General features: G+C 41.2%; 3 protein-coding genes across 4 annotated transcripts in view; 2 read left to right on the top strand and 1 right to left on the bottom strand.

The window, feature by feature from the left end:
- Positions 1-431, top strand: part of FGA (fibrinogen alpha chain) — a 9,360-nt gene extending 8,929 nt beyond the window's left edge. The window contains exon 6 of the mRNA XM_084856309.1: positions 1-431. This exon is cut by the window's left edge and continues 509 nt beyond it. Coding sequence (XP_084712435.1) covers positions 1-201 — 201 coding nt within the window. The 3' untranslated portion in view covers positions 202-431.
- An 11,232-nt stretch (positions 432-11,663) lies between these two features.
- FGB (fibrinogen beta chain) lies at positions 11,664-28,348 on the bottom strand. Of its 2 annotated transcripts, none has more exons than XM_084856308.1 (10): positions 28,229-28,348; positions 28,004-28,024; positions 25,363-25,472; positions 22,103-22,338; positions 20,395-20,578; positions 19,101-19,328; positions 17,854-17,967; positions 16,775-16,897; positions 12,684-12,969; positions 11,664-12,079 (listed from the first exon to the last, which is right to left on the bottom strand). In XM_084856308.1, the coding sequence occupies exons 4-10, from the start codon at positions 22,256-22,258 to the stop codon at positions 11,851-11,853; spliced, it is 1,320 nt and encodes a 439-aa protein (XP_084712434.1). In that variant the 5' UTR covers positions 22,259-22,338; positions 25,363-25,472; positions 28,004-28,024; positions 28,229-28,348; the 3' UTR covers positions 11,664-11,850. The 2 variants fall into 2 exon arrangements, with proteins under 2 accessions (XP_084712434.1, XP_084712433.1); XM_084856307.1 differs by having other exon boundaries at positions 22,103-22,309; positions 25,452-25,472.
- Positions 28,349-36,117: 7,769 nt separating this feature from the next.
- On the top strand, positions 36,118-63,265 carry PLRG1 (pleiotropic regulator 1). Its single transcript, XM_084856306.1, has 15 exons — positions 36,118-36,255; positions 42,351-42,457; positions 42,999-43,141; positions 44,881-44,934; positions 45,637-45,730; positions 47,057-47,147; positions 47,351-47,452; positions 48,995-49,087; positions 49,393-49,542; positions 49,634-49,735; positions 50,741-50,843; positions 51,196-51,304; positions 55,184-55,323; positions 57,383-57,576; positions 58,925-63,265. The coding sequence occupies exons 1-15, from the start codon at positions 36,247-36,249 to the stop codon at positions 58,982-58,984; spliced, it is 1,551 nt and encodes a 516-aa protein (XP_084712432.1). The 5' UTR covers positions 36,118-36,246; the 3' UTR covers positions 58,985-63,265.
- Positions 63,266-71,855: the final 8,590 nt, after the last annotated feature.

The raw sequence follows: 71,855 nt of genomic DNA, 5'->3' as shown, positions 1-71,855 counted from the left end.
GAGATGTATGGAGGTGGATGGTGGTACAACAATTGCCAAGCCGCTAATCTCAATGGGATTTATTACTCAGGAGGCCAGTATGACCCAAGGAACAATGTTCCATATGAGATTGAAAATGGGGTGGTTTGGGTACCCTTCAAGCCTTCAGATTATTCTCTCAAAGCCGTTCGAATGAAAATTCGGCCTGTGGAGACAGAGTAGATCCCAAAGGAAACAAACAAACAAACAAACAAAAACAAAAAACCAACTTCCAAAATTATATATACCTCAAAATGATACTCTGTGTGTGTGTGTGTGTGTGTGTGTGTTTTATTTTTGCCCAAAGCAACTGAAAGACATCTGCCTATTAAACAAAATAAACAAAAAATATGTTTCTGGTGTGTTTAGCTTATTTACAAAAAGTGTTAATAAATATTTCAAAATGTCTGATGGGAGTGTTTCTCACACTCAAAATATCTGTGTCTTTAAATCCTATTAACAGTCACATTAAGGAATACACTGAGACCAAATTAAAAAATCATTCCTATGGGGAAAAGGGTTTGCTGAGCAAAGAAATTTTAAATCCATCCCATCGCCTCTCTGGTTAGTTTACTAATAATGGAATTCCTTTTCAAAGGTATAATGTTTTTTGGAGAACAGTTCTAATTAGTTGGAAGAAAATGGTGGGGGAGGGGCAGGGGAGAGATCAGAACAGAACTTTTATTGTATAATAAGTGGGATTGAAGCCTGGCTTCTAAAATGGGGACTAGAAAACCTTTAAGCAAGGAATAATCAAAGGACAAAACATTTAAAAATGTGGATGCCGTGAGGGACAGAAAACCTTCTTATAAACAACAAAATGAAGCAATATTATGGGGAGAGCTAAAAGTCCAACAATTTGCAGGAAACACACGAAAAAAGCCCTTCATGAGATGGTATCAGTTAAAAATGCAGTGGAGGAATTGTACAATGTAATATTCCCCAGGACTGAAAACTTCTTGCACATAGAAAAGTAGCATCTCTGGGAGAATATTGTTTGTATGTCACTGCCAGCTTCAAGTTTTTAAGAACCCTTGGGCAAGACAGCCTCAATGGGCCCCCTCCCTCAGTGAGTCTACCTTCTCACTGCCATTGTCACCAGCTGCTATTGCAACTCATCCACTTTCTTATTATTGTTGCCACTTGCTTGGCTGACACGCAGAGAGCCGGTGGAAAAACAGGCGGTGGCACCGTTGCTCCTCTTCAGCACCACCACTGCCTGGGCCAGAGCCAGAGCAAGGTGAGCATTACAAGCAGGTTACAGCGATGAAGAGGAGGAGCAAATCCAGGGATCTCTTGTCAGTGGGCTCTGTTGGGCTTTGAGCCTTTAGCAGGTGCCCAACCAGGTCTACCCTTGACACCAGCCTGGTGTATGTGGTCAAACTGGTAAGGGCATTGTGGGAAGCAAAGTCCTGGCAGCGTATTTCAGGGTGTCTGGCTCAGAAGAAGGAGGCCATGGAAAGAGCTTTGACGAAAAGCTTTTAGGTGAGATTATCCAACTAGAAGTCTTGGCTAGTGCAGTAATTTCATTGGTCTGCCAATTCTGAGGCCACTGTAGGTTGTCTTCTTGTTTATTTTGCACACTATGTAAGGGCTAGGCAGAACCTGAGCAGGGGGTTAGTCCTGGAGGACAAACAAGAGCACAATGACTTTGCTTGGGGATATTCATCAATCTCGGAAGACTTAAAACTCACTCTTCATTCTTCTCTAGCCTTCCAAGTCCACATTCTTGGGGCCTGTTTGTACCCATCAGGCCCATTGTATGAAGCAGACTGAGGGCACACCTGTCCTGCCTGCCCTCATAATCCATGTGGGGATGGCACATCTGAAGCCACATCCAATCGAGGCACATAGGCCTCGATTGCACAGTCAATGCCCTAGAAAATACCTGGCATGCCAGACAGGTGTGAGACCCAGTATCACCCTCACTCTGAGGGAGTAGTGCTGCTGCTGCTACTGTCCTCCAAGCTATGCAGCCTTCGTTTCTCCAAGCTAAGCAACCTTCAGGAAACGTGGACTAGAACAGGGAAGGATAAGAATGTGTCCAGAGCAAGGGACACCGGGGAGAAGTAGCAGGAAAGGTCACGGGGATGGTAAAGAGACAGCAGCAAGGGCTATTATGGAAATGCTGGGAACGGAGGCTTTCTGGCAGGAATAATCATTGCTATTTATTTAGAAATATTTTTATCCATCTCGCTTTTCAAGGTGGCTCATGGGAAATCACTAAAACATAGTCAATAAAATCAACGAGATATTAAAACACAAAGAACAGCAGTGACATGAAGAACTGCAATGTCAGTAGTATCAACAGACCACATTCGATTCAGCAGCAAAATGCCTGTTGAAATAAATGGGTTCTCGATGTCCTGCAGAAAGCTCGTGCTGATGGAGCGAGGCAGATGATTGCAGGGGTGGGGTGTGTTCCAGAGTCTAGGTGCCACTGCAGGAAAGACCTTGTCTCTTTTGCCCGCCCACTTCTAACAGAGATGGGACACCGAGTGTGACCTCAGATACTGATGTTAATACTCTGACAGGTTTAAATGGGAGGAGCGGTTGTTAAGCCAGGGCTGAAATCAGGAGTTTGTCTTGTTGGGCATCTGTTAAGGCCCACAAGCGAGTGGGGGGCAGGGAGGGCCTCTGTCAACTCCTGGAGCCTCTTGGCCCTACTCCTCCTTCCTTGCTATCACTGCCTTTTCTTAAGGTATAAGCAATGACAGAGACTGCACAGAATTTTCCACTCCCCTTGCACTTTTCCCCTGGGCAGCAGTGCAGCTTGAGCCTACAGGGAGAAGGACAACAAATAGGCTGCATTGACAGTGGCACAGAGGAGGTGAGCCCACTCAGGGCATCTTCCCCAATGGCTGTCTAGCTAGCCCTGTATCCTGGTCCCAGGTGGGATTTAATGCTTTGTGGCTCTAGGACATTTGAACGTTTGGCCTATGGCTCTCAGGTTTAAGGGCTCACATCTTTGGGAATCATTTCATCCAGCCTGGGAATCATAGAAACCAACCAAGTGGCTAATGCTAAGGGTAGCTTTCCACATTAAAGCAGCCATGTTAGAGTCTAATGTAATGGAAGGAGACAGGCCAGAAACTGAGGAAGGGCTGTAAGAGCCTGTAGTTAAAAATCAAACTTAAAAGTTGGTTGATAGAATGCTGAAGCTTGTTTGATATGTTGGGAATATCAAACTCCCAACACTCTCTGATCAATTCAGTTAGTTCAAGCATGGGTGATCCCATGAAATGACAGCAACTGCTGGCAAGTACTATAACATGATTCTCCTTGTGAGAAGACCAGTCCACACATAGCACTCTGCTTTCAATTGTGGCAGCCTCGATGCAGAAGCATTATTTTTGGCCTCCACATTGAAGCTGCACCTGTAGACTTGCTGCCCCAAGGAAAAGGAGTTTAGGATGGGACACACTGACAGTCAAACCATCATAATATCACAAACATGGCATTAAAACTAGTGCTGTGCCAAAAAATTCTCCCACATTTTTTCAACCATGTTCATTCAATTTGATAGACAAGAAATTGCTTTTGAAAAGAAATTCAGAGGAGGAAAAAAGTCAGAGAAATTCTCATGGATTTGGTTTGGGGTGCTTGTGCTTACTTTACTTATGAGGTGGCTGAGGAGTGTGCATGAGCGCCCTGTTGTACAGTAATCTCTGTGGCAGCCTGTAGCCTCCTCGGATTCCTGCATTTCAGTTAAAGCCATCATGAGGAAGACATCATGAGGCAATTTCTCCCATGGGGTTTTTTCAGTTCAGGAAATGCAGGTGGCCTGGGAGGCTACAGAGCAACGGAAAGATGTGTAATAGAGAGAGAAAACACACACAGCACCCTCGGCTACCTCACAGCGATTAGGTAAGCTCAAAAATACCACAAAAAGAAATTCAAATTCTGCCCCCCAAAAGTGGAAGCTCCAACACAGTTGATGCTGTTGCCACCTACAGAAGCAGTGCAATAAACCAAAAACCCTTAGAGAAAAAGGAAGAACCTGTGCGACAACACCTGCCAATAGTGAACCCTGTCTGTGAGAAACCGTGGGAGAATTTCTTCTCCTCTAAGAGAAATTCAGTAAAATTGTCCCCCCAATTTCTCTGCCCACAAATAGGCTGGAGAATTTTGAGAGGCCATTTGCATACAGCTCTAATTAAAACTGCAGTCCTAAGTCATGGCCAGCTCCAGGTTGGAGGGGGCACTTGCCCATGCCAGAAGGCCTTACACACTTGCTCCCCCAGCTTTAGTGGCTGGTTCTGAGAAGCTGCCCACTCCCTAAACTTGCCTTCTATTCTCCGAGGTGATACTACAATGGGCTGTTCAGGGCATTGTGGAAAAATCAAAATGGTGGGCAGCTTCCCAGCTGCTGTCACTGTAAGTCTGTAGCCAAGGAACCAGGGAACTGGGGAGGGGGCGCAGGGTGGGACAAATGGCAGACCAAGGCTGGCAGGTGCTACCATGGCCCTGTCCTAAAGATATTTACTAGACAATAGGTCTCATAAATTCAGATGGACTATCATCTGAGTAAACATGCTTAAGTCTGCACTGTAAGGCTATAATCCTTACAGTAGGACTTACTTCAAGGCAAGTGTGCACAGCTTTGTGTTATAAGCCAGAATTGCTAAGCCACTGTGCACTAATATTCTCACAAATCTGTGAAACTGTCTTATACTGAATCAGACCATCTAGCCTCATACTGCTGACTCTTACGGGTATCAACTTTCCAAGGTCTCAGGCCAGAGCTCTGTTCCAATCCTGCTTCCTGAGATCTTCCAGCCGGGGATCCCAGGAACCAAACCTGGGGTCCTCTGCATAAAAAGCATGTGCCCCACCCTTCTCCTGGCTTAACAGTCTGTATCTTTAAGGAGTAAACAAACTTCTTTTTCCAGAGAGAGTTCTTGCAGAGTGGGAACGTGTGCAACCACACTATGATTTAGGGTAAAATGTATTGTTGTTGTTCAGTTGTTAAGTTGTGTCCGACTCTTCTTGACCCCATGGACCATAGCACGCCAGGCCTTCCTGTCCTCCACTCTCTCAAGGAGTGTGCTCAAGTTCATATTTATTGCATCGGTGATGCTATCTAGCCATCTCATCCTCTGCTGTCCCCTTCTCCTTTTGCCTTCAATCTTTCCCAGCATCAGGGTCTTTTCCAGAGAGTTTTCTCTTCGCATTAGGTGGCCAAAATATTTGAGCTTCAGCTTCAGTATCTGTCCTTCCAAATAGCAGTCAGGGTTGATTTCCTTTAGGATTGACTGATTTGACCTCCTTGCAGTCCAGGGGACTCGTAAGAGTCTTCTCCAGCATCACAGTTCGAAAACATCAATTCTTCGGCGCTCAGCCTTCCTTATAGTCCAGCTCTCACAGCCACACATTACTACTGGGAAAACCATAGCTTTGATTAGACGGACCTTTGTCGGCAAGGTGATGTCTCTGCTTCTTACTTTGCTGTCTAGGTGTGCCATAGCTTTCTTCCCAAGGAGCAAGCCTCTTTTAATTTCATGGCTACAGTCACCGTCTGCGGTGATCTTGGAGCCCAAGAAAATAAAATGTGTCACTGCTTCCATTTCTTCCCCTTCTATATGCCAGGAAGTGATGGGGCCAGATGCCATGATCTTAGTTTTTTTAATGTTGAGTTTCAAACCAGCTTTTGCACTCTCCACTTTCACAAGAGGCTCTTTAGATCCTCTTCGCTTTCTGCCATTAGGGTGGTATCGTCTGCATATCTCAGGTTGTTGATAATTCTCCCGGCAATCTTAATTCCGAGTTGTGATTCATCCAACCCGGCGTTTCTCATGATGTACTCTGCATATAAATTAAATAAGCAGGGTGACAATATACAACCTTGTCGTACTCCTTTCCCAATTTTGAACCAATCGGTTGTTCCATGTCCGGTTCTTACTGTTGCTTCTTGACCCTCATACAGGTTTCTCAGGAGACAGGTAAGGTGGTCTGGTACTCCCATCTCTTTAAGAATTTGCCAGAGTTTGTTGTGGTCCACACAATCAAAGGTTTTAGCGTAGTCAATGAAGCAGAAATAGACATTTTTCTGGAATTCTCTTGCTTCCTCCATGATCCAACGAATGTTGGCGATTTGATCTCTAGTTCCTCTGCCTCTTCGAAACCCACCTTGTACTTCCGGTAGTTCTCGGTTCACATGCTGCTGAAGCCTAGCTTGTAGGATTTTGAGCATAACCTTGCTGGCATGTGAAATGAGCACAATTGTGCAGTAGTTTGAACACTCTTTGGCATTGCTCTTCTTTGGAATTGGAATGTAAACTGACCTTTTCCAGTCTTGTGGCCACTGTTGAGTGTTCCAAATTTGTTGGCATATTGAATGCAGCACTTTAACAGCATAATCTTTTAGGATTTTAAACAGCTCGGCTGGAAGACTGTCATCTCCTCTAGCTTTGTTGTTAGTAATGCTTCCTAAGGCCCACTTGACTTCACTCTCGAGGATGTCCGGCTCAAGTTCAGTGACCACACTAACATGTTCCCTTGATATCTCCGATTTTCTTGAAGAGATCTCTAGTCTTTCCCATTCTGTTGTTTTCCTCGATTTCTTTGCATTATTCATTTAAGAAGGCCTTCTTTTCTCTCCTTGGTATTCTCTGGAACTCTGCATTCAGTTGGATATATCTTCCCCTTTCTCCCTTGCTTTTTGCTTCTCTTCTTTCGTCAGCTACTTGTAAAGCCTCATCAGAAAGCCACTTTGCTTTCTTGCATTTCTTTTTCTTTGGGATGGATTGAGTTGCTGCCTCCTGATCAATGTTACGGACCTCCGTCCATAATTCCTCAGGCACTCTGTCTATCAGGTCTAATCCCTTAAATCTATTCCTCACCTCCACTGTATATTCATAAGGGATATGATTTAGGTCATACCTGAATGGTTTAGTGGTTTTCCCTACCTTCTTCAATTTAAGCCAAAATGTTGCATTAAGAAGCTCAAGATCTGAGCCACAGTCAGCTCCAGGTCTTGCTTTTACTGACTGTATAGAGCTTCTCCATCTTTGGCTGCAAAGGACATAATCAATCTGATTTCGATATTGATCATCTGGTGATGTCCATGTGTAGAGTTGTCTCTTGTGCTGTTGGAAAAGAGTGTTTGCTATGATTAGTGTGTTCTCTTGGCAAAACTCTATTAGCCTTTGTCCTGCTTCATTTTGTACACCAAGGCCATGCCTGCCTGTTATCCCGGTGATTTCTTGACTTCCTACTTTAGAATTCCAATCCCCTATGATGAAGAGGACATCTTTTTGTGGTGTTAGTTCTAGAAGGTGTTGTAGGTCTTCACAGAACCGATCAACCTCAGCTTCTTCGGCATCAGTGGTTGGGGCATAGACTTGAATTACTGTGATGTTCAATGGTTTGCCTTGAGATCATTCTATCATTTTTGAGATTGTACTCCAGTACTGCTTTTCCCACCCTTTTGTTGACTATGAGTGCTACTGCATTTCTTCTAAGGGATTCTTGCCCACAGTAGTAGATATAATGGTCACCTGAATTAAATTCGCCCATGCCTGTCCATTTTAGTTCGCTAATTCCCAAGATGTCGATGTTCAATCTTGCCATCTCATGTATGACCACCTCCAGCTTACCTTGATTCATTGATCTGACATTCCAGGTTCCTAAACAATATTGTTCTTTACAGTATCGGACTTTCTTTTCACCACCAGACACATCCACAGTTGAGTGTCCTTTTGGCTTTGGCCCAGCCGCTTCACTCTTTCTGGCGCTACTTGGAAATACCCTCAGCTCTTCCCCAGTAGTATATTGGACACCTTCCGACCTGAGGGGCTCATCTTCCAGCGTCATATCTTTTAGCCTTGTGATACGTTCCATGGGGTTTTCTTGGCAAGAATACTAGAGTGGGTTGCCATTTCCTTCTCCAGTGGACCACATTTTGTCAGAACTCTCCACCATGACCTTCCCGTCTTGGGTGGCCCTGCACGGCATAGCTTATGGCTTCACTGAGTTATGCAAGCCCCTTCACCACAACAAGGCAGTGATCCATGAAGGGGAAAATGTGTAGTTTGCCCTTAAGAGTCTCACATCTTTTCATGTTCATACACACCCCAAGAACTGAAGGAATTGCATTAGGTATTTGGAATAAAGGGTATACTGCAGAAGAAGCAGGCTGCAGTTACTCCAATTCCAACAGCTTAGAGGTAGACCTGCAAGTACTTAGAGGTAAATGCAACAATAACACCTCTATACAATAGGGGCGCAGAACCACTTTCAGCCTGAGGGCTGAATTCCATGCAGGAGGAAATCTCAGGGGTCACATACTGGTGGTGGGTGGGGCTGAGAGCAAAAGGGACAAGGCCAAAAATATATTTAAAATACCACCATATTTTAGCTTGGAGCTCTTACTTTTAGTAACTAAGCCTTCGGAGAGGCATTTCAACCTTTTAGAATAGGAAAAAACTGCACAAAGGCCCTGGAGGGCTGGATTTGGCCTCCAGTTCTGCATCCCTGCAATACAACCATCAAAGACAGGGAGCAATTTGTCCACAAGGCCTTAGCCAGAGGACAAGGCTGGAAAGAGTAGTCTGTGAGCTAAGAGGACTCATCTCTGCAGCTATTTAGGGGAAGCATTGATGTTGCAATAGAAATAAATAGTATCGTGTTAGTCCCAGTGCATTTCCCACTCTGGGACCTAGTACAGGATCTTTACAACCACAGACTTCTTTTGTCAGGAATGACAAACCTTTGCGGTGCAATGTATAATCAGATAAATGTAACTTTTTGGGTACTGACACCTGACATTCTCATACAAAATGTCCAGACATACATTAGAAATTATTTAGTGTGAAGTGTGCAAGGGTGGCTCTGGTCTCAGAATCTGTGGTCATTTGAATTTAAAATATATCATCAAAGACATGTCACCTGCATGTTCAGAGGTCTCTGTGGACAAACAATAGGGAAGAACTGCTGCCTTCCTGCTCTTCTAGTAAATTTCTCAGAGGCATCTAGCTGGCCAACTCTTGAAACAGGAGGCTGGAGTAGAACCATTGATCCAATCCAGCAGGGCTCATCTTATACTGTTAAGCGTTTTCAGCAGAATTTGAGTTGAAAATTCAGTTCCTTGCTTTGAATCTAGTTTTCAATGGGTAAGTCAGGCTTCTCCAGTCTGAAGCCTTCTAGACGTGTTGGACTACAACTCCCAGCACCTCTCAGTGAGTTGTAGTCCAACATATCTGTAGGGCACCAGGTTGAGGAAGGCCGGAGGAAGCTAATGGAGCAGAAAGTATGAGCTAAGCAAAAGCATTCTGTGTCTGTTTTGGTGTCTTTCTATGGAACACAAATGACATTTGCAAGCCATTTTAATGAGATTGGTAGAATCATATCCAGCATAGCATTTCTGCTTACAGTCACAATGCATTTAACCAAACAAACATAAATTGTTGAGAATAATATTTGGCATCTCCAGAGGTACCCCTATATAAGAACATAAGACTACCCATGCTGGATCAGACCAAGGATCCATCTAGTCCAGCACACAGTGGCCAACCAGCTGTTGACCAGGAACTCACAAGCAGGACACAAGTGCAACAGCATCCTCCCACTCATGTTCCACAGCAACTGGTGCACATAGGCTCACTGCCTCTGGTATTGGAAGTAGCACATAGCCATCAAGACTAGTAGCCATTGATAGCCTTTTCCTCTAGGAATTTGTCTAACCCCCGTTTAAAGCCATCCAAATTGGTAGCCATCGCTATATTCTGTGGTAGTGAATTCCATAGTTTAACTATGTGCTGTGTAAAGTAATACTTCCTTTATCTCTCCCGAATTTCCCACCTTTATGGGATGACCCCGGTTTCTAGTATTTTCAGGGAGGGAGAAAAATGTCTCCATATTCACATTCTCCACACCATGCATAATTTTGTACACCTCTATCATGTAGCCTTGTACCTTCCTTTTTTCCAAGCTAAACAATCCCAGCTGTTGTAACCTTCTCTCATAAGACAGATACTCCAGCCCCTTGCAAATTTTAGTTGCCCTTTTTCCAGCTCTACAATGTCTTTTTTTAGGTGTGGTGACCAGAACTGTACACAGTATTCCAAGTGTGGTCGCACCATAGAATTGTATATGGGCAGTATGATATTGGCAGTTTTATTCTGGTTATATTGTTATACTGTGGTTTTAATGTTCTATATGTTTTATATTGTTTTATTGTGTGCTGTTTGATTTTAATTTTTGTGAACCACTCAGAGAGCTTCAGGGATTGGGCAATATAGAAATTAATTAAATAAATAAATAAATAAATGCATTCTCAATTCCTTTTCTAATTATGCCTAGCATGGAGTTTACCTTTTTAACAGTGGGTTGACGTTTTCATCGAGCTGTCCACCACAACCCCAAGATCTCTCTCTTGGTCAGTCACCACTAGTTCAGGTCTCATCAGGTTATACTTGAAGTTCGGAATTTTTGCCCCAACATGCATCACTTTACTCTTGCTTACATTGAACTGCATTTGCCATTTAGATGCACAGAGAAAGAAGATATAATTCCCTCTGAGCAGAAACTGGTGTAATGGCAGTAAAATCTATTATTGTTATTATTAGGACTTTTAATTATTGGCTTAGGGCACAATCCTATGGGGATAGGCGGCCGCCTCCAAACTCAGAGGCGACTGCCTATCTAATGCAGGGCAGGAGAAGCATGGAGGGGATCATTCCCTGCATTTGCAGCTAGACAGCCGATTTTGGGAAGGCGCAGCAGGGGAGGAGGCTGCTGGACAACACATAGGATGTGTCGTACCAGCATTTCCACCTTCCTTGCCCCAGAACACCCCTGGAACACCCCGCTTTGGCTGCTCTGTGCTCCTCTTCCAAGCACAGAGTGTGAGGCTGTTCCACACGCTGTCTATGAGTGCGGGCTCCGAGGTCAGTTCCCAGAAACCCATGTATCCTATGGCTGTCTAGCCGCTGACTAGCGGCCATAGGATTGGTCCATTAAAGTATGTTCTTTTTAAGTTCCCATTTACCCAAGCTGTGTCTGGCAGAGCAAATGGGAGCTAAGCCAGTTAACTGTGCAACCGGGCTCCAAAGACTAGTCCACCAAATCTTCATTACAGCTTTTCAGGGGGAGTATTTTTCCCCTTTGAACTTTACTCATTGTGAATGGGATTTTTGAGAACAAGTCCGCAGTGGTTCCATTCAATCCGACCTCTGTGTTATCATCACACATAACAAGATAGCTCCCTGATATGTAAGATGTATATCCAGATTTGAATGTGAGAGCTATCTGAAGGTATCTACAATCCTACCCTCAGAAACACCCTAAACAGACTCAGGATGCAACAGATGTTAACTGCTGTTTTAGAAGGGTATTTTAACAAAATACCATATGATTCCAGATTTCACCCATGTGTCAGTGGGTTGGTGGAGGATTTCCTTCATTTTTTTTTTTAACTGTCCTATTTTTTCTACAGCTTGAACAAAGTTTTTAAATCCTATCCTCATGGGGAAAAATGATTGCTCTGATTTGGAGAAAATTATGTTTTTGTTTACATCTCATAAGAAGGCGATTTTATTGGCAGCAGTAGACTTTGCTCTTATAGCAACTTAACTTTGAGCCAAACTTTTTACTCTGAAGGAGGAGTGATAAGTAGGTTTTATTGAATATGAACTGCTGTTCAATGTGTTTTAACATTTTATTGTATTATACTTTTATTGTATTCCTTGTTTATTTTTCTCTCTGTGGTTGTTGTAACCAATAGTTCTAACAATACTTTTTTTTTTTTTTTACTGTTTTAGTGTAAAGTTTATGTATCGTGAAACAGATGTGAGCACAAAAACTTGCCACTGTTTATTTATATAACAATCACTATTGTTGGGAGACTGGCCTAATCTTCATGCTCACTTTCTTCAGTGAACGCCAGGACCCTTTCCAATTCATCCATACAATTCCATCATCTGTTCCATGCTTTGCCATCTCTGGGGTATAATCTCCATCCCAGTAGTATCTGCCATTTAGATTGGCTGAATGACAGCGATTGTACCACCAGCCACCACCATCTTCCTTAGAACACTGTTTTTTTGGATCAGGGTTTATCCTGTGAGTAAAAAACATACAAAGCCTGTGATACTGGTCAATACATATAAATATAGATAGATGCACACTAATAAAAAAGTAAATACATAATCTGTGATTATCCTCTTATCTTCCAAAATATATGTAATTATGCATCCAGAAACAGCTATATCTTTCTTGAGCAAAGCCTCCCTTATCAATCAACTAGTCTGTTCCAGGAGATCATCTTACAGTTCTCCAAACAAAGAATATGTCTTATAATTATAACTCTGGGATACTCTTCATAACCTGTTCCAAACTGACAGCGCAATCCTGTATATGTTTACTCAGAAGTAGATTCCACTGAGTTCAATGGGACTTACTCTCAGGTAAGTGTGGGCAGGAATAAAATGCCTAAAATGCTCTACAGGGATAGTCCTGAACTCATTAGTCATCAGTATTCATTTATTTCAATATCACTTATGCATGATTGCTGTAGTTCAGTATTAAGACTGTGACCCCAGTAGATTCTGTAAGAGTTGTAAAGCAGGCAGGCAATCCATCTCTATTTATACATAAAGAACCAGATGTCTCAAATGTCTGAGGCAGAGTGCAGTAGCAAACCGAGTGCAAATGCACACACATACCATCCATCATTGTCTCTGTCAAAGGTGCTGAAGAACATGCCGTTATGGATTGTCATAGTTCTGTTCTCGCCAAGCAGCTGTGGTGCTCCTTCTAGGAAGGCATTTCCAGCTGTGCCCCTATAGTTACTAACTGAGAGCTGGTACTTGTTTACTTCGCTCTGCATGCTGAATCCTCCATAATGTGCTTTAGCCATGGCACCATCCCAATCCTCCATTTCGATTAACATTTCTGTGGGTCCCAGTTTGGCAAGTTGGCTGATTTTGTTGTTTCCAAGCCAATATTCACCTGTGACACAATGAAAATAAATTGCCTGAAACTATTTTCAGAAGACATTTTATGAAAATGTTGCAGACTTGTCCTAAATCTCTACTAATTGAGCCAAACAGCTTAATTCGAAGATTTGTGAGAAGCAGATTTCTTTATGTGTATTGATTTCAATGTCCAGCCCTCTGAAACCACTCAAGACCTAAATGAGAGTGGTACGGCAGCCTGATGTGGAATGGTGGAGATAAAGTGATTGAACTTCTTGGCACTGAGGCCCAAGCGACCGGGCTTCCCCCACCTGAAGTGATCCTGACAACACCCCTTCCTCACCAATGGCCAGTGGGGAGGGATTTTTGTCCAGACTGCAGGGAGGAAGGAAAGGGTTAAGTCTCTCCTCTCCATGCGCTGTGGTCCTGATTCAAAACACACCCACCTTGTGCTTACTATTAAATATTTGTGAGGCTGATGACATATTTAACATCACCAGGCCCCCAGTCTGCAGTGCAGCCTTCCCCAATCTGGTGCTCTCCAGATATTTTAACTCCATCAGCCCCAGCCAGCATGGGCAATGGTCAGAAATGCTGGGATTTGTGGTCGAAAAGAATTGGAGGGCACCAGTTGGGGAAGGCTGCTTCAGTGAGTCTCTATGGGAAGAAAGTTCCACAATGGTTAGGCAGCTCAGAAACAGGCCTCTTGACAGTTCTTTGCTATACAAGTTTTATGCATTGGTAGAAAACTCAAGAGAGAAACATCAGATAAAAGACGAAGGCATAAAGGCCAAACCAGATATGCTGATTTGTATTCCCACAAGAAAGAAGTGCACAAGTGTAGTCAATGGATCAGAGACAGGGGCGTCGTTATTAATAAGCCCACCTGGGCACGGGCTCTGGATCTTTTTTGAACTGTGCCCCGGATCTTTTGAGCTGTCCTAATTGTTTTTTTTTTTTACATTTTCCCATTGACTTGCACTGGAAAACAAAAATGGCCATAACGTTTTTAGTTTGTACGATAGATTCATGAAATTTGGAGGCGTCATAGCCCCCATGGAGTTGACTGAATATGTCAAATTTCAGGCAGTTAGGTTTAGTGGCTTTTGTGTGAGTCACAGGTAGAATTTGCTATTTTCAAGAAACTCTGTCAAAGCAAACAGCTATAATTTTTTTGTGCTTCCACATACGTGCATAGAATTTGTGGACCTGGCAGCCCCCATAGAGCTGACTGAGCCTGTCAAATTTCAGACAGTTAGGCCTAGTGGCTTTTGTGCTAACCACAGGTAAAATTTGCTTTTTCCAAGAAAATCTGTCAACATAAAGAGCTATAATTTATTTGTGCTGCCACATAAATTCATGGAATTTGGGGACCTAGCAGGCCCTATGGAGCTGACTGAACCTACCAAATTTTAGACAGTTAGGTCCAGTGGCTTTTGCGCTAGCCATGCGTAAAGTTTCCTTTTCTCAAAGTCTAAAACAAAAAGTAAAAACTGTCAAGTCACCCAGGGAATTAGAGATCCTAATCAGAAGGTGTTTAAGGTGACCATTAGGAGGTCACTATCCCTAATCTCTGGTGTAGGGTTTTGTTTTGTTTTTTTGAGGTGCAAAAGACCTCTCCCCCACTACTTTTCTTTTCTGCTCTTACATACCCACTGTTGGGAGCTTGCCTGCAATGAAACTTTGAAGAGTGAGAAGGAAGGGAAGAAAGAGCTTCATGTGAAATACTGGTATTTCACACAGCACTTGATTTTACTGCCCCAAAGTGGAACCTTTGACTTCTGCAGAAGTTTAGTAGCTTCAGTACAGCAAATGATCCAATCAGCCTCCACAGACTTCTTTTTCCTCTTCCACTTTAATTTCTCCTAAATAGCTGTAGAACTCAAATTATTCCAAAGGGAGGGTTAGGACTATGTGGCATCATGATCAAGGAACTGCTAAGGCTTTTAAACAGGTTATACAGGTTTTAAAAAGCTAGAGAAAGCCCTCAGCCACCTCCTCATAGAGTTAATTTAAGTACGTGCAATCCTTGCAAACCCTGCAGAGCCTCCTAAATTCCTCTGAAGTACTCTCTCTCTCTCTCTCTCTCTCTCCCCCCCCCGCCTTTATTCCACCCAGAGCATATCTTGGGGAATTCTTAAAGAGAATTCCCTTCAGCGGGCAAGAGAAGTTCTGAACGGTATTTGACTTTATACAAACAGACAAGAGGGCTGGTTTTTCTCCTTCTCCCTACCCAAGTCTTTGAGAAGAGTGGGTTCACATGGTTGCAGACCAACAAATCTGGGGCTGTTTTGTTTGTCAGTTGCCGTTATTCAGCAATAGCAAGGGCTGTAGCTTAGTGGTAGAGCGCCTGCTTGGCATGCAGAAGGTCCCAGGTTCGATCCCCGGCATCTTCTGATAGGGCTACGAAAGAATCCTGCCTGAAACCCTGGAGAGCCGCTGCTGCCAGTCAGTGTCAACAATTCTAGATAGACTAGGGTCTGACTCAATATAAGGCAGCTTCCTATGTTCCTATGAACAGAAAGCTTTAATTTTAAAAAAAGGAGTCTTTGGTTTGTTTTTAAGTGGAGGGGAGATAAATATTGCTAATTTATGCAATCCTATGTATGCCTACTGAGAAGTCCCATTATGTTTAATGAGGGTTATCCTCAGGAAAGTGTGCATAGGATTCCAGCACAAGTTACTTTTGCAGGGAGGTTTGCACGTTGATGTCCTACATGTTTACTCAAAAAGTCCTGAGTTGTGAGCATGGTACCGCAAGCTTAAATCAGTGCTTACCCAATTCCGTCTAATGAACTGACTACCCTTTCAGCTCAGTCCTATGCATTTTTGTCATTTGTGGGTTTGGGTTTTTTTTGCATGAACTCTAGCTTCAGTGGTGAGTGAAAGGCACTTAGTACATGCTCAGACTTTCTCCATAACTTAATCCTAGTTTTGAAAACAGACTCATTTGCTGAATCTTGGTGAAGTCTTGGCACAAATGAAGTTATGGGGAGGAAGATATGATGAGAGCTTGTGCATAGAGAGGAGTTGCACAAAACAAGACATCTGTTTTTATGAAGAGTTGCTGGAGGATGGTAGGATGAGGAGGGATGGTTGCATGGAGGGGAACAGAATTGGTAGGGGGAGAATGTAAGTGCTCAGTGGTGAAAGAAAACATTCTGCACATGCTCAGAGGCACTCTCTATTTAAGAACATAAGAAGAGCCATGCTGCATCAGACCAAGGTCCATCTAGTCCAGCATTCTGTTCATTATGTGGCCAACCAGATGCCTGACATTGGGCAGGTGTAATCCCCTTCTAGGGGCTACTATTCCTGAAATTATCATGCAGTTCTGACTAAAGGAAAAAAGTTACAGTTTTTTTCTAATTTCCCATGGTAGTCAACAGGAAGCATAAAGACTAATTTTTCCAAACCTTGACTCAGGTTTGGTGCTGAGCTGAAGTGGTCCAACTATAAATTGGCCAGAGCAGAAGCAGGATGTTTTCCAAAATGCTGAATCAGGGTCTGAGTTGAAGTGGGGTGGGGGGTCAGTGCACACTTCTTATGTCTGTATGTAAGCTATACACACATGCAAGCACCTGCATGCACACACCGCACACACACACACACACACATATTAGACATGCACTTAGACACACACACACACACACACATGCAAATTTTTGTTATGGGCCTGTGCTCTGGATCTTTTAAGAACCTAGCAATGCCCCTGATCAGAGACATTATAAAAGTTCCAGTAATACAACTCCAAGATGAACAATAACCTCTCATATATAATCAGCAGAAGTAACTGATAATCATTTATTAATAAATGCTGTGCAGAGTCTGATTTTTACCTGGCATGTCACAATAGTTCTTTCCACCACTGGATGCAATATTTCCAAATCCATTTTTATATGAATCCCATGTTCTTCCAAAGCCAACACTGCCATCTTGGCGGTTCTGAATAAGAAGCCAGCCTATTAAGCGGGGACATCAGAATGTAATGATCGTTTGTATTTAACCAATGCTGCTTCAGGAAGGAAGGAAGGAAGGAAGGAAGGAAGGAAGGAAGGAAGGAAGGAAGGAAGGTCGATTCTATCATAAGTAATTTCCAAAGCTATTATCAATCTCCTGTCAATACATAATGTGTCTGTTGATACCAGCATGCAGAAGAGTTGGGTAAAAACAATTTATTCTATTAAAAGAAGCACACAATCCATTGGGAAGTTCCCTTAGGGAGCAATCCTATGCATATTTAGACAGAAAAAAGTCCTACAACTTCCTGCACTCCCCAGCCAGCATGTTTGGCTGGGGAATGCTGGGAGTTGTAGGACTTTTGTTTCTGCCTAAACATACAGAAGATTGTGCCCATCACCAAAAAATATTGGACATGATCCTGTGAAAGCTAAGTACATTTATGTCCCATTGCAGAGATGTAAATATCTTCACTGAAATCAATGGGACTTAAACATGCTTAACTTTGAACTGATTGTGTCCATAACTTACAAAATACTAAGGGAGAAATCCTAACAAAATTTAAATCCTACCATAACCTGAAATAATGTTCAGCATGTGTAATTAACAAGTACTTTTCTAAGTAGTAATTCCTAAGTTTAACTGATAGCTCATAACTAGGTTTTCTTGTAGATTCAGAATTGTAGGTGAAATATAGTTGGTCCAAAATTGTTTGTCACTGTTTCACTTCTCTTTACTTAACACGCACCAGAATTTAGGGTGTGTGGGGGCAGCTTAGGTAAGATGGCCTCCTCCATGAACAGGTCTCACCTTTTTGCCACTGTCACTATTACTTATTCACTTACCCTCTCCCTCTGGGTACAATTCACACCACTGCCTGAAAGAGTGGAAGCAGTTGTTTCTCGTCCTTGCTCTTATCACTTAACATATTCTTAACATTTTTTAACTTAACATTTACCTCCATCTTCTGTGGTCATGTCGCAATAAACTTTGTATGGTTTGAAGAAAGGATCAGGTTGAACGAGATACATCTCAGATGTTTCAGCTCCTTTCCTAATGATGTCTTCACATTCTGCAATCAGAAATTCGTTGGCATATACGTTATTGAGCAAACTACAAAAAATCTATTATGAATGCCTTGATATTATCAGACCCAAACAGAGAAAAATTCTCTGCTAATTATACACATGCATGAAGTTGTTTACCACATATCACTTTAATCTATGGGATTAATTAAAACACTGTAAGAGGACCTGAGGAAGGTAAGAATCATGTAACTATCTGTATCATTCCCTGAACTTCCCTCAAACAGAGGATTTTCAAAGCTGTTTGGGGCCAATGCCCTACTGAAGTCAATAATGCTTTTGGGAATCATACTAATTTGGGAATTCTTTCCCCTATTCTCATCAATGTTGTTGAAATATGAGCAACCCTGACAGGGTACCTGTGCAGAGGTAGCCATGAGATTTTAAAGTCTCAGTGCAAGAGGGCAAGAGATTCTCATTAGATTAAACAGGAGTGTCAGAGAACATGTTCCCTTGCATCCCATCAGCTGGTTGCAGAGAAGGAGAGGAGAAGAAAGAACAGCAAGTGGGATTGCCTTACCAGAGGTGGGCGATCTGTGATCTGTGACTAATTGCAAAACCCTATCCAAGCAATCAGTTCAGATCTCTGGTAAGATCTGGGATGTCTGTATCCCAGCAGTCCACTCCGTGGAGTGGAAGAGGGAGGGGGAAGAGAGACAAAGAGAGAGAAAGACAGAAGGCTTGGCTCTGGCCCTGCCCACTGCTGGCTTCATACCTACCTCCCACCCTGTGGCCCCCAACAGATTACGCCCCCCCCTGAGAATGTGGCCCTTGACAGAAAAAAGGTTCCTCACTATTGCCTTAGACCTGTTAATAACTAGCTGATAGGGAGGTGAGGGAGAATGAGGCCAGCAGCCAACTTGGCCTCAGAAGCTGCAGTTGTGGCCATGGGTGGAATCAGCCAAGGCACTGGGGTGGTCATAAGAACTGCAAAGTTCATACCAAACACTGGACAATGTTGGGGCGCCTGTTGCTCAATGAAGCAAGAGATACCAAGGGAGATAAGGGTGGGGGTTGCGGCATGACAGCCTCCCCACAAACGCACAGGGATCATCCTCAAAGTTGCCGATGCACCTGTCCTGATTGCAGAGCAAGGCAAACAGAGGAAGTGAGACATTACCTTTTCCTGACACCACTGGTACATTGCATGAAACAGTACAAGGAGTGTGGCATTCTCCCAACTGGTTTGTGATAGCAGTTTCCAGTTTTATTAGTTTTTTGTGTAAATTATCCACAATTCCACGAAGTATTCGTAGGTTAGATGGGATGTTCTTTTCTAAGTTATCTTTGATGAAAGTGTACTGCTCCTCAACTTCCTTGTTGTACTGAGAAATTACATTCTGATTATCTGGGGGGAAAAACCAAGTTCATATAAATAGGTTGAAGTTTTTTTTAAAAAATCCAATAAAATGGTAGCCTTACAACTACCACCACTTTCCTCCCATGTCTCTGTTGTCCCCCTTGTGTCTATTTCTAGATTATAAACACCTTGGTGTACAGACCTGTCCTTTCAGTCTTTGTAAAACACTACATTGATGGTATGTAAAATAAGTAATAAATGCTAATCTGGTGTGTAAACCATGATCAAGGTTTGACTTCGGCTTTATCTCCAGGACAAGCATCGCAGATGTCTGAGGAAGACATCTGTTTACCAAGTCCAGTAGTCAAGCTAGGAATCATTGCCCAAATTCAGTAGCTCCCAATCTTAGGTCCCTTATGTTGTTGGACTATGACTCTAATCTCCCCCAGCAAGCATAACCAATGGTCAGGATGGGAGTTGTAATCCAACATCAACTTGGGACCCAAGGTTGGGATCACTGCCTCAGGCTGAGAACCAACATATGTGACCAAATTGGCATACTGATAAACAACAAGTGATTCTTACAGTGCAAACCTATATGAGTCCACTCAGAAGTAAGATCCAGTGTTTTAAATGGGTCTTACTTCCAGGTAAGTGTGTATCGGATTGCAGCAGCCAAAAATACATTTAAGTAGGTGCCAGGCAGACTTCTCTGGGGAGGGCGTTTATAACACCATGAAAAAACTGTACAAAATGTGACAATTAGTATAGGTTGAGTTGCAAACCAGGTACATTCAGAAGAAGTCATATGACTCTGTATGGATCCACTCAACTCAAATCAAGGGTGCGATGTATGTAAGGAAACTGGGGGAAGTGTGGTATGCTATGACTATAAGAACACATTACAGCAAACATGTGGAAGCCAAGAAGCATCTTGCTGCTCCACCACATGGACTTTACCCAGCGAAACGTGTTCACACGGATCTGCCTGTTCGCAGTATTTATTATCTTTCACCCTTTTGGAGAAGCTGTTGAAAATGATACTAAGATGCAAGGCAGTTTTTGGTCTACATTCTGATTTCCTGATGTGATCAATAACAATAGTAGGGGTTACCTTTTAGTTGTTTCTGTCTTTTTGCTAACCGGTCCTCCAGCATATGGCTATAACTATAGATATTTGAAGAGGATATCTCTAGCTTCTTCACTTTTTCTGTTAGATCGTTAACTGTTGGTTTCACTATCCTTTCCTGTTTTAACAGTTCAGTTTTCAGCTCACATCCAGTTGGACACAATACTCCCTTTAAACAACAACAACAACAACACAATTGTGAATGCAGTAAGCTAGACCCAAACTAGACCTGGAGGTTTAATTCCACTTCCCACACCCCACAGTCCCAATGCTATTTGCTGCCCGCTCAGCAGTTGCCATTTTTGTAACAAAACATGCACATTAATTGCATCCACACAATTAACATCACGTTTTCACAACCAACAGAATGTCACCACATAGTGAGCTTTTCTACATGAGGCATTTGTTGTGCACTCATGATTCCCTACTCACAGTTTTTTATGGATTCTTTAGATAATGTTGTTACCCTCCAGCTTTGTTTCTGTATGTACGCCGCCCTGAGATCTTAATGATATAGGGCAGGATACAAATGTTTTAAACAAACAAACAAATCACTTCCTGCAAGTTTTCTTATACCAGGGAAAGTGGGGTATTATTTCTGATGGCTAAAGAAAGTATGATTTCCTCTTGTGTATTTGCACTAAATATCTCAAAGGCACCCACCCTCTGGAACACCCTCCCCTGTGCAGTTCGGGAGGCAAAAAATGTGGTATGTTTTAAACGCCTCCTGAAAATGCTGTTGTTCACCCAGGCTTTCTTTGGCTTGTAATTAATTGCAATTCACCATATGCTGCTCCACCTTACTGTTCCTTCTGTTGCTTTGTATTGTTATTGTAGTTGAAATTGTTTTTAATAGTGTATTATAAATAATGATTTTTAACATTTATAAGGAAACTGCATAGAGATTTTATTATATTAAGCGGTACATAAGTATTATTAATAAAATAAATAATTTAGTTTGGCCTTGATATCCCTGGATTCCAATGAGACTAGTGCTCCCATTCACACAAAGCTGAAGCAGCATGGCAGCCATTTCCCCACAGTGCAATCCCACGCAGCCTGGGCATGTGAATGGGGCTCTGAATGGATAAAACATGTGGCAAAGACCCAGACAATTAGCCTCACCCGTTTGATTGCTTAATTCACACATGTTGATGTGGAATCACACCACAGGGAAGTGACTCCTGCAGCACTCCAGGCATGTATGAATGGGGCCTTGTGTGTGCATTTGAGGAAGTGGCAAACAAATCAGTTAAATGGCTGGCTGCATCTTTGTAGCTGGCTTAGTCATAACAGATGAATAGTTAAAGTATAAGGAAAATGAAGTATGTCTGTGTAACAATATGTAAACAAGATTAAGTTCTTTATCTGTTAAGAACACATTATAATAACATGTCTATAAGAGCAGCAAGTCATGTATGTATTATGTAAAGGTTACAGAACATTCTGGGTCCAAAATAGCTCTGAGGCAAGCTATTCAAGGAATGAATAACATTAGAACACATTTTGGGAAATACCAGTGAAGGATTACAGCCCACAGCAAACAAAAAAAGCCATGCATGGATAGGCACACAAACTTTCCATTCAAGGAAGTACACAATGAATGGAGAGGTAACCTTTACAACAGGAATAGACCTACTACTTACTCTTAAGTATTCTGTTCCCACTGCAGTATCCATGCAAATACACCTACCAGTTCCGGTGCCAAATGTTTGCAGCCGCCACGATCAGGGTAAACTATGGGCTGTATCCTTTGGCCAGCAATAGGTGGTTTTGTTGGACGAGCCCGATATCTATAGCCGCCACTGGGAGGAAGAGGAGCTGGTCTGGGAGGTAGATATGTCTCCATTTTTTTGTCTAGTGGCCTGCTACCTCGCGCATCCACAACCTTACCCTCAACCTGCCAACACCAGGCAAAAGAAAATAATGCTATTACTGTTATAATCTCTAAACAATTAAACATTTAAAAATACTTTGTGCATTTTCTGAAATACTTCAATGCTACATCATCATATCTGATTCAGTAAAAGTCTAATTCCATCCAACCATGCATTAGTTCATGCATAATAAAACAGACCATTTTGGCAAGTGAAGCTTAAGGAGGCGTTTGCATTTTCCAGTCTGACCATAGAATGAAAGAGCTGAATTTGCTAGAATGTACCTTCATTTTAAAATGGCTCTCTTCTGCTTTCTGTACATCATTCACACATTATGAATGACTTATTAAAAAGTGTTCATAGCAAAAAGTTAAAGAGGCCCAGGCTATGTTCAAAGATGGGTCTGAGAAAATCTTCGGAATCTGGGCTCACCAAAAAGTTTGATGTTGGCTCCTAAAGAACTGATGCTGGAACATGCGTTTTGGAACATGCTTTCTGGTGCTGTTAGGTGTTTAGTAAGAAACTCACAAGAGTGTGCTTTCATTGGGCATAAATACTCATAATAAATTAATTGTGAGCACACATATGACAAAACAGCAATTTGGTTGTGGACAGGAGTGACTTCCTGCACAGGAAAAGCCTGGAACAATTGTCTAGCCTACTTGCCTATTACTTAATCATAGCTTTTAAATTCTTTGCTGTGCAGCTAACAAATAAACATAGCAAAAGTTATGTAGTGGCTCCAATTCTGTCCAAAGAAAAAACTAGAAAACAAACATTTTGATTATTTTTCTCTCAGTCCACAGAATAATTTCACACTGCCCTCAAATAACAGGGAAATAGCTCTCTATTCTATTATTCTGATGTGCAGCAACTACAGAGTATTTACTTATTGTGATTGAATTGAAACACCAATAGCACAATCCTAGTCATGTCTACTCAGAAGTAAGTCCCATTGAGTTCAATGGAGCTTACTCCCAGGTAAGTGGGTACAGGATTGCAGGCCAACTGCACTAGTCTGTTGGGGAACCACAGTAGGCAGCAAGCACCCCAGAAGTGCAACTATGACCCAGTTCATGCATAACAGCAACAAACAGTGGGTTAATTAATTTAGATTTGCCATGGTGCATGCCGGGCTCATTCCACAGCCATTTTGAATATTCAACCTGCAGTTGGGCCGATCGGGGGTTGCTATGTGATATCTGAACCCAGACACCATAGGTTAATTATGGGTTAATCAACCTACAGTTAACCTACAATTTGTAGTTGTTTAACCCATGGTTAACCTATAGCATCTGGGTTCAGACATCATGTGGCGACCCCCATGCGGGGTTAAATATTCAAAAAGGACATAAAACGTGCCTGGCACATGCTGTGGCAAATCTAAAGTTAATTAACCCATGATTTGCCACTTTTACATGTGAACAGATCCTATATGCAGGAATCTACGATTGGAGGCATGTGAATTGTTCAATATATTAGACATGCATTTGAAATCCTTTGGGGAGGGTTGCAGAAACCACTGGGAATGTGATTTGGAGAAGAGGAACAGCTGATGGAGAGAGGGTTGAGTATGCCTCTCTATTGCTTCTTTGCTCTCAATTCCCCCTCCCCCATCTAGAGCAGCTTTTCTTGAAAAAAAGCATGTAAATGTATAGTTGGGTCCCTACAACAAACAGATTGTCAACCTATACATGCCTAAAGATGCCTAAAGAACAGGCTACAAAAGTTACTAAAACTACAGCAGTGTTAGATAGTCTTCACCTGATATCCAGACATTTGAAGAAGAAAAAACCTTATTCACATGGAAAATAACAAATCCCAAAACAACAAGATCTATAAAGCAATTTAAAACTCATATGTCATAATACACTGCAATACTAAAAATTACTAGTTAATCATTGAGTTTCCAGAAATTAATAGGACTCATAAAGGGAAAGGTAACAAGGAATTCAGTGACATGTCATATCAGAGAACTGCATTTTTTTCTGACTGTGTCCTGTTCAGCAGCTTATGTGCAAAAGAGTTAAATGTTTATGTAAGCATGAGGGGTTTAAACAGAAGTTTGGTGGTTCCATGACAGCAGCTACTAAAAGGGGAACTCAAAGAAAAGCTCTGAGCATGCAGATCTGGTGTACATTCACTTCAGGACCAACTCAATTATTCAAAAGAGGCAGTTCTGTGGATGGGGACCGGATTTGGATTCAAGATATCTGAGTTCAAACACCAAGGGCACGCTTTAATTCCCCATCTGTAAAATGGGAATAATTAAAATCAATCTCACAATATTACAGGGGATGAAAGATGGAGAGAAACAGCATGTCATGTATTTTGTGCATTAAAACAGCTGTATAAATAACACATGATTAATGAGCCTGTGATTAGGAATATGAAAAGAACAGATTTTCACTAAAGCACTCCCTAGATCAAAGAAAACTTTGTTGATTAATTTTATGAGTTTTAATGGATTAATCTATTAAATAACGAATTAAACATGTATATATTTTTCATATAACTGATTCATCAGGAAGCAGCTTTTTAAAAAGTCTTAAATATTTCGGGGGCTTGTGAGCATTTTTATTTAATTTTTTTAACTTCTTTTAAATCTACTGCTGCTGCACTATTAATTTGGGGCACATTTTTGATTGATCAAAGTATTTTTTTTCTTTTCCAAATCAGTTTAACTGAGAATTGATTAAACTATGGTTCAGTCATAATTTTCACAGGTGCTGGGCTTTTCCTTCATCTCAGTTACAACTGTAGGCACTCAATGTCTCTGTCATTGTGCATTATCAAGATAACAATTGTCTCCCCCAATTTAGAAATGAGGAACGCTTCTAAACTAATACACTTTTTACTTAAAAAAATTAACCAGATGAATATAAGGATACTATAAATAATGTTTCCATCAGGATCAGCTGGCTTTCTCCCCATAGGCTTTAACTCAAGAAGTACTGATGAAATTTACTCTGGAATCCAAGTATTTTAACCAATTCTAAAACTGGAAATAAGTGCTTCTATAGTTGGAGTTTTCTGCACATAGTTATCCGATAGTAAATTATTTGCAAATATTTACTCAATTTCTAGAATGCAACCCATTATATTAAGTAACCTTTAGACAGCTTATTATCCTTTAGTTTAATATTTTTTAAAAATTAGTCTTACCGGTGGTGCGGCAGTAGCATCCTATATAAGGGAAAACAGGAGGGAAGGAAAAAGAATCAGAAAACATACACACATATAAAAACAACAACACTTTTGTCTTATTTGTTTAGGTTGCAAATTAAAGTTTCCTTAATACAAATAAAAACATTAACTTTTGCCTCTATTTTCTGAAATCTGAAAAAGTGCACAACTACAATATGAAAGAACATATATTTTAACCTCATCATCATAGTCCAAAAGCCGAGATTTAACTGTGACAACAGAAAGGAAAAAGAGCAACAGTAGTTTCATGATATTGGTTTGCTTGAACATCTTAACAGCTTTTCTCTGCTGTAACTCAGAGAAAGCAATTCTGAGCCATGTCATCCATTTTTAGGAGTGCAATTTGTCCCTCGATCTTTAGCCTCACTGTGCAACAGACCTCCAGCTTTGAATACAAATCTTCATGTGGAAACTTGTTTCCTGCACATGAACCAGTTCTGTGTATCATGGTAGCAGCTTCTTTGGAAGAAGAGTATTGTTTGTTTGGACAAAGGAGAGTTCACATTGTCCTTGTAATTGCCAGACCATGGATACTGGATCTTTTCTTATGGGCCAACATGTCTTCCATTGCTTTTTGAGTGCCTTGATAAAAGCAGCATTCTGGAAATCATCTTTGGGGTTCCCCGCTATGCTTCAGGGATGGGGTTATCATCAAGGTTCCTTAGGGACTAAGAGAAGCTTTAAAATGCCGGTATTCTTTGCATTTTGACCTTGCCCCCTTTTCTCTTTGGCTCGCCCACCATTGGAATGTGGCCCCTGAAAGCTTCTCTGAAATTGAATTCAGCCCTCAGCCTAAAAGAGGGTTCAACACCCCTGATGTAGGCAATTGCTCTCACTCACCATTGCGCTCAGCAATTGTTGCTCAGTTTCATATTGCCTCTGAACATGGAGGGTCTACTTAACTGCCATAGCTAATAAGCACAGCTATCCTCCATAAACGTGTCAAATCCCCTCTCAAAGCCACTGACGTTAGTGGCTACTACTGTACCTTGCAACAATGAATTTCATAAGTACATCATGCATTGGCTGTACTTTCTTTTGTCGGGAATCTTATTGTCAATCAATTTAATTATGAGACCCTAAGTTTCTACTATGATGGGATAAAGAAAAACTGTCTATCCCCCTTTTCCATACCATGTATAATTTTATAAACATCTGTCATCTTCCCTCCCATCCTATTTTCTAAGCAAAAAGGTCTCAGAGATTTTAGCCTTTCCTCATGGAACTTTGCAACCCTTTGAAAATTTTTGTTGCTTTCTTCTGTACCTTAGCCAACTCTATGATATCCAATAGCATCAGAATTGTAATGTTCTGTAAACATGAGAAGACATGTATAGGAATCTTCTGTCAGTGGAACTGATTCATATTTTTTGTTGTTCAAGGTATTACCTGAATTTATTTTAATTCATGTTAACTGATAGTTTAATTTCCTTACGCATGTAAGATTCCAGTAGAATCCCGTTTAAACAAAAAATAGAATATGTCTACGTATGAATTATGTTGACAACTGATTCAAGCTCAGCAAGATATTTTGATGAGGTAATACATTCTGGAATCTATTAACATAATCTATTAGGAAATTACAGATTGGTAACTGGTTAAAGAACAGAAAGCAGAAATAAATGGTCAATTCTCGCAATGGGGGAATGTAAACAGCGGCGTCCACAAGGATCTGTATTGGGACTAGTACTTTTTATTTTGTTCATAAATCATAGGGTATTAAGAGTGAGTCCTGGGGCAGCCAAGTTTGCTGTTGAAGCCACATTACCTTTAGTCTGTATGCCAGTTACTAGGAACAAAAGTTGGATGGTGCAGTTGTAGCCATATCCTACTTGTGGGCTTCCCACAGGCAGCTGGTTGGTTATTATGTGATAGAATGCAGGACTAGACAAGATTTTGCTCTGATCCAGTATGGCTCATGTTTTTCTGCATAAGCCCCATGGCCTGTGCAAAACTTCCATTTATTTTAATTTGGGGCACATTTTTAATTGATTAAATTATTTTTTTTTTCTTTTCCAAATCGGTTTAACTGAGAATTGATTAAACTATGGTTCAGTCATAATTTTCATAGGTACTGGGCTTTTCCTTCATCTCAGTTACAACTGTAAGCACTCAATGTCTCTGTCATTGTGCATTATCAAGATAACCATTGTCTTCCCCAATTTAGGAATGAGGAACACTTCTAAACTAATACACTTTTTACTTAAAAAAAATTAACCAGATGAATATAAGGATACTATAAATAATGTTTCCATCAGGATCAGCTGGCTTTCTCCCCATAGGCTTTAACTCAAGAAGTACTGATGAAATTTACTCTGGAATCCAAGTATTTAACTAATTCTAAAACTGGAAATAAGCGTTTCTGTAAGTGGAGTTTTCTGCACATAGTTATCCGATAGTAAATTATTTGCAAATATTTATTCAATTTCTAGAATGCAACCCATTATATTAAGTAACCTTTAGACAGCTTATTATCCTTTAGTTTAATATTTTTTAAAAATTAGTCTTACCGGTGGTGTGGCAGTAGCATCCTATATAAAGGAAAATAGGAGGGAAGGAAAAAGAATCAGAAAACATATACACATATAAAACAACAACACTTTTGTCTTATTTGTTTAGGTTGCAAATTAAAGTTTACTTAATACAAATAAAAACATATTAACTTTTGCCTCTATTTTCTGAAATCTGAAGCAAAAAAATGCACAACTACAATATGAAAGACCATATATTCTAACCTCATCATCATAGTCCAAAAGCTGAGATTTAGCTGTGACAACCAAAAGGAGAAAGAGCAACAGTAGTTTCATGATACTGGTTTGCTTGAACATCTTAACAGCTTTTCTCTGCTATAACTCAGAGAAAGCAAATCAGTGATCATATATAAATGAATCATTATGAAGTGTCTTAAGATGTTGATGATAGGTCTAGCTGCCATCCCCCTGTTAATGTTCAACCTTATTGCTCACTTTGTGCCTGGACAGTCACCACTTGAGCAACATCATTTGCTATGTGCTACCTTAAGAACAGGAAAAATGGGAGTTGTTTAAATATAATCCTGCTCATTTACTGAATTTCATTGGAAGCAATTCAAAATACTGTAAGAACCAGAATTCTGATAAATGAAACAGACTAGCAAAGTCTCTGTAATTGTGACAAGGGCCTTTTCCCCATCCCTTGATATAGTCTCTGCTTCCCTTGTCCGTTAGCTTCCCAATTCTCGGCAGGCCTGACCCACAGCTATGTCTTATGACATTGTCCCAAATCCAGAGAAAGTTCAATGTTATTTCCCATTGAAATTAATAGGACAAGTAAGTTGTGACTAATTCATGTCCTGTTCATTTCAGCTTTAACATGACTAACTACCTTGGGATTTTGGCCATTCCATTTACTGTAGTTTTACTGTGGGATGTTTCCATACAGTGTAATTGCTATCCTGGTATTCATGCTGCTCATTCTGAGCCATGTCATCCATTTTTAGGAGTGCAATTTGTCCCTCGATCTTTAGCCTCACTGTGCAACAGACCTCCAGCTTTGAATGTAAATCTTCATGTGGAAACTTGTTTCCTGCACATGAACCAGTTCTGTGTATCATGGTAGCAGCTTCTTTGGAAGAAGAGTATTGTTTGTTTGGACAAAGGAGAGTTCACATTGTTCTTGTAATTGCCAGACCATGGATACTGGATCTTTTCTTATGGGCCAACATGTCTTCCATTGCTTTTTGAGTGCCTCGATAAAAGCAGCATTCTGGAAATCATCTTTGGAGTTCCCTGCTATGCTTCAGGGATGGGGTTATCATCAAGGTTCCTTAGGGACTAAAAGAAGCTTTAAAATGCTGGTATTCTTTGCATTTTGACCTTGCCCCCTTTTCTCTTTGGCTCACCCACCACTGGAATGTGGCCCCTGAAAGCTTCTCTGAAACTGAATTCAGCCCTCAGCTTAAAAGAGGGTTCAACACCCCTGATGTAGGCAATTGCTCTCACTCACCATTGCGCTCAGCAACTGTTGCTCAGTTTCATATTGCCTCTGAACATGGAGGGTCTACTTAACTGCCATAGCTAATAAGCACAGCTATCCTCCATAAACGCATCTAATCTCTCTCAAAGCCACTGACGTTAGTGGCTATTACTGTACCTTGCAACAGTGAATTTCATAAGTACATCATGCATTGGCTGTACTTTCTTTCGTCGGGAATCTTATTGTCAATCAATTTCATTATGAGACCCTAAGTTTCTACTATGATGGGGTAAAGAAAAACTGTCTATCCCCCTTTTCCATACCACGTATAATTTTATAAACATCTGTCATCTTCCCTCCCATCCTATTTTCTAAGCAAAAAGGTCTCAAAGATTTTAGCCTTTCCTCATGGAACTTTGCAACCCTTTGAAAATTTTTGTTGCTTTCTTCTGTACCTTAGCCAACTCTATGATATCCAATAGCATCAGAACTGTAATGTTCTGTAAACATGAGAAGACATGTATAGGAATCTTCTGTCAGTGGAACTGATTCATATTTTTTGTTGTTCAAGGTATTACCTGAATTTATTTTAATTCATGTTAACTGATAGTTTAATTTCCTTACGCATGTAAGATTCCAGTAGAATCCCGTTTAAACAAAAAATAGAATATGTCTACGTATGAATTATGTTGACAACTGATTCAAGCTCAGCAAGATATTTTGATGAGGTAATACATTCTGGAATCTATTAACATAATCTGTTTGGAAATTATAGATTGGTAACTGGTTAAAGAACAGAAAGTAGAAATAAATGGACAATTCTCGCAATGGGGGAATGTAAACAGCGGGGTCCACAAGGACCTGTATTGGGACTAGTACTTTTTATCTTGTTCATAAATCCTGGGTATTAAGAGTGAGTGTTGGGGTGGCCAAGTTTGCTGATGAAGCCAAATTATTTAGGGTAGCTAAAATAAAAAGAATTATGAAAGTTCCAAAAGGATCTCTCCAAATTGGATGAATAGGGATTAAAATGGCAAATGCAGCAAGTGTAAAGTGATGGGGCAAAAAATCCCTCTGTTGATGGGATCTGATCTGGCAGTGACTAAGAAAGAGATTTTGGGTTTATGGTGGGTAGCTTGATGAAAATGTTGGCTCACTGTGTGACTGCTAGGAAAAAAGCAAATCCCATGTTGGGCATAATTAGAAAAGGAACTGAAAGTAAAACTGCCAATATCATACTTCCCCTATACAAAACTATGGTGCGACCATATTTGGAATATTGAGCACAATTCTGGTCACTACACCTCAAAAAAGATATTGTAGAGCTGGAAAAGCTGCAGAAAAGAGCAACCAGAATGATCAAAGGGCTTGAGCAACTCCCTATGAGGTTTGGGACTTAGTTTAGGGGAAACATGATAGAGGTGTACAAAACTATGCATGAAAAATGCGGGTAGAGAGGTTTTTTTCCTCTCTTTGTTCTCTGTTTCATAATACTGGAACCCAGGGTTATCCAATGAAGCTGAAGAGTGGGAGATTCAGGATAGACAAATGGGAGTACATCTTCACACAGGGGAGTTACAGAAGATGGAGTAATGGCCACCAACTTGGATGGCTTTAAAAGGGGATTTGACAAATTCATTCAGGATAAGGCTATCAGTGGCTACTAGTCAGGATGGCCATAAATCACCTCCAGTATCAGAGGTAGTATGCCTCTAGTCTGTATGCCAGTTACTAGGAACGCAAGTGGGAGGGTGCAATTGTACCCATATCCTACTTGTGGGCTTCCCGCAGCAGCTGGTTGGCTATTATGTGATAGAATGCAGGACTAGGCAAGCCTTTGGTCTGATCCAGTATGGCTCATCTTATGTTCTTCTGCATAAGCCCCATGGCCTGTGCAAAGCTTCCATTTATTTTAATTGGAGTTATGTGGAAAAAAATCCTGGTAGACGTCCTTTGACTTGTGTGTGTGTTTTTATGTTTCCTATTAAAAAAAATAGCATGGCTGTAAGGGTTGGATCCAAAGAGCAGTTGGTGAGGCTTCCACTGACTTTTGACACCCTTCTTCACCCCTTTGTTTCTCCAACAACTAGTTCAGAATAGGAAGGAACTGTGTTCTAATTCTATGATGCTGCACAAGGAGTAGCAGTTGCAAGGGGAAATCTGGATTCCCAATGCATGTACGGAAATGTTATGCGACTTTTTGGACCTCACCTTAAAATGGCGTCCATAAGGCTTGTATATTTAGAGATATGATTTAGAATTATTTAGCCAATGTAGCAATGTGAGTTATAGGATTACGTAATTTGGCATATCCATTCCTGAATATATTTGATTTATTAGATTTCTTACTTGTCTCATTGTAGAAGTATATGGAGTGGGGCAAGAATTAATAGAGTCCCATAAACCCAACAAAATGCAAACCTGAAATATATTGTTGTTGTTCAGTCGTTAAGTCGTGTCTGACAACCCATACCAACTCTGACCATTAAAAGCCACTCCCCCGCCAGCACCCCCCCCCCCCATCTTCCAGCACTTCTGGAAAATGATTTGTTTGAAAGTTTGATTATACAGGGGACGGAAGTTGCACAATTTTAGGGCAGCCACCAATAACACCTCTCCGTGCCCATGCTGTTCTAATTAGGCAGACAGATGACATGGAAAGAACATGATTTCTTTATACTGTTCTGACAGAATACATTATTTTCTTGTTTTAAACTTTATTTCACCAAGAAAACCAGCACCTTAGCAATTAATTGAAGGTATTGCAACTCATTCATTGTAGTTCATTCTGCTAAAGCAGAATAGAGACCGGACCCTCCTAGGATAGTGGAGGTAAAGGATTTTGGCATGTGTTCCTCTTTTCCTAGCCTTTTCTCTAATTTACCTATTTATTTAACAGAGTTGTTAACTTGCATTGTTTGCTGTGTTGGTTTGTTCAAACAGTGGTGGAATGTCCTGCTCCGGTAGATAAGTCAAGGCCACTGGTTAGTAAATCTCACATCAAAGATATGATTATGTGCAGGGCTCCAGGAGCAAAATTTTCAGGCCACAGATAAGCTGTGTTTGTGGAAGGTGGGGAGCCTCCCTACTGGTTATTATTTAGAAATGTCCGTTTTACACAACTAGTGTTGCAAGCCTACTCTGACTTTTAAAACAGCAGTGTAAACACAGAGCCTATTTGTGACCCGCTGAAATTGTATGAAGACAATAAATATTTGTAGCAGTGGCTTCTCATGAGAACCCACCATAACCAATACACTCTGGAGGCAAGCAAGCACTTTTAAAGATTAATGTGTGGGATCACAGAATCATAGAACAGAGGGGTTGGAAGGGGCCTAATAGCCATTGAGTCCATCCCCATACTTCCTGCTGTTTACTTACACCAGCAGAGTTAGCTTGGCTGCAAGATGTAGCACGGGACCAATCCAATTTAATTTTTTTTTTAAGTGTACTCTGAAAATTGTTTCCAAAACTGTACACCTTATCTAAATAAATTTTATAAGTATGCATGTGTTCACATTTGACAAAACACAAAATCAGTGATCTATAAAAGGTCTGGCAGAAATTATCTGACCCAAGCTGTTGTTTTTTTAAACCTCTGCTAGGAGGGAGTATGGCAGTCTCTAGTTCTAATGGCAAACAAGGGTCTTTTACACTACAACCTATATGTGTCTACTCAGATGTAAGCCCCACCGAGTTTAGTGGCAGTTACAACCTGGAAAAGGTCTTAGAGTGCAATCCTATGCGCGTTTAGAAAGAAAAAATCCTACAACTACCAGCATTTCCCAGCCAGCATGGCCTTTTGTTATAGGACTTTATTCTGTCTAAACATGCACAGGATTGTGCCCTTAGAAAAACTGGGACTGCAATCCTATACACACTTACTTGGGAGTAATTCTCATTGCGTTCAATAGGACTTACTCCCAGGTAAATCTGTATGGGATACAGCTGGAGGGAGCAATCCTATGGCCACTAGTCAGTGGCTAGACAGCCATAGGATATGTGGTTTTCCGGGAACCGACCTTTGAGCCCGCACTGAGAGGTCAGTTCCTGGAGAACCGACCTTCTCCCATTCTGCGCTGCCTTGCAGGCAGCACAGAGCAGCTTCATTCTCCGTGCTCAGAAGAGGAGTGCGGAGCAGCTGTAATGGGGCGTTCTGTGGTGAGGAAGGTGGAAATGCCAATACAACACATCCCATGTGTTGTCCGGCAATCTCCTCCCCCGCTCTGCCTTCCCGTGGCTAGACAGCTGAAATCGGCTGCTTAGCTGCAAATGCAGGGCAAGAGAAGCATGGAGGGAACAATCCCCTCCATGCTTCTCTTGCCCTGCATTGGATAGGCGGTCACCTCCGAGTTTGGAGGCAGCTGCCTATCCCTATAGTATTGTGCCCTAAATCTTTTCAAATTTTCTTTGACAAGAGTAATTTAAAAAACAAAACAAAATGGCCCCATTGGGCAGTATCCAATGCTGAGAATCCACCAGCGCCAAACCTGCTACACTAGCAGGAACGACCACTAGTGCAACAGGAAACTAGTGCTTGCTAGCATAACCCAGGAAACTGGCTAAACTACTGCTTCTGGAACAACACGAATCCATGGAGTTTTCTTCTGTGAGTTCTGCTGTCTTGTTTTGTTCTGGAAACAGTAATTTTGGCTAGCTTCTTGTTGTGCTAGCGGTCATTCCGACTAGCACAGCACTGCATATTGCCTGATGTTTGGCAATTATTCCACATTGTCAATGAAAAGCTAACTCATGCACTCTTCTGTTCTGAATCTGTAACTGCAGTTACTGCCCTCTGAAACATAAAATGAAGCCAACTAATGAGACTTGTATGTGTAATATAACTCAGCTATACCTGCACTCAGTAACTATTACACATTGCTGCACAAACACACATTTTATATTATGTTTTGCAGTTTATCTTCAGTCTGTCCTGAATATGCACAGGGATGGAGCAGAGAAGACTCTGTTTGAAATACTCACATTTAGTTACCCCCTTTTTGAGCTAGGAACCTTAAGTACAAGCTAATGTACGTTACCAACTTTGCTCTAAGCCAGAGGTAGGAAACCAGTGGCTCCCCAGATGTTGTTGGGACCATAACTCCCATCATCCCTGACCACTGGCCATGCTAGCTGGAGCAAGCTCAACATCTAGAGGGCCTGAGGTTCCCTACTCTTGTTCTAAGCATTATTCAGAAGTGGTGCAAGACAATCCTGGTAGTCATGAATAAAAAATATGGTTGACATCATTTTTTTCTGGATAGGTCCTTTCTGAACTTTTAATGATTTCATAACAAGCAGAAATGTTAGGAAAAGCTGCGCCTGTTGACTTGGAGACATAGCAATAGAAAAACACCCCTGCTGAATTTCTTCATGTCATGTAGATGTTTAAAGCATAGCATCCAAGCTCAGAAAAAGTGGCAAACCTATTCATTTATCCCTGTCCACCAAAACGGACGCTATTTTCAAAAAGCGTACCACTTCCAGGTTAGAGCATTATTAAACCTCTAGGATTCTGCATACAGTAGCAAAACATGGCAACTATATAAATGAGGGTGGTATTTGAATTATCCTACAAGTTGCACCACAGGGATATTAACAGAAACAGAGGAAGCTGCTTTATATCAAGACAGAGCATTGGTCCATCCAGCTCAGTATTTATGCCAGGGGTGGGGAACCTGTGGCTTTCCAGATGTTAGCCTACACCTCCCATCATCACTGACCATTGGCCATGCTAGCAGGGGCTGATGGGAGTTCAAGTCCAACATAAGGTGGAGTTGGAGCCCAACAACAGGTTTCTCATCTCTAGTTCACACTGGTTGGCAGCAGCTGTCTGGACCTTCATACAGGGGCTTTTCCCTAGTTCTACCTGGTTATGCCTGGGGCTTTTCACATAAAACATTTGCTCTACCACTGAGTTATGGCTCTTTGCTAGTAAGTTAGCATGCTTCCATGGATGGCTCAGGTTTAAAATCCTGTATCACCCTCAGGCCCATTTCAGTTTTCATGAGAAAATTCCTCGTTTTAAGAGACTTTCTTTTTCAGAGCATTCTTGTTCTCTTGATTTTTGCAATTGCTCCTACAGCACCGGCGCTCTAGGAAAGGGCCAGAAAGAGCTTCACGTGGGTTTTGCGATGCCCCCTTCGACGAGCCCAGACATCAGTCTTCCGTAACCTGGGGCCCACCAGAGGTGTGTTGGGCTACAACTCCCGGCATCCCCCTGCCAACCATGCTGGGAGTTGTAGTCCCACACACCAATGGGGGGCACTAGGTTAGGCAAGCCCGTTATGTATTTTCAACCAGAAGAACTCCCCACTGAATTCACTAGGACTTAGGCGCCAATCCGGTATCCACGTACCTGAGTGGAAGTCCTACTGAACTCAATGGGGCTTCCTTTTGAGTGGACATGAATAGGATTGCGCGGTTAGCGCGCGTAAGTCTGTCGCCCTATCGTTTGTTACGCTTGTATCTCCCCCGCCCTTCTCGAAGGAGCTCGAGGCGACGTATCTAGCTCTCCCCTTCAGCTTCCCGCTCGCTGGGCTCTCCACGGAGTCCTACTTCCACCCCTGAGTGATCCGAGCCGGCTGGAAGCGAAGCCGGGCCTCAGCGCCAAAGCGACGGCCGAACAGGGTCGCGCATGCGCTGTGACGGGAAGAGCGTCAGTTCCGTCGCAGCGGAGAAAGCGCCGGAAGTGGTGGCCTCATTACTAACGGACCTGGGCCCGGCGTCAGATTTGTAGCGGGTCCGCTGAGCGACCAGGGGGCTGTGGCGGGTGTAGCTGACAAGACAGGCTGGCGCCATGGTGGAGGTAAGCGGACAGCCCCCCCCCCGTTCTCCTTCCCAGGGGAGAAGGGCGGTATAGGGGGGCTCGTTTACCGGTGACGTGAGGTAAAGGCCTTCCCGCCTCTTTTTTGGGGCGTGGGGGATGTGTGTAACTGAGCTAAATGTAGGCCCTTGCCAGTCCATCAGCTGCTTGGAGCAGTTTGTCTTTGCCTTGGGTGCAGGCTTGGGTCTGCTTGTCTCTGCCCCGTCCCTTTATTTTATCTCAGAAGGGGTTGGATTCGGACCTGTTGTGCGTGTCCGTGAGAATACTTGATGAAGAGGAGCTAGGGAAGTTCTGATCAAAATCTTTTCCTATGCCTGTTTGGGGAGAATTTTCTTACTTGGTTTGAAAAACAGCCTATGAATAGCAAAGGTAGCTATTTTGTCCGTAAGGGAAAAAGAATCCAGCACCCATATCAGTGTAATATCTTCATTAGGCCAACAAAAAGATCACAAAAATGTGCAGGCTTTCAAGAGCTCTTCATCATGCAGGATGATCAGACCTGATCAGAAGTTCTAGAGCTTCTGAAGCTTGACGACTTTTTGCAATGTTTTGGTTGGCCTAATAAAGGTATTACATTGGTGTGGATTTTTAGTGTATAATTATTCACTGTTATTTCAGGTGGCTGATAACATGTAACAAAATTAGAAGAATAGTAGTAGCAGCAGATTAAAATCACCGTATGCTGCTTCCCCAATGCATATTAATTGCAGTTAACCTACATAGATGCCTTCATAACCTACTAAAATTTGAAATAGCATTCCTTTTCAGGTGTGGTTTCGTTTGAGACTATGGAGAGCCACTAAAAGCACAGGCAATGCTAGTGTATCATAGAAGGGCAGTGTAGATAGCCTCAGCATAAGACAGATTTATATTTTTCCGTCTTGGATATTATCAAAGTTTCTTGTTCATCAGAGTGCTCTGATGTCAGAAGCTCCCGTCCATCCAAGAGCCTGGCATGGCGTGAGGAATGGTGAAGCAGTTTTTTGCCTCCTGGTCCTCCAGAAAGGGATGTTCTGTTAGACAGACATTCTAACTTCTCTGCCCTGGGGACTGGGGCTGGCAGACTGTTGGATCCAGCAGAACCACAGCCTGTCCATTCCCACCCACCAGCATGTCCTGACATTCCCATTTTTGCCCGTTCTTGAGGTCAGTGTTTTGACCTCAGGGGAGGGAGCCATAATAGGTTTGGATCCACATTCAGATATTCTTCTCTGAGTTTGGAATTCTGCCTCCAGCTTTGGAGGGGTAGATCCACTGCATCCTATGGCACCTGGGACACTATCAAGGGGCCATAGGATTACTACCTTATTGAACCTCTGTTAACTTATTCCTGAAATAAGGTGAACTATATTTTCTTTTTAGAAATCATCTGCAGCAATAACGAAAAATGGTTGGGATTGGGCTTCAATCCTCATGGGTGGTCCTTGTTAGTACCCAGTCTGAACTTCATTGATGTGCCTTATTTATATGCCCATAATGCTTTGTAGTAGCTACAATCATCCCCAAGTTAGAGAGGTTGTTCCTCTGTATGATATGGGTGTTTAATGGTAATGTAAGTGCATACATTTGCAGTTTCAATCTTATGGTGCTATTTTTTAATTCATCAAAAACCTGACTGCTAGCATGGGACAGAAAACCAGCACAGGCCAGTCAATAGGACATGGCATGTTGATGTATCCATGTTGCCCATATACATACAGCTGGAAACTTCACTATTACTTCTTGGGTTATGTGTATATGAGGCATCTGGGATAATTACCTGTGGTTAAGGATGGACAAAGTGCAACTGTTGGTGGGGATGGGGAGCTAAACAACCAATTCTAGGTTGTTTTGGTTTTCTACCTTTCGTTACCACTCAGACAAAAGTACTAGCTGAAGAGCAGGGGGAATGGTTTGGGTAACAAGAAGATTACTGTTTACTCAGGTCATCAGCAGCTTCTAGTTTTCAAGCCATTCTTTCCAAGTAGTAGAGGTCTATCATGCATTTTAGTGTTACAATATAATAATGCTTGGCTGTATATCCCTGTGGTTATCTAATCTAACCAGAAGCACAAAAGTAGGCTTACTGGAACACTTGCATTCACCAGCAGCCCAAAGTTTTGTATATAGCTAAATTAAAATTTAGTGCAGTGATTTCTAAGCATTTTAGTAGTGCGATACAGCCAGAATTTGCTTGGTGATATAATTCTGCAAAGGGAACTGTCTCTCGATGTACCAGAATACTATTTTGTGTCATAGGGATCTGCCTTATACTGAGTCAGACCATTGATCTGTCTAGCCCAGTGTTGTTGACACTGATTAGCAGCAGCTCTCCAGGATTTCAGGCAGGATTCTGTTGTAGCCCTACCTGGAGAAGCTGGGGATTGAATCTGAGACCTTCTGCTTTCAAAGCAGCACCACTGAGCTGTGGCCCCTCCCTTTCCTGTCTGTACATATTGGGATCATCTAGGCCTTTCTCAGCTCATTTTATTTCCTAAGTTCCAATCCTATCTAATGCCAGAGCATCTGAGATGGATAGGATGTCAACAAAGTGGCATTGCAAGGTGGAGACTAGTACCCTTATAGCAACAGTACAGAGGTCTTACACCTGCATGGGTGCAAGAAGCCTAAGCAGGCCATTGGTATACTTGCCTCATTCAAGGCCTTGCACAAATCCCAAGTGAGTACAATGTAGAAGGAATTATGTTATTTGGCAGCACATCCAAGGTGTCAGAGTTGGGACCTGATTTTATTATATGTTACATTTATATCCCACCTTCCCTCCAAGGACCCCAAGGTGCATCCTCACAACAACCCTGTGAGGTAGGTTAAGCTGAGAGTCAGTGACTGGCCCCAAGTCACCCAGTGAGCTTTCATGGCCAAGTGGGACTAGAACCAGGTTTCCTGAGTCCCAGTCCAACACCCTAACCACTACACCACACTGACTCTCACGTGCAAAGCTGTATTTCAAAAGCTTGACTGAAAGCATAAAACTAATGCCAGTACATATCCTTTTTGAATAAACAGCACCATGCTCCTTCCATCAAAGTGGCAGGAATACAAATAACATGTGCCACTGAAGAAATTTGTGACATGCAGCCTACACATGCACAAATTCTGTGGAGCAGACACAGGATGGGTCAGCAAAAAGACTTGAGGAAGCACAAAATGCATGCACAGCGCACAAAATATACAGAATGTCAGTGTTAAGGTTCCAGACAGAATCAGCTAGGCAGATTTGAACTTTTAAGTGGCCATCCTCCTAGCTGGAGAATAGAATCGGGTGGACAACATTTCTGATGCATTCTTAGGTTTCCGTGAAAGTGCTTTAAACAGACAGAGTTACGTATGGTGCAGTGGAGTAACGAAGGAATAATGATTCACCTGTTTTTTATTTAAAGCTTTACAGCCTGATGGAATGGTTATAGGTAACAGTTGAAGGATGGACAGGGGCAACCAGTCTCTCATCAGAGGCATTGGAATAGCTCTGCTTCTGTTTTCTTCTGCTCTGCAGCCTGATGGAATAACGATGGCTGCTATTTAAGGAATTAACTACATGGTACTAGATAACATTCTTTGTTATTAAAACAAGTTGGATCTTTGTGTGTGATCCCAAGTGCTTTCATGCATTCATACAGATGCATCCATAAATGGCTTTAATATATGGTTTTGTTCAGGGATGATTGGTTGGAACAAACATATGCACCCCATTACCGCTGTACACAGGCACACACCTCAGTGCCTTGGTAGTGCACATTTTGAAAATAAATCCCCATGTGCTGAATATAGCTGCTCTGTCACATAAAGAATGTAGAAAATTCCAGTGTCACCAACATATTTGACTTTCTCATGTATGGTAGTAATGAACACATTAATGTGGCCTCTATGTAACAGTAATATCAATATGGTTAATTAAACAACGAGTGATAGTGAATTTGAGTCAACAAAAAACAGCAATAGTTCTGTGATCTTGGGCAGGCAGAAAGGAAACAGACCATGTTTAATGTTCTGTAAATAATATCTTCTACTTTTTAAATACAATTTTTATGATGGCAATAAATTTAGAGGAAGTCTGGCCTCTAAATATATAAGGAAGGTATACTTCCAGAGCTTTAATGTTAAGATTTGCACCCAGTTCACCTTATAATGGAAAAGATACTATTGACCAAAGCACCACTTAATACCCTTGATCTTGACTCTCTCCAGAAAGGGAGGACGTTAATGTAATAGTTCATTTGGAAAGTAGGGTTGGACTTTCTAACATTGAGCTTGGATTTTGTTGCAATGTAAACATCTACTTATTAGAGTGTGGGGGTAAGAGTTAGTTTCCTTCCTTTTCTCATTTGTCCTTGGTGCATTGTTGCTTTATTTTTGATGGATGGAAAGTGTGCTATAAAGAATAAAGCCAAGAGAACCAAACATGCATAGGCAACATTAGAGTAATACCTTTTAGTGGGCAAAACAAAACAAAATGATGGAACTAGTTGGAAGTGAAAACAACTAAAAAGTGCTGAAAAGCACACAACTGATGTAGTTAAACCTCTAGACTCTTAATATGTATGCAAAAATAATATATGCATTTTATTACAAAGTCTAATCATGTACATCCTACATGAGTCCGAATATACAGTGCTTAGATGCTAATAGACAATATACCCCATCAAGAAATTCAACAACTACATATACCTTGTAGTAGGACCAACTAAAACATCACAAGATCAACTAAAACATCATAAAATTGTGAACAAATCACTTAACTTCTACATTTCCTAATCAGTCACACAAGTACTACTCCAGACTATTATTTTTAACCTAGTATTCAATTTTCAGTTTAGCATTTTAATGGCTACCGTGAATTTATTTAGAAAAATTCTAGGCAAGTTTTCCAAAATAGTTTTCATAAAATTAAAATACAATAAAATCACAACAATCATTAATAGCAACAAAAACATGTTGGAGGATTTGGTCAAACACAAGCATGTTCCTTTTATTTAGTAGATTTATGTTCTGCTCTCCTGCTAGAGTTCACAAAGTGGCTCACAATGTTTATAAAATGCTTAGATACATTAAACACAATACACTTAAAACAAAACAAATCTATCTGGAGAAGGAGCAGGTGCCTTGTGTTTTCTTTGCCTCCCTTCCTCTCTCCTGTTCCTTCCTGCAGGATAATTGAAATAGAAACTTTTTACAATCATTATGGAAAGTGGGCAAAAGATAACAAACACCTCATCAACAAGAAGAGCATTCCTAGCTGTTGCCTTTCTATCTGGCTGCTAGATTTTAGCACAAAACTTAGTGTTTAACTTAGAAAAGAGGCGAGTAAGGGGAGACGTGAGGTGTACAAAATTATGCATGGTGTGGAGAAGGTGGGTAGGGAGACATTTTTCTCTATCATAATACTAGAATCCAAGGTTTCATCCCTTGAAGCTAATTAGTGGAAGATACAGGACAGATAAAAGGAAGTACTTCACAAAGCACATAGTTAAGCTATGGAATTCATTACCAGAAACTGTAGTGATGGTCACCAGTTTGGACAGCTTTAAACCAGGACTGGACAAATTCCTGGAGGAGAAGGCTATCAATGGATACTAGTCCTGATGGCTACCTCCAGTATCAGGCAATATGCCTGTGTACACCAGTTGCTGTGAACATGATCGGGAGGGTGCTGTTGCACTTATGTCCTGCTTGTTGTTTCCCGTGGGCAGCTGGTTGGCCACTGTGTGAACAGAATGTTGGACCATATGGACCCTTGGTCTGATCCAGCACAGCTCTTCTTCCGTTATTATGTAAAGAAGGTATATAGAACAGCACCTGTCATATAGGCTGATTCAGGGAGAGTTGGTCCTTCAGTTACTTTAGCAACTGAATTTAATATTATAGGACTTTGGGGTTTTTTTTCTAAATCAGGATGCTACAAATAGCTCAGTGTGATATGAGACCCTCCTTCCCTCAGTCCTCTGGAACACACAAAAGACTTGAGTCTGTGCTGATGACAAATTATGGTAGTTTAGTAAGCTAAGCCAACATTTGTGGAGCCCTGTTCTTAATGAAATTGCTGTTGCTAAAGATATATCTGCAACTTATCTCCTTTTTAGGAAGTGCAGAAGCACTCTGTTCATACCCTTGTATTCAGATCTTTGAAGAGAACCCATGACATGTTCGTAGCAGACAATGCCAAACCTATACCATTGGATGAAAGGAGGTAAGTAAGATTGCCAGTAAGCTATTGGTATTTTTGGAGCTACAAACCAGTCTAGAATCTTAATGTGTGTCCTTGTACTCGGGAATCCCATTTAACCACACTATCAATAACGCACATATGCACTTTGCTAGGAAGTTAAAATTAGGCTGAGTTCCCCCAGCCAATGGTGTGTTTTGAGGCTCATTGGGAAAACAGCATGTTTCTCTTCAACGCATGTGGTTAAATGAACTTCCACTGAGTTTACGCTAAATTATCAAAATCATTTGGTGATGGTGGACTGCGTGTGTGTGTGTGCTTGTTCAGGTATGCACATATGCACGCAAGTCAAATCTAGAAAACTTTGTAATCCGGTAGTATTTCTGTCTGAAATACATGTAATTGGGATTTGGAGCAAGCTGTGCCCCATCAATGTAACTATGTAAACAACTAGGCTTGTTACCTGAATTCCTGACTGTATCACCATCTTCTACAAAAAGATGGCTTTGTTATGATAGAACAATGCATCAAAAATAAAGATGTAATAAAGTGTTTTCTCATACAGCCACAAAGTTAAGATGGCAGTTAAACTACATACAGAGTACAGCTCTGTGCTGCACATGCCTGTATTGAAAGACAGTGCTCGAGAGAAGGGACCTCACAGTGTAATTGATTCCTATGGACATAAGCAGTATCTTCAAAGTCCAGGTATGGTAACAATTATTATTATATATCTGCACACAGAGAGAGAGATGTGGGCTGCAATTCTGTATCCACTAACCCAGAATTAAGCCCTGTTAAACTTACTTTTAACTAGATACGTATGTATGGGATTGCATTGTTAGATACTTGGGCCCACTTGCAGAGAGAGAGCGCGCTTGCTGTGCTGCTCTTTGTAGTTGCTGTGCGGCTACAGAACTGTGGAAAAGGGCATCTTGCCCTCCATCAGCAAGTACATGTCTCAAAACCACCAGCTGCTCTTTGAGTCTTTGCCATAGGGTGCTCCTGGTATATTTACAGAGAAATTCCACTTCTGTCAGGGAATTTCTTTAAATATTTATGTGGGGGTCTCAAAGTGTTGTTGAAGTTGCAGGATATAAATGGAAAAAAAACACATTGTTTAGTTTCTTTTTAGGATTTTTTTGAAGTATATAATTTCTTGTAGTATGTTTTAAATCATCTCAAAATAACTGTTATTTATTTTGCATACATCCCATTATCTTTTTTTAATTGTGGGAATAACTGGTTTTTAAAATACTTCTCTAGGGTTGAAAGTAGAGCATTTGTTCACTTTATCATCTTTTAAAAAAAAATCTTCTGTTTTGCATAATTTAACTTTGGATATGTGCTATAAGTACCTTTAAGGTCAGTCTTATTCCTTAAAGCCATTGTGTTTCATCAGAAGATTTTCTTAAAATGTTCCAATTCCACTTGTTAAAATTAGTCTGTCAGGTATTGTGTATCTTATTTAAAAGGATGTATAAAAAATTAACTTTCATCTTATTACTGCCTCCCATATGACAAATTGTCAATGACAGCCTCTATTTTGGCTAATACTTTAAAAAAATCATCACATTTCTTCCTAAATGTCAGTTTGCATAATCATAATTAACTTCCACTGACATTCCACTGACCTTTATTACTCCTTGAACAGTCACAAAAATCAGGCTTTGATCTGCATATGTATTGGGTAGGAATCTTAACTTCCCTAAGGATTGGAGGCAGGGGAGATCTACCATGGCAGTGAAGAATGTTAGACTGCTTTGGCCTCTTTTGAGACTTCACCATCTTTCTATCACCATATTTGGAACATGCCATTGGGCAAGTCCTTATGTGTGCACAGAAGCATTTGGACACGTGCACATGATTCTTTGGATACTGGCTGTGTAACTTAAGAGTTTTTCTGTCCTGTCCTTCTGGTTCAAAAACTGAACCACTCAAATCGTTTTTATAAATCTATTTCTAAATGCTGAAATACCTACTAATGCATCTAAATTGTAGAAAGTTATGATCACACTGTAGAGTAAGAAAATAATGTTTAAAAGAAAATGTTGAACAGGATTTGAATCATCCTCTTTACTTTTTTCCATAGAATGTATACAATGTGCTCTGGACAACTTAAAAAAATGGCATGTTGAAGTGTGTATTTTGATAAATTCAGAACTTTGACTTTTAAAAGCTTTGACTTTTAGTTGCTCTTTATATAAATATTAATGGGATTGTTGCTTTTGGATTATTTCAAATTCAGTAACAGCACTTGTCACTAATTAATTTCATGGTGTGAATTCCTCAGTTTCTTGTACAAAGCACATGATGCATATGTTTACAAGATAAACAGCAGCTGTTCTTGAGTGTGAATTGTAAGGAAAAGTATAGTTTAGGAATCTAATGAAAAGTGTGTACTATAATCTTCTATAAAGCAATAATTAACAAATCTTACTATGTAGGAGAAGATAATGAATATTTGATAACAGGAACACATCCATATCCCCCTGGGCCTGGTGAGTAAGCTTTTGGCCAATATATATTAGGTCTGGGTCAAATGGTGTGCTATTCTAGTATAAAATCTTGGGGAAGGTAACTGTAATCATGATGCAATACTTACTGTTTTTTTGTTAATAAAGCTGGAGGGTTTGATCCCCAAAATGGGTTTGGAAGAGTAAATGGACAGCCATTTTAATGCATCTTGTACAAAAGGATTATTACTGACTTCAGTGAGAGTTTTAATCGTTTGCTTTGTTTTACTTTAGGTAGAATACTGTTGCCAGTGTTTTTGAAATGTTTAAATATGTTTAAAAGCATTAACTTACTTGAAATGGAAGATATTTACGTATTCTTAGATAGCAAAGAAATTTGGGTATGGCCATGATGTCACTCAGCAAAAACTGAGACAAATAGGAAGTGTTTCTATTACAGAATTCTGAATTTAGCTACTTAAGTGAGATTCTAAAGAATTGTACATTTTAAACTAAGTTTGAGGGTTGTTTTTTTTTACTGTGAAGCTTGTTGTTGTCATTAAAGTACCTGCAAGGGTGAAAAGGGAAAGGGAAGCTTCCAATGTGCAAAGGGAAGCTCGCTCGCCTAATGCTGGATTTAGCTTGTAAGTTTTAAAGTCAGCTTTCGTCAGAAAAAAATCGAACAATAATTATTTAATTAACATTCTCTTAACTGGGAGCTTTTTCTTTTCTTTATTTTTTTACAAGGAGTGGCTTTGACTGCAGACACTAAAATCCAGAGGATGCCTAGTGAATCAGCAGCTCAGTCATTAGCTGTGGCACTGCCTCCTTCTCAATCCAAGTAATGATATTTTATTTAAGTAAAAAACTGTTAAAATCCTAGAATGATTTTTCAAATAGAAAACAGTCTAGAGCACAGTAATTTAAGTTGACCTTTATTAAAGCACAATGATGTACTCAGTCTTAATTTGATCTTCATAAGTTTTCATAGATGCCATTTGGATTTTGATAGCTTCATCCATTCTTCTATATTGTATTGTTAAGACTAAATTTAATGCTGTTTGATGGGTGGATTATGTGGGAAACCCTTCAATTTTACAGTTGATCTGTTTACTGTTTACAGTTTACAGTTTACTGTTTTCCTACTGATCCCTTCTTTGGGGAAGGGGAGGAAAAAAGGAGTTTTGGATTATGGGGTGGTAAGGAGTCACCAGCATAGGTACAGATCTTTTCTCCATCCTCGACTGAAGAAGGCTTTTGAATGCCTTGTGGTTTTATGTGATGAGAGATGGTTTGCAGAGTGACTATAGATTTGAGCAGTGAGCTAGGAAATCCTGGTTTAAATGTCACCTGAGCCATGAACAGTGCAAGCCTAAACATGCCTACTCAGTAATAAGTCCCACTGAATTCAATTGGACTTACTCCCTAGTAAATGTGCTTAGGATTTAGCATAAATGGCTTGATCATTCACTTTATCTTAGACCCTATGTACAATATGCAGAAAATCAATACCGACAGACCTTAAAGGGCTTTTTAAGGATAACAGATAAAGACCAGGTTCGCATGATTGCTGTGGATCATTGTGGCTTATTTAAACAACCCTCAACCCAACAACAAGTCAGGGGTTATTTGAGGGTTGTTTCCCCCTCAAACAAGCCATGCCACCCAGGTTTGGATGACATGACATGACGAGCCACACCCGGGTGGGTAATTAAGCAAGTGTTGCCCAGCACATGCTGCAGCTTAAACAAGCCACCACAGCTTATTTAAGCTGCAGTGATTGTGCGAACTGGGCCTTTCTCTTTCTCTGTAACTTCATGCTCTTTAGTGCATCTGAAAAAGTAGTGCCACAGGGCACAGTCCAGCAAAAGGTAGTTAAGATTAAGGCTTATTAAAAGCAATGGGATGTGATTTAGCCATGACTAACTTAAGTTCTGCTAATTTCAACTGTACTTAGTCATAACTGTTTTTGGCTGGATTGTGACCTTAGTTGCTAAGGTGCATACACTCTTTTTGTATTTTTACGCATTTATGATATGTGCACAGGATTTCTTGATTAAATATGTTATCATTTACTTGCAATCTATGTAATCTGTTAATCTGTTGTATGGTGCAGTATCTTAACACTTTCCATGCCCTGCATCCACTTTTTTCCTTCTCTTTCCAGAATGGAAGCAAATCGAACTGCTGCTGGTGTAGGTGATATATACAGACATGCTGGGCTTCCTGAGCGTTCACAGCCTCCGGGTTTGACTATGGTAAATCTCATTAATAGTGTTGCATCTCCAGGGGTTCTCTATCTAAACTGGATTCCAGTCTTCCACTGTGTTTGTCAGTAAGCAGGGCTTTGTGGTAGAATTACACTGTATAACCATATGAGGATTGTTACATAGATTACAAGAACAATCTCTTCTATGAGATTAGCAGAAAATATAAAAGAAAACTTTTATTCCATTTATAGGCTATGATGGAAGCAGGTGGGAATAAAAACTCTGCATTAATGGCAAAGAAGGCTCCAACAATGCCAAAACCACAGTGGCATCCCCCATGGAAACTGTACAGAGTAAGTAGTAAATCAGTTACAAGGATAAATCTCAAGATAAATCGAATGCTAAATATTGGCGATGTCTGGATGTAATGCTAAACTGTAGTTTAGGGTTACATGAATGAGCCTGCTCAAAGCTTGGATTCAAGTGCTCTCCCTCTCCATTTCTACTAGAGGAGAAACTGGAAGCATCTGCTTCAGCATTTAAATTAACTGTGGTTTGCCATTACATCCAATAAGGGCAAACTGGCTTATTGAAACAAGCTAATATCAACTTGTAGTTTCTAATCCTGGCTTGTTTCAGTAAACATTAGTTTAAACTAACAGCAGTTCCTGTGGTTCATTTAAACCAGGAAGTGGATGTTTCCAATCTCCTCTGGTGTATGCCAGGGGAGGAGGTGGAGTAGTGCTCAAGCCAGAGGCTCATTCACATAATATGAAACTATGGTTTATTGTTACATTTGAACCAGGCCGTTATGTAGTCTTTCTAGTATCCGCCATTTCAGTTGTTATTAGGGAAAAAGGTATTTTCTATTGCTGCCTGATGAGGGTGACTACAATATCAATCTCATTTCTTCCAGTTTGTCTGAACAAATATAGGCTTCCATCTATATATTTAAAAGTTTTTGTGAACTGCCTAGAGAGCATCGGCTATTGGGCGGTATAGAAAATAAATAAATAAACAAACAAATAAATATAAAAAGTTGTATTTGCCAAATAGCTTAGTAGTCTGGAGAAAATGTCAAAAAGATTTTGGTTTTCAAAAATTGGAAAAGCTTGCCTCCAAAAGCACTGTTAGTATTACTGGTGGCTCACAGATATATTTTGCCTAACATATAAAAAGAAAACTTAAAACAAAACATGGAATATTTGAATCTTAAAGCTTTGTGACCATTTTAATAACTCTTCACATGATGTGCCACATAGTCCGATATATAATGAATTTCAGTACTGATGTAAGGCATATCAGTGGTCTCCTGGAATGATGCTGTGATAGATTCTGGAGAGAAATAATGAGGCAACTTGCAGTGTCCTGGGCATTCTTTCTGTTTTTCTTTTAATTGGCTCACATGTGAGTTGAGTAGTAAACGTTGTGAGAAGATTCCCTTGAAACTGGCACTGAGTTGGAGGGTGCGAGGAAAGATACTCAGCGATGTATGTGCTGATTTATTCTTGGGATATCAGTGCTGTGAAACTAGGCATGCTCTAGTAGTTTGTGTGGCTTTTTGCGCACTGGCTTTTTGCACACAGGTGGCTGAGATGGGGGAGGAAAACAACAGAATCTTGTGATCACACTTCTCTATACATGGTATTCACTGAATATTTACAATCTGTATGGCATTGCCAAAACAGTCTAACCTAAACTGCAGATTCTATTCTGATCTATGGTCAAGATGATGAACAGTAAGCTGTATCTAATGGGTAATTTAATATAGCTTTGAAGCAAAATACATAAGCAAAACTCCCATCTTATATAGTTGGTCGTAAATGGACTTGTGTATAATTGCTTAATGTTGATATTCTTCTTTAATCAGGGAATCCATTTTGTAACATTTGCAGGTTATCAGTGGACACTTGGGCTGGGTGAGATGTATTGCAGTAGAACCAGGAAATCAGTGGTTTGTTACTGGCTCTGCTGACAGAACTATAAAGGTAAGGGGTACCAAAGAACTGACTTAATTGTGATCTGGTGCCCTTGACATTTTAGCTACAGTTAAGTGTTTCCTGAACAGTCCACTTCAGCATATTTGGTTGCGTTGTCTTTCTTTCTGTTCCCCAGAATTTTGAGTTTCTCAGATGTACCAAAACTGAGAAATCTGAGTTCTCAGACTCTCTACTTTCATGTAGGAATATATTTTGTATGCTAGTTAGTCTTTGAGCTGTTGGCCTGAATTAAATTGGCAGAATTTGATGTCTGGCATTTGCAAGAACATCAGATGTTACTTCTCTCACTACAGATCTGGGACCTTGCAAGTGGCAAATTAAAACTGTCTTTGACGGGACATATTAGTACAGTCCGAGGGGTAATAGTGAGTGGAAGGAGTCCATACCTCTTCTCTTGTGGAGAAGATAAACAGGTGAAATGCTGGGATCTTGAATATAATAAGGTAAGCAAAGCACTTTGGTAGCAGCTAAAATCTTTCAGTAATTAAAAGTGGTCTCTTCGTGGAGCATTAATTGAAATATGTTTATGTCCAGGTTATTAGGCATTACCATGGTCACTTAAGTGCTGTGTATGGCTTGGATTTGCACCCAACAATAGATGTGCTTGTGACATGTAGCAGAGATTCAACTGCACGTGTAAGTAAAACAGAAATGTTTAAGATGCATTTAAACTTTGTATGTAAAATAATGCTTAAATCATTAAATTAGCTTCCTGTCACTATCCACTTACATTTACTTACATAGCTACACATCCTGCTAAACCTCCTTGTATAGGTTTGTTCCTTGATCAGATATCAGTCATACATTGAAGACTGAAACTTGGCCCCTGAGGAAGAATACAAGAAATTCTATACCTTATATGGAGATAATCTCCAAAACTGAGTACACCATCATTTGTGAATATTTGCTACAAGTGCATAGTTGCTTCTCCATAAGTGTAGTTACAGCAAAATGCATTTCTATATCCTTCATGCAAGACAATGTATGCGTGCTATATCATTTTTTTCCCACAAATACTATTTCCATATATGGGGAAAAATCCATGTATGAAACAGGTCTTAGAGGTCTACATGTTCGTGCTTGCCTCTAGTTTCTTGAACTTCTATCACTTGACAAATAACTCCTCTTTCTGTACTAGATTATTTGATTCATTATCAGGGGCATTGCAGTGGGTTGCAACTTATTTCAATGAAAACAAGAGAATATAAAGATGGGAGTTAAATTTTCTAAGGCCATCTGCGACATGTCTCTTTAAATTTTCCCAAGACATCACTAAGTCTACAGTATGGTATTTCTGGAATGAAAAAAAATTAAACCATTTAGGGAAGTGATTCCTAAATGATTGGTTAGAGTTTGCAAGTGGATTGAGGGAAGTTTTATATACAAATGGCCAGGCTGCTAGCAATAAGTACTGGAACAGTATAACATGGGGAAGTTGGCAGGAAAAATGTTGACATTCAAAGTCAGAGTCCTGAGTGGTAACAGTATATCTATGACAAAAAGACCTAACTATATAGAAAAAGGTTATAAAGGATGTGAATGCATGCTAAATTTGTTTCGCCATTGACAATTATGAATCAGCCTTTGATTGTTGACAGCATTGTACTTACAGTTGTTCAAATTTGTTTGTGATCTCATTAGATTTGGGATGTGAGGACAAAAGCTAGTGTGCATACGTTGACAGGACACACAAATGCTGTGGCAACAGTGAAGTGTCAAGCAGCAGAACCACAGATTATCACAGGTATGATGAATGCTGTTTGTCAAAGTGGAACACCATGCAGACAACGTATTGAGCTGTTCAGGGTTGTAGCCAGCTTGTGTGCAGATGCTGCCATGCTGCTACAATTTGATGGATTCAGGTTTTTGCATTTTACTCCAATGAGCATTAGACCAAAAAGCTTAAATGTTTTAAATAAATAATGTTGTATATAAGTGGCTACCCCTGGGCATAGAACCTTCTCTGCAGGGATTTTCAAAAATAGTTTTTGAAAAAGAGAGACTTGGAAGTGTAACAAAATTGTCATGTATGGTTCCATAGCAATACTTAGTTCAGAGTATTAATATTTTCGGTATACCTGTCTTTTTAATTTCAGGAAGTCATGATACCACTATACGACTCTGGGACTTGGTGGCAGGAAAAACTCGGGTCACTTTAACAAATCACAAGAAATCTGTAAGAGCAGTTGTACTGCACCCAAGACAGTAAGATTTTTCAGAGTTGTTTTTTTTTTTTTTTTTGCTGTTTCAATATGGAAGCTATAACCCAGCATTTACTAGAGATGAGTTAGACAGCCTTGCACAAATTCAACACTGGTTGTTCACCTGTTAAGAGGGCCAGCAGGCCTCATTTGCTTGGGCCTGTGTAACTCTTTACATAGCATCATGGCTAATTCAGATGACCCCTTGGACCTGTGATAGTTGCCTGAAATTCCAAGTGGGTTGGCCCCCTGCCCATGGCCAGCCAATTTGTGTGCAAATGTTTTCACTGTCACAGCTTGGCAAGGTTAAAGCTGCAGTCCTGTGCATACTTGCTTAGAATATGCTTCGCTGAAATCAGTGGAATAACTTGTGAATATGTTTTATTTATTAACTCTTACATTTACATTCTTTTCTCAACATATTTTATCTGCACAACAATCCTGTGATGTAGATTAGGCTGAGAAATAATGGCTGGCCCAAGGTCGCACAGTGTGCTTCATAGCAGAGTGGGGATTGGAACCTGGATTTCCTCATCCTAGTCTGACACTGACCACTTCATGCATGCATAGGATTATGCTATAAGCTTTTTGCATGTTGGTGCAAAACTTTTTGAAGTGTTAATAGTGAGCTGGAAATAGCTTAATAGTGCCTGTGTCAGTGGCTGTGGGCAATTGACTAATGTGGGCAGAGAACCTACACAAATAGGAATTTGAGTCTGCTAGCAATTATGAGCCTAGTGGTTATTTATTACTATTTAATATTTTATCCCATTTAATATATCAAAATCCCAAAGTGTTTCACATTAAAATATAGCACAACAATATTAAAACAAGATGACAATAATACGTAATTAAAACATTAAGAAGATTTTAAAGTTTTACAATGCCATAACAATAAAATAGGGTGGTAACAGAGTCCCTCCCAGGTCAGGGGAAAGCCTGAGGTGTGTTTTCAAGAGGTGCTCAAAACTTTCTAGTCTTTCTATCTCTTGGACAAAATGTGGGAGAGTGTTCCAAATAGTGGGTGCCACCACTGAGAACTTCTGCTTATGTAGTGCTGCCTGGGAACATATATTGGCTGCAGAATGACCAGTAAACGCCTCCACAGAAGATTGCAGGGGTTGACTGGGTATATATAAGAAGAGGTGGCCAGCTAGATTTCCTGGTCCTGAGTTGTTCAGGGCTTTGTACATCAACAACAGAATTTTGAACATGGCTCAGTAGGTAATAGGCAGTGGTTAGGTGAACTGGCTTGTAATCTTCATTTTGAAATGCTGTTGGTGAAGTTTGAAAATTAGATACTGAATTTGTTGAAATGTTACATTTGGTGTAATGCCGGGTCTCAGACTCCAGTGATACAGCAGGTGAATCAGGTGAGGTATCCAGAGCACAGCTTGGTCCAGTTTTCTTGGATGATTTTCAGTTGGTACACCTCGAGGACGTTGACAGGTTTCTGCAGCCACTTCCATACTGGATCCTTGCCCTTTTTGGATTATAAAACTAGCAGGGAGGGAACAGCTGGTTGGGCAAGAGAAGTGATCAATGCCTTCTTGTGAGAGGGAGTGGTCCCATGTCATCTGAAAGAGGCGGCGGTGAAACTACTCCTAAAGAAATCAGCTATGGACCCGGAAGATGTTAACAACTTCAGGCCAGTGGCATATTTTCCTTTCCTAGGCAAGGTCCTTGAGTGGGTGGTGGCCAATCAGTTCCAGACACTCTTGGATGGGACTGATTATCTGGATCCATTTCAGTTGGGGTTCAGGCTGGGTTTTGGCACAGAAACAGCCTTGGTTGCCCTGTATGATGACCTGTGTCGGAAAAAAAGAGACAGGGAGAGTGTGACCCTGTTAATACTCTCGACCACTTTCGATGCCATTGACCATGTATCCTCCTGGGGCAACTGTCTGAGCTGGGAGTGGGGGTACTACATTGCAGTGGTTCTGCTCCTACTTGGATGGCTGGCTCCAGAAGGTGGTGCTTGGGGAATATTGCTTGGCCCCATGGATTCTCCAGCATGGAGTTCTTCAGGGGTTGGTTTTGTCCCCCATTCTATTTAACATCTACATGAAACGCCAAGTGCGGTCATCTGGACTTTTGATGTGCTGCTATCAGTATGCTGATGACATGCAGCTCTACTTCTTTTCATCCTCATCAGGTGAGGCTGTGGAAGTGCTAAATCAGTAACTGGCTATGACAGTGGACTGGATGAGGGCTAGTAAACTGAAGTTCAATCCAGACAAGAGTGAGATGCTGATAGTGGGTGGTTCTGCTGACTGGATGGAGGGTGTTCAACCTGTTCTGGATGGGATTGCACTCTCCTGGAGCCATCTATCACTTGAGGCTCAGGTGGTCTGTGTGGCCTGTAGTGCCTTTTACCAGCTTCAGCTGGTGACCCAGCTATGCCCCTATCTGGACAGGAATAACCTGGCTCCAGTAATCTATTCTCTGGTAACCTCCATGTTAGATTGCTGCAATGCATTCTGCATGTGGCTGCCCTTGAAGACTGTCCAGAAACTGTAGTTTGTGCAAAATGTGGCAGCCAGATTAATAACTGGGAGCAGAAGGTCTGAGCGTATAGGACCAATTCTGGCCCACTTGCATTGACTGCCTGTATGTTTCCGAGCCCAGCTCATGGTGCTGGTTTTAGCCTATAAAGCTTTACATGGCTCAGGACTTCAATACCTGATGGAACACCTCTCCCAGCCTGAACCTACCCAGACACTACAATCAACATCTGGGGCCATCCTCCAAGTGCATCCTCTGAAGGAGGCTTGGAAAGTGGCACCAAGGGAGAGGTCTTCTCAGTGGTGGTGCCCAGCTGTGGAACTAGTGCCCCACTGAGGCCTGCCAGACACCAACACTGTTGTCTTTTCAGCACCAGGTTAAGACTGCCCTGTGCTTCCAGGCATTTAATGGCATATGATGGGGCGTTTATGTCAGCTGTCTTGAAATTGTTTATTGAAATTGTTTTTAGCTGCTTAATTGTTTTAAGTTTTGTACATTAAAAATTTCAGATTATTTATCATGTAATGTTGTGGTTTGTACTTTCTGTGAATGCCTATGAACTGCCCAGAGAGCTTCGGCTATTGCGTAGCATAGAAATGAAATTATTATTAATAATAATAATAAAGTACCAAATTTTTTCATTAAAATAATAATAATAAAAAGCAAACATCTTGTATAGCAAGGCAAATACCTTTTAACATTCTGCTTATTAAATGGAATCAGAAGCGATTCATTTGAAAATAAACATGCTGTAGTCTTGAACCCACTTATGCTAGAGTATCCCCATTGATCCACATTACAGCATCATATTAAATTGTTCATGCAATTGTTGTGATTGTCTTGCTGTAATAAGCATTTTAATTGCTTTGCCCAATTTGGACTCTTACCTAGGTTAAGATATTGTAGCACTTATGGCTACAGCTATGTCAAGTAAGTGCAAATTAATGATACTAAAATGATGGACAGGCTCTTAAGGGCCACCTAATATGTTCTTCTAGCACACGAGGGTTTTTCTGCCCTCCTTTTGACTGCAACCTTTTGTCCCCCCTTCCCCAAAAAACTATTCGTGAATGTCAGCTAGCCCTCAAGAACAGGATTTGATACAGCGGCGGCTGAAAAGCAAAATTGGTAACTGCGGACTGAGAAGTGAATTCTGCACACTGAGACTTATATCAAAATTAAATCTATATTCAGAAATGCAGGAATTATTTCAGATAAGCAGTGCTACAATGCTTAAAACATTTGGAGGAAATATTTTCAACTCTAGATAGCGTCGCAGCTGTAATAAAAGTGGAGTTTTGAAATAATTGAATGCAATAATCTTTGGCCAAGTGGACTTCCAATACTTACTGATTTCTCAACACGCATCTTGTTACAGGTACACATTTGCATCTGGGTCCCCAGATAACATTAAACAGTGGAGATTCCCTGATGGAAACTTCATCCAAAATCTTTCTGGTCATAGTGCTATTATCAATACGTTAGCTGTGAATTCAGATGGAGTTCTGGTTTCTGGTGGTAAGTAAATATTTTACAAGTAGTTTGAGTAGAAAGTAGCCTTCTTCCCTGTTGTATACTGTAACACTCTATGCAAGTCTGCCTTTTGTACAGTATTTGGAAACTTTGAATAGTTCGGAACTCACTGGCCCACTTAGTAATGGGAGTGAACACTAGTGACCTAGAACACTAATATTGAAAGAACATTGTTAGTTCCCAATTTGTTTCCAGACACTATTTGAAGTGTTGGATTTAGCCTTTAAAGTCCTAAATGAACTAGGCCTGAGTAACTTTAAGGAACATATTTTCCTGTGTGAGACTTCCCTGCTCCAAATCCTGTTGATATCTGAAGCCTGATGGCAATGAGAACCAGAGCCTTCTCAGTGGTGGCAGCTGGATTATTGGACTCCCTGCCAAAGGAAGCATGTGAAGCCAGTTGTATAGCTTTCCCCCCCATAAAAATGGCACTAAAGACTGTTATCAAGCAAACATGTGGAATAGTAATTGCTTTTCTTTTCCAGCTGCTGTTTATAGGAACCTGCTTTAGCAAATAGATTTAGGGCACAATCCTACCAGAGTAGGCGGCCGCTTCTGAACTTGGAAGCGACTGCCTATCCAATGCAGGGCAGGAGAAGTGTGGAGGAGATGGTCCTTTCTGCACTTCAGCTGCCCTGCATTTGCGGCTAGGCAGCCGATTTCAGCTGTCTAGCCGCAGGAAGGTGGAGTAGGGGAAGCAGCTGCTGGACGACACCTTGGATGTGTTGTACTGGCATTTCCACCTTCCCTGCCCTGGAATGCCCCCTGGAATGCTCTGTTTTTGCCGCTCCACGCTCCTCTTCCAAGCGTGGAGTGCGGAGCCATTCCGAGCTGCCTGCGAAGCAGCGCAAGAGTGGGGGAAGGTCGGTTCTTAGGGAACCGACCTCGGAGTGTGCCCCTGTTCCCAGAAACCGACGTATCCTGTGGCTGTTTAGCCGCTGACTAGTGGCCATAGGATTGCTCCCTTAGAGGGTTTTAAAAAAATTAATTTTCCCTATTAAATGATGCACCTTTAGTTTAAAAAACAATGACTAAAGGTGCATCATTTAATAGGGCTTTTTCTACTAATGTATTAATGATGGTAATTCTATTTAAAACATGTATATATTGTTTGAAAACCGTGTTTTCAAAGCAGCTTTCAAGAAAAATAAAAACATACAGTAAGTCAGTAAAACAGCCTTCCCTGACCTGGTGCCCTCCAGATGTTTTGGAGTACAGCTTTCAACATCCCTGCCTATTTGCCATGCTGGCTGGAGGCTGATGGGAGTTGTAGTCCAAAACATCTGGAGGGCATCAGGTTAGGCAAGGCTTGAGTAAAACGTAAAGACAGCATTAAAAACATAGCCCAGATAAAATGCATTTAAAGTAGGAACAATTAAAAGGCTGAGAAAATAAAAAGGTCTTTGGTGCCAAAATGATATCAAGGCGAGCCTCCCTGGGGAGGGCATGTATTTAAAGCAACCTTCCCCAGCTTGGTGCCCTACAGGTGGCTAGGGGTGATGGTAGTTGTAGTATAATACATCTGGAGGGCACCAGGTTGGGAAAGACTGGTTTAAAGTATTTTTAATACACATACTTATCAGAACTGCAGATGGCAAGCACCATCAGCTTTAGACGCATTCCTGTTTCTCTTACATTGGAGGGGATGCCTCTTTTAAGATAACATGTAAGGATGTACACCTGAAAATGAAGTGTGCTTGCTTCAGAAGTACTAATTGTACCTTTGTGTAAATTTATGTAAATTTAGCTGAACATTTAATCATGCTGTAGTCCTATACACCATGTACCTGGAAGTAAGTCCTTTTGAACTCAGTGGGGCTTACTTCTGAGTAGACATGCATAGGATTGCACTGTTCTATTGAATGGGAGCAGATTTCTATTGTGTTGTAACAAATAGATCTTTGCAGTGATGCATGCAGGAAGTCTGTCCCTATATTAAATAATGACTTAATGAATATGAATTTTATGACTTTTGACATATTAAACTTGGCACAGTACCTGTAGACTTTTGAACTGAACTGATATAACACTGTTTCTTTTTCAGCTGATAATGGTACAATGCATCTTTGGGATTGGAGAACTGGATACAACTTCCAGAGGGTGCATGCAGCCGTCCAGCCTGGTTCATTGGACAGTGAATCTGGAATATTTGCTTGTGCATTTGATCAGTCTGAAAGCAGACTCCTTACAGCTGAAGCTGATAAAACTATAAAAGTCTACAGAGAAGATGATACTGCGGTATGGATGCATAGTCTTGTTAACAGTATATCTTACGCATAAAACTGTCTTTACAATACTCTTAGGACAAATATTCTGGAAGCATTATCCCTAAAAGATGCTTACTTCCAGACCAATTACTTATTAACTAAATAGGGGGAGTAGGCATACTTCAACCACAAACACATGTCTTGAGATAGTGAAAAATAATAAAAAGGCAGCGATTGTAAATTGAGGTCAGCTAGGTTGCTTGGTTGTAATGTTCCAACAACTGAATGAAATAAAATGCTTTCTAATTCTATTGTTCAGCCTAAATAAGGTAGCCTTTCAAATAGTTAAAATGCTCAAATACTGTGCATTTATTCAGAGTATGTATGCACTATAGAAAAGACTTAATATTTGTGTCACTAGGATGGAAATGAAGGTGTGGAGGTGTAGAGTAGTGCTACATTTTAAAGGCAGGCAAAAACTTTGTTAGCCAGATAAGTTATGCGCTACACTTGCAGCACATGCATATCAATTCAGAAGAAAGTGCCACTGAGTTCAATGGAACTTACTTCTGCATAATTGTATATAGGATTGCAACCCTAGTATCATATTTTGTAGATCAGAATGCTGCATTGTTAGTCCCAACAAGGCAGCAATATTCCGATGTACAATGAAAGACAGTAGAACTGGACAAACTGCTTGTTTACAGGAAAGAAAATAACTCTTGGATTACTTATCAGGAATCACTGATCAAAGAAAACTGCTATATTTTCATTTGCTTTATTAACTTTCAAACAAAACCTTGCATTCTTGCATATCTCAGCTGAAGGTATGGTATATAAGTCCACACTTGAGTGTGGCCTCGAGTCTTTAATGCTCAATGTTTTCTATCATAAGTAACTAGAGTTGATCAAATAAAACTCCCTCTGTCTTATGTGTTTCCATACCTTCAGTGCATTTCTGTCCCCATTAAAATTGGCGAAGAAGTGGTGGGCTGTGGTTTTGAATATCTGACATCAAATCCTTCCTTAACTAAGAACTAATTGGGTGAGCTAGAGCAAATGCCACATCTGTAACATGGAACTAGTGGGTTATCTCCCAAGGGCTTTCTCTATATAAATTCTAATGCATGTGTGCTTGTGTGTAGATTTAAAAGAAAACATATAATACACATTTCTTTATATTGGACCAAAGGTGATAACTTCTTACATTTTAATGGCAATATATTTCATACTGACCTCTTAAATTAAATAGTTTGAACCAAAGTATCAAGTGAGATTTCATAGTCAAATTCACTAGAGTTGATCTTATTAAATATGCTTGTGTAAAGTTAGAATTGGGCTAGAATTCCAATCTTTATTTTTTTTTTAAATATTTCTAGACTGAAGAAACTCATCCTGTCAGCTGGAAACCAGAAATCATCAAGAGAAAACGATTTTAATTGGAATCCACCTGCAGAGCTATGCCATAATCGTGACTCTGACTATAAAGCCTGAACTCTGCTAAAGTAATTGCTTTGTTCAGTTTGCAGTTTTTATATTATATATGGCTTCCTTCTAGGATTTTATTCTCTCTCTGATCCCAGGAAATCAGCTGCAGCTGTTACACACGTCTGAAGAAGTCAAGAGTTCGTTTACTAAATTGGTAACGTGCTGGTGATTATAGTCACCAAATGTGTGCATGTCATTCTATGTGAGCAGAAGGTAGTGAGAGTCTCTTCTGCTCTTTTATTGTCTTCCCCCCCTCCCCCTTTCCTTTGATGGAGAAGTAAATATTTAAAATCTTGAACATAATTTTTCTTTTTTTAAAAAACGCACCTCTCTTATTTGGTACTTTGTCCTAGTGGCCTAAGATACTATTAATACATAAAACTATCAAAGGGGAGAAATGCCATTGTAGTAATAATTTATGTCCTTAATACAATGTGCTGTTTTGTTGAGCTGCAATGCAATAAAATATAAATTTCATTTCCACTTTGTTTGTGGGCTTTAACAACTAAAATAGAGAACTGAACGTCTGTGCCCTTTTGGGTTGTACGTATGTCATTCTGTTTCAGAGTCATGGTTTATTTTGTCTACCCCGTATCGGAATCCTACTTAAAATTTTAATGAAACAACCTCTTAACATTTTCTGATGCGTGTTTCTTATATTTTTTCATTCTTACTTTGCAAACCTTTAAAAACAAAGTGAATGTAATACTCTCTAGAGGAGATAGAATAACAGCACTGGAATGGCATGTACTTTTTGGCTGGGATCAAAGCAGTCCTACGTGCAAATAGAAAATTCTTTCACTTACAGCGGGACGGGGTTACTGATTTTGCTTTCTGACTACAGCCTTTCACGCAATGTTGAATCCTTCGTCTGTTGGATTCTGTGACCTTCAGGTGCAGCTTTTCAGGGTGAGAGGGGCTGCTGTGGGAGGAAGGGTCTAGAAAAGCCATTATGGGCCCAGATGGCTCTTTGGATCCTGACTCCTATTTGGAGATCATGCCCAAGCTGGACAGAGATCACATGCTTCCATTTTGTTGATCTGTTTTCATTTTTGTACAACTTGCAAAAACATCATTTGGAGATGTTTAGTGTCTTCACTTACACTGTTGTAATAGTGTTAACAAGAGTATATTACAGATACCTGTCTACATAGAAATGTAATATTCCCAGTAAAATGTTTCATTTGTAATGATAGTAGTTATCAATCTGATTTCCATATAATCTCTGAAACTAGTGGTGAGTTGTGATTTAATTTACACAGGAATGTGTGTATTTTGGAGAACTGTTTAGTTATAGATAACATTACAGAATGAACTTGAGCACGCTCCGGGAGAGAGCGCAGGACAGGAAGGCCTGGCGTGCTATGGTCCATGTGGTCACGAAGAGTCGGACACGACTTAACGACTGAACAACAACAACATTACAGTGTTTGCTAATGTAGCTATGCTGTAGTCCTTTTTTAACGTTTTGGAATAGCTTTAATCTTTTCTTAATATTTTGACCATTGATATAAGTGTACATTCTAAAGCTGTGGTCCAAAGCATGTGAGGCTTAATTCCAAGTGGAAATATTTAGAAATTGGGGCACAAGTCTCACTGAAACAAATTAAACTACTTTGCATCTGTATGTTAGAATCAGCCAGAAGCCATAATTCTAAAAACAGCCCATTTGATGGCTGCAAAGGTGCCCTTCTGCTCAAGAAAGAGCTATCTTACACCACACACTAGAGCAGCTTTCCCTAACCTGGAGCCATCCAGATGTATTGGACTAGAACCCCCATCATCCCCAGCCAGCATTGTCAGGTTGTCGAGGGCTGCATTTTTTTCTTTGAGAAAACTAAATTGCAATATGTTCATCATCTTGTGCAGCTCCTTTTGGAAGCATACAATCTGCTAAGGAACCACCTATTCTGTTGCACAAACTGTTGCACAAGCATTTGAAGAATAATGGCAATAGCTGTTTTTCTTTTGTTCCAGCTCAGACTATAAACAATTGCTGAAATATGTTGAGCAGATAATAATTTTGTTAACTAAAATCAGTTGCATTGTGTTTGGAAAGACTTTGTAGTGTTTGTTGATTGCTGTTTGGCTTTGTTGGTGATTCAGTTGACATATGATTGTGTTTCAGAAAGTAGCCATCATTTGCATGCTGTTGGGACTCTGTCCTAGAACCATGAGCCAGATCTAGTCCCAGGAAAAAAGCCCAAATCTTTCTTATACATAAACCAGAGCCCTCAAGCACATATGACAACATGATCCTTGTAGAATAATCTAGGAACTCTAGGCAAGTTAAAACCAAATTTCAGGCAATCTGTGGGTCATGGTACTATTCTCTAGGGCTGGCAGGGAGAGTTCCAGGAGGCAAGCAGTGATGGAGGCTTGCCAAACAGACCAGCCTAGAAACCTATACAATTTGAAAGGCTGGGATTTCTGATTCAAAGCTGCTTCGATTTCCCAGGAGGCTTGCTAAATAAGTCCCAGCAGTCGCTTAGGCTATAAATGGCCAAAAAGCAACAGGTGCGCTAAGATGCTAAAACAAAGAGACCTGAAAAGTCCAGCCCATGAGGAACTCAATCCTAATAGTAACAGGAAAATGCTTGCTTGAGCTGATGTCAAAATTTGCTAATACTTCTTGAAACACCTTCACATGAAGGAGTGTATCAGAAATATTATAAAACCTCAGTTGCACAGTTGCAACACATTTTAATAAAGCAGAATATGATAACTTTTGTCAGGATCTGATGGTGGGCCATACAGATGAAGGACTCACCTGAGAAAGAAATCAGCCCAATCTGTTCTGCCAACACAGCAGTTTATAGAATCGGCCAATTAATTGTGGGGTTTGTGGGGGAGGGCTTTCTTGACTATAGCAAATAATTTTGTAACTGAATTGCCATCAGAACCATTTCTGAGTGATGTCATGCAGCCATGTAATGGAAGAACTGTTCCCATTTACATATTCAGTCCAGCACATTTTGGAAAGAATATGTTGAGGTGTAAAAATTCCTGGGCAGACCGTTGTTTCATAAGTTGTCCTTTGTCCTTTAGATTAAAAACAAATTTTAAAACTGTGCCAATATTTAAACAAGTAACATACGGTCAAAATTACCAACAGCAGGAATACATTTCATATTACAAGTATGTGTGCATATTTCTTAAACTTAAGTTTAGAAGTAGAAAAGCCTTTGCAATGTTACTTCTGAGAAAAAGGTATATACTATTTCTTTGTATTTTATTTCTGATGATTTTATAATTGTGAAAGCAATCACTGGCAACAAGGAACTGAATGGTTCAAATGTCCAAAAACTGCACAGAAAGAGTGTTGAACAGTAATATTTACTTATTTTGATTTGAATTAGTACTTGAAGCATTCAGTTAGGTTATTTACATTCATGCTGTGAAATAATTGATTAGAGCAATTATTTCCCTAGGCATGTTGTTTGGTATCACACTTAGGAGTAAATGGCTGTGTCGTTATGAGGGCCAGATAAGGGTGTCCCCAGACAGAGAAATGTAAAAGGACCAAGGCTGCAATCCTAAATACACTTGCTAGGGAGTAAGCTCCACTAGACACCATGGAACTTACTTCTGAGTAAACGTGTAGCATGGGTTTGCACTATAAAGAAAAGTGATCACTGGTAACTGGAACAAACAAGTAGCTGGATCTGAAATGCTTTAGATAGGATCTGTTAGAAAGGTTAAGAGTCTTGTAAAATGTTGTGCTTAACTATTTCTTTCCGATGCAGAGTACATCAAGTATGTTAAAATAGACATGCATGCATACTTTTTATTAAGCAATCCAAGTATGGAAATTCAGGAGGCCTGATCATGTTGTATGTGTGAAATCCTATGATTCCTGATAGAGTATTTTAAATTGGAATCAGAACTTGGATACTTCCCTCATATCCAGTGGGCACTGTTTTGAGTGTGTAAAGTCATACCCATTCCTTTCACCATGACACTCTTGTTTTTATGTTGTACATAATTTTAAGAAAGGAAGACACTTCCTTGTAACATAATTGCAAGTTCTGTGACTGGTAAGGATGATAACATAGCTTTAAAAATCAGCTTGCTGTATATTCAAGCATGCAGTGTAAATTAGAATGAGGATGTTATCATTTGTTAATGGAAGACTGGATAGCAAATGAGGTATATTGTGTTTTTTAAAAACCAAAAAAAAAAAAAATGGGTATTCCTTGCAACTTAAATATAAATAAAACTTTAATTGCAGTAGTGTATGTGTGTTATTAACTCAGTTTAAATAATTTACAATGTTTGTGCAGACTCACCTCATGGAGAAATGTAAATAAATGTCATGACTGTCAGGGAATGTGCACATTCACTTTTTTTTCCAGAAGAAAAGCAAGGCTCTGTCATTTTGTCTTGATACTGCTGTGATTGGATCCAAAGAGCCATTTGACTAGTTCTGCATAACAAAAATGTATTTGTATTTTTCTACCAGCAGAAACTGCCTGAAAAACTTTTTTTCCAGATCATGATATAGCATAGGTTCTGCTTCCTGAAACTTAAGATTGGTTTCAGAGGCGCTCCTCTGGTACCTCCACCAGGAGAGATTAGAAGTGTGGTGACAGGCGAGTCTTCCCAGTGGTCACATAGGATTGTTCTCTGGGGATTTCAGTGATGTTGTTTTTTCTTTGTTATTCTAAATTTCCTCTTTTTTTAAGTCCTAAGTTTTATTCCTATCTGCCTACTGTTCTTAATGACATGTTTATGCGTTTCAATGTGTTTTAATGGAAAAGTGTATGAATTTTGTAAAAAATACTGTCCCAATGCAAGAGAATATTTTTAAAAAATCAAATGGGCAAGGATTCCAGACGTCACGTTTGCTCCATGGGAAAAGAATAGCTAAAAATAAAATGTCAATTATAAGGAATGACCTGGATTATATAATGTTAAGCTGCTAAATTTATAAATCAGATTTTTTCTCTTGTGATGAATTTACACTTCAAATCCTCTTGATGACAACAAAATTGATATCTATGTTGAAACAGCTCATCTTGTGCTACTTACGTCTGTGATCCTTAAACCTGGTAAGAACCCCACATCTCTGGAATTATACTAACCTATAACCCTGTTGAATCACCATGTCACTTTTTTAATGGCAGTATTTATTTATTTATTTCATTTATACCCCGCCTTTTTTCCTCTTGCAAGGAACCCAAGGCGGCTTACATTCTCCTCCTCCTCTCTAATTTATCCTCACAACAACAACCCTGTGAGGTAGGTTGGGCTGAGAGTCTGTGACTGGCCCAAAGTCACCCAGTGAGCTTCCATGGCCGCGTGGGGACTAGAACCCGGATCTCCCAAGTCCCAGTCCAACACTCTTGCCACTACACCACACTGGCAAACAAATTTGATAATTCACCCCCATGTGCCAAGGATCAAGCTGGGTTTATCTCCAACAGGCAACTTTTACTCTGGATGTTGAAAGTATTACATATAATTCATTATCATGTGCTCTGTTCCAACTGACTGGCCAAGAGAATCACCTGCCTCACTGGCTGGCATGGACAGAGAATGTGCTGATAGAGAAGCAGGGCGAGACGAATGAGTGTGTTGACAGCAAAGGAAAAGTGCCCTTCATTGCTGGCTAGCATTAAAGAAGAGTATGGTGAGGGGATGTACAAGGAGAACAGAATAAGGGAGCTGTGCTCATCTAGAGCCTGCTTGGAAAAATCTAGCAGGGCAGTTGGCTTATATGAGCAGCCCTATGTCCCTGGTTGGTGCCATTCTCCTGATCTGTTGTTCTGGCTGTCACTGTTTCTTTCAATTGTTCTATTGTCCTACATCATTGGTTGGTTGGAACTGTTCCCCTGATTTGTTCCGTTTCACTGCATGTTGTATTAATTTTGAAGAACTCAATTAAGAAACATAATCTGGGCATGCCCAAGCCCTTAGGGCATACCTAAAAGTAGCCATTTGAATCCTGATGCAGAATATTCCAATAAAGCTTGAAAAGTTTTGTACTTTGTAGTTGTCTTCTAGGGAGTCCAAAAAAAAAATGTAGTAGAGGGATTTTGCTGTCTATTCTCATGGTGATTGTGAAAACCCTTTTTATGCTAAATGAGCAGAGTCCTTGAAGGGGTCAATTTAAAGAAAGTGACAACAGGAAATTTCACTTTAAATGCTTTATTGAATGCTAACTAAAAGCATACTTACAGTGTGATACAAATGAAAACACTTAATAGCAATTATTCAAATGAAGTTATGCATAGCAGACCAGAGTGTCCCCTTAAAATGGAAACAATACTCCTTTGAAGTGAAATTAACCTCTGAGCAATGCAAAGGAGAGATGTGGATAGGATCCAAAATAACTGAGGCCAATAAAAAGGTGAGCTGGTGGATTAGCAACCCTTTGATCTGCAACAGCAAATCTTCAGGCAGGCATAGGAAGGAGTGACTTTCCCTGTTCCTGCCTGTGGACAAGTTCTGTGCAATTTATTTCACCCATTCTGCTAGTCCATTAAAAAGGTTGAACTGGAGTATTTTTGCATGCTCCCTTTTGGAATTTGGCAACTATTATCATCATTCATGATAAGGGTCTTGTAAGCTAACCTGTATTTTCCATAATAAAAAACTTGGTGGAAGCAACAGAGTTCAAAGGCCTACAGATAGTTTTTTGCATTCTCACTCAGATGCAAATCTCACTAAATGCAGTGTAAGGGACACACTGCATGCTCCCTTAAGACCTGGTTCTCGTGTAGTGACAACCCATGGGTTGTCATGCATGAGCGGGAGCACTGCCTCCCATGCACCTGTCACATCTGCTTTTTGAAGAATAACCTGCAATAGGCTCATTTATAAGTTGTTAGCATGATGTCCGAACCCAGACACTTCAAGTTGTTTGTGAGTTAAACAACCCAAAGCTAATCCACGATTCTAAGTTTCATTTGGGTTGTTTAACCCATGAATAACACAAAGTGTCTGGGTTCAGACATCACACTAACAACCTATGAAGAGGATATTCTTAGGTTGCTTTACAGTTCGGAAGCAGCTTGCACACTTCACACTTCCCTGGCAAATCATAGGTTAATTAATCCAAGATTTGCCACCAAATGCTGACACTATGTGCAAACAGCCCTTAAGGCTGCAACCCTATATGCCAGGGGTGTAGAACCTCTGGCCTATGGCCCACCTGCAGTGTCCTTTCTGTACCTAATTGCTGCAAGGTGGGATGGGGGGGGTTATACAGCGAAAATCCACCTTCCTGACAATTAGGCTTTGGAAAGCTTGTGCCAATAGATGCTTTATTACAAGCCTAATTGCTGCATGATTTGTGCACATGAATTGAGGGGGGAGGCGGTCCACAGCTAGGGCAAAGGATTACATACCTAACAGTGAGTGCCACTGAACTCACTGGGACTTATTTCTGAATAGACACATATGGGATTGCATTGCACATGTGTGTTCACATTTAGGGTTGTATCCAATGTTAGTCCTACTTAGAATGGACCCAGGGCTGGCGTCAAAGGTAGGTAGTGTTGGGCACCTTTCAAGGGCCAACACCCCAGCAGGAGCCCACTGACAAGATCCCCCTGGACTTGCTTCTCTTATTTGCCTTTGCAGTGTGCTTGTTTACCTGCCTCTTGCTCTGGCCCAAGCAATGATGGTGGTGAGAAAGAGCAGCAGATGCCACTGCCTGCTTGCTCACTGGTTCTCTGCCCATCAAGCAAGCAAATGGTAGCAATAATGAAAGGATGAGGAGCAACAGCAGTTGGTGGCAATGGCAGTGTGAGGGTAGACTCATGGAGGGAGGGGGCCTATTAAGGATGTCTTGTCCATAATTTGGAGCAGGCACTGAGTAGACCCACTGAGCTGAATGGGACTGAAGTTAGACTAACATTGGATATAATCCTTAAAGTGTTTATTCATTTTTTAAAAAGCAGTGGTGGGGTGGGGGGATGAACAGGTGCAATATATGGAATGCAATATATCATGTTTCTGATAAAAATTCCCTAGTGCTGTTACCTGCTATGCAAAAAAAGTTATCCTTCGTGGTCTCTGTGCATCACACATACGGGCTCTGCCCCTGCACTGAGTCCAGTTGGGAAGTTTCCATAGCTGAGGAACGTTTTGGTAGGAACCCTTCCCTCGCCATCCACTGCGCGTGTCCCAGCGGGTTCCTGCCTGTCGCCTCAGTTCTCTTTCAACCACCATAGTGGTTAGTCCTTTCAGAGCTTCCTCTGTGCAAAACGAGAAGTGCTGAGGTTCTTCATACTGTTTTTTGTGCCTTCTCGTTCATCCATTTTCTTCTTCTCATCGCTGTCTTCAAAAAAAAGAAAGAAAGAAAGAAGGTTCCTTCATTGTCTTGTCTTCGTCCCCTGTCTACCGCGGCTGCGGTGCGGTCTTATGGCTGCAAAGGCACCCTTTCGGAAGTGTGTCAGGTGTGGGAGTAAGTTGCCCCCCACTGACCCGCACTCTCTCTGTCTTTTTTGCCTGGGAGAAGGACACCTCCCTAACCCCTGCTCTCTGTGCCAATCCTTTACTAAGCAGGCACGAAAGAACAGAGCAGACAGACTGAAGGCAAAGCTGTGGAGGAGAGCATTGTTGGCTACTGACCCAAAAACCGCTGCTGGGTCCTCCACAGGTGGCAAACTTGAGGCGACTGTGGCTTCCTCTAAGCCAAAGTCTCTTCATCCAGCTACCTCAGTCGAGCAGACTGACCCTCCGACTCCAGGGTGGTCCTTAGCACTCTCGGTCGTGAGGCAAATCACGAAAAAGGCAAAGATTCCGGAGTCGGGATCAAGTGGCCTGAATAAACATAAGAAAGAGAAGGTTGAGAACACCTCTTCGAAGTCAACGATCTCAGCACCCCCTCCATTGCTGGACTCGCCAATCCATGTACCTGCCAGTCCAGTCACCAAGTTTGCTGCTGTGGACCTAAAGGACGCCTGCTTCCATACTTAGACTTCGTCATTGGTACCGACATCTTCCAGTTTTGGGTCCTGCCATTAGGCCTGGCGACCACTCTAAGAGTTTTTACCAAGTGCATGGTGGTCGTGCGCGTGTACCTGAGGCTGCAAGGCATCAAAATTTATCCTTATCCTTATTGGCTCCTGGTCCTGGATTCAAGGAGGGATCTTTGCCGAGCCATCAGGATTGTTCTGAACCTTCTGGGTGCATTGGGTCTCTATGTCAACAGAGAAAGGTCAACTTTGGAGCCAATTCAACGTCTCCAGTTTATAGGAGCTCTACTGGATTTCACGGTTGCGGGAGCCTACCTCCTTTGCAGCCGACAAACGCAATTAATTGCCCTCGTGGAGACTGTCTTTACCCATCATTCGGTCACTGCCTGCTCCACTCAAAGTTCTCTTGGGCCACATGGCCGCTATGGTCTCTGTTGTCAGGTGGGCAAGACTTCGGATGCAACCTCTGCAAAATTGGCTACTCCGAAACTATAACTCCAGCCTAGATGCTTGGCGCTGTCCCCTTTCCATCCCGACTGAGGTGCTAACTTCCCTTCTCTGGTGGATTCAGCCTTACAACTTGGATCAAGGCATGCCTTTCGTCCAGCACCACCTACACGAATCTTGACACCAGATGCTTTGCTTTCCGGATGGGAAGCCCACTGCAGTCCATTGCAGACTCAGGGCTTATGGTCTCCATTGCAGACTCAGGGCTTATGTTTCCGCTCCTCTCCAAGGTGCTGCAGAAGATAGCGCATGACAGGACGGACTACGTTCTCATTGCTCCTTGGTGGCAGAGACAACCATAGTTTCCAACTTTACTCCATCTCGTAAGGAGACGATTCTTCCACCTTCTGCAAGATCCGGACCTAATCGCTCAGGACTGAGGCAGGATTCCCCACCCAGATCTCCGCACACCGTGCCTCACAGCCTGGAGGATCCAGCACTGATCTCTCCTTCTTGGGTTCAGCCCAGAGTTTAGGAAATTCGTGATGCTACTCATCATTCCTACACCGCTAAATGGTCCTCTTTCCAGTCCTTCGCCAATCTTCATGCTTTCGATCCTCTTCACGTTTCTTTGGAGAATGTTCTCTTTTTTCTACATAGTTTGTTTCAAAAAGGATTAAAACTCTCATCTTTATGAGTTTATCTGGCTGCTCTTGTTATAGAGGGCCAATTCAAGGTTTTTCTCTTTTTATTCACCCTACCACTTGCCAGTTCCTGTGAGGTCTGAAGAACTTGCCCCCTCCCCAGTTCGAACTTTGGTCCCTCAATGGAGTCTTTCAGTGGTCTTACATGCTGTCCTTTCGAAGCCTTTTGAACCTCTGGGCACAACAGACCTTCGCCTGCTGTCGTGGAAAGTTGTCTTCTTATGTCCTCTAGGTGTGTTAGTGAACTTTGTGCCTTGAGGGTAGACCATCCATACATGATTTTTCATAAAGACAAGGTTGATCTTAGGATGGATGTTGCCTTTCTCTCAAAAGTAGTCTCTGATTTCCACGTTAACCAGTCCATATCGCTCCCAATCTTCTTCCCGGATCCCTCTTCTGACCTGGAGAGAAAGTTGCATGCTCTCGATGTCAGGAGGGCATTGGCTTTCTACAAATCCAGGATGGCATCGTTCTGTACCACGCAACGCCTTTTCGTTTGTTACAGCAATCCTAAGAGGGGCTCTCCTGTCTCCTCCCAACGACTGGCCTCCTGGATTGTGCAGACCGATGGATTGGCCTATGATTTGTCGGGGCTGGAGCGCCCTCATCCCTTCAGTGCACACTCCACTCACACGGTGGCCACATCTACGACTTTCGCCAGAGGTTTACTGTTGTTGGACTTGTGCAGGGCAGCGACATCGTCGAAACCGTCAATGTTTGTGAAGCATTACAAACTCGACATTCAAGCACTTTCAGACTGTGCTTTTGGGCGAGCCATCCTGTCATCAGTTTTGGCTTAATGACATCTACCCTCCTCCGGTAAGTGAGCTTGTTAATCACCCATATGTGTGATGCACAGAGACCACGAAGAAGAAATGCAGGTTGCTTACCTGTAACTAGTTCTTCAAGTGGTCTTCTGTGCATTCACACAACCCTCCCACCGTCCCCGCTTCGGTGTCAGTGTCGCATTCGATGTTGGTACCGAGGTGTGATTGATTTCCCTCGGATCTGAGGCCACAGTAGGTGGTCTCAAGAAACTGAGGGAATGGGCGGGAACCTGCTGGGACATGCGCAGTGGACAATGGGGGAAGGGTTCCTGCAAAAATGTTCCTCAGCTATGGAAGCTTCCCGACTGGACTCAGCACAGGTGCAGAGCCCATATATGTGAATGCACAGATGACCACTCGAAGAACTACAGTTACAGGTAAGCAACCTGCATTTACTATTCGTGTCAATAGCAGCTTTGCTCTTTGGTCAAATAGTATGGGGGATTGTTTTTTTCATTGGGATTGGCAGCAGAGAAAGGGTTATACACTTTCCCCACATGCTACCATTCAAATCCCCCTCAGCTTTTAAAAAAAAATCATGCATTAGACAGATTGGCTCTATTTAGACATCACACTAAGCCATGATGCTTAGTATTGCGCTAACCATGATAGCTTAGCGTGATGTCTGAACGGCATTTTCCCCAACCATGGTGGTTCATTAACCATGGACTAACCTTGCTCACTAACCACTTGCTGCAACATGGTTAGTGGCCCTAACCATGGCTTATTGTGACTTCTGAACAGGCTGCTGTGGTTAACTGACTGCTACCATAGAGCTCCGTGGCAAGAGCGCCTGAAATCGGTCCAGCCGCTCCTGCCAGTACGCCAGGTCTCCATGGTTAAAATCTGCCTAGCAACACATGACATGGCAGCTGAGAGCCAGCCTCCTCGCTCTCCGTCCCTGCCCGCGGTACGAAAACTGGAAAAGTGAGTGGGGAGAAAAGATGCTTTTGATCCCATGCCATTGTTATTGGCACAGCGTCCTTGAGCATGTAGCACTCCCAAGCACAAGCACTTGTGTCCTCTGCGATAAGGGAAAACTTCCCTGCCTGGCTGGCAGCTGGCCAAGCAGCGTCATCCCTGCCTCAAACAGCCCCTGCCCCCTCCAGCCCCCGTGAAATGGCCACCTGCAGCTGCGGCGCCAAACCCCAAGATGGTTGCTTGCTGCTGCTGCATCACCAAGCACCAAAATGGCCACCTGCAGCAACTTCCTCTGCTGAGGCCACTGGGATGCATGGTGGCCTGTCCAGAGGATTGCGGAGTTCAGTGGTAACCATGGTGGTTAGTGAGTGGTTAGGCTAACCACGCTGTGGGCCGTAGTTACCTGCATGTGTGACAGGAGCTCTCGCAGTGGTTAGCGAGAGCCCCTGTACCATGGTTAGCCTAACCACCCTTCGCCAGTGTGCGTCTGAACAGGGTGAATGTGTAGTTTGACCCTAAGTGTGCCACTTATTGTAAGCTTTAAATTGCAAAGTAGGAAATGGGAATATGAGCAGGCAGGTGCTATTGCATTCATGTTCTGGTTGTGGGCTTCCCACAGGCATCTGGCTTGCCATTGTGGGAACCAAATGAGGAACTATGTATGCTGGTCTGATCTGGCATAGCTCCTTATATGCTCTTATGCTCTTAAATGCATATTTTAGTAAAAGCCAATGGTTTCGAGCTTCACAAGGAATTAAAAAGTGAAAGCTAAGTGGCCTGAACAGCCTGTTTCAAACATTACTAAACTCCTGCACAGAAAGAACTCCATGTAGGTATAGATCTACCTGCAGGTTGAATACTATGATGTGTGCCAGTGGCTAACATCCATGTAATTTTCTAAGTGTGCATGTCCTGGAAAACTATTACTGTGGCCAGACATTAAAAAGAACCTAAGGTGAAATTTAGGTAAGCATATTAGAAACTCTAGCGTTTTCT

Source organism: Heloderma suspectum, chromosome 5 (genome assembly GCF_057233095.1).
Source record: "Heloderma suspectum isolate Gila_16-S chromosome 5, 16-S_ref, whole genome shotgun sequence".
Taxonomy (NCBI): domain Eukaryota; kingdom Metazoa; phylum Chordata; class Lepidosauria; order Squamata; family Helodermatidae; genus Heloderma; species Heloderma suspectum.
This window is presented reverse-complemented; position numbering and strand designations above follow the sequence as displayed.

What these genes read in the sequence shown, in the direction of transcription:
- PLRG1 (XM_084856306.1), top strand. An exon ending in AGAACCACAGATTATCACAG is followed by an intron (nt 50,844 to 51,195) that starts GTATGATGAATG and finishes TTTTAATTTCAG; the next exon opens with GAAGTCATGATACCACTATA. An exon ending in ACAGAGAAGATGATACTGCG is followed by an intron (nt 57,577 to 58,924) that starts GTATGGATGCAT and finishes AAATATTTCTAG; the next exon opens with ACTGAAGAAACTCATCCTGT.
- FGB (XM_084856307.1), bottom strand. Translation starts at nt 28,321, where the DNA reads ATGTTCAAGCAAACCAGTATCATGAAACTACTGTTGCTCTTTCTCCTT. An exon ending in ACCAGTGGTGTCAGGAAAAG is followed by an intron (nt 17,968 to 19,100) that starts GTAATGTCTCAC and finishes TTCTGATTGCAG; the next exon opens with AATGTGAAGACATCATTAGG. An exon ending in GACAGAGACAATGATGGATG is followed by an intron (nt 12,080 to 12,683) that starts GTATGTGTGTGC and finishes TTTTACTCACAG; the next exon opens with GATAAACCCTGATCCAAAAA.